At 37.5% G+C, this 72089-nt stretch overlaps 3 protein-coding genes across 3 annotated transcripts; 1 reads left to right on the top strand and 2 right to left on the bottom strand.

The window, feature by feature from the left end:
* The first annotated feature begins 33198 nt into the window (after window positions 1-33198).
* Window positions 33199-37947, top strand: LOC113349583 (inactive beta-amylase 9-like). Its single transcript, XM_026593556.1, has 3 exons — window positions 33199-33547; window positions 36099-36581; window positions 36695-37947. The coding sequence occupies exons 1-3, from the start codon at window positions 33296-33298 to the stop codon at window positions 37577-37579; spliced, it is 1620 nt and encodes a 539-aa protein (XP_026449341.1). The 5' UTR covers window positions 33199-33295; the 3' UTR covers window positions 37580-37947.
* Window positions 37948-43765: 5818 nt separating this feature from the next.
* On the bottom strand, window positions 43766-44758 carry LOC113352357. The gene has a single exon (XM_026596183.1). The coding sequence runs from the start codon at window positions 44756-44758 to the stop codon at window positions 43766-43768; it is 993 nt and encodes a 330-aa protein (XP_026451968.1).
* Window positions 44759-45838: 1080 nt separating this feature from the next.
* Window positions 45839-48987, bottom strand: LOC113349582 (tubby-like F-box protein 3). Its single transcript, XM_026593555.1, has 6 exons — window positions 47957-48987; window positions 47465-47552; window positions 47141-47270; window positions 46885-47064; window positions 46269-46758; window positions 45839-46080 (listed from the first exon to the last, which is right to left on the bottom strand). Exons 1-5 carry the CDS (start codon window positions 48293-48295, stop codon window positions 46284-46286), a joined length of 1212 nt encoding a protein of 403 aa, XP_026449340.1. The 5' UTR covers window positions 48296-48987; the 3' UTR covers window positions 45839-46080; window positions 46269-46283.
* Between the last annotated feature and the right edge of the window lie 23102 nt (window positions 48988-72089).

The raw sequence follows: 72089 nt of genomic DNA, 5'->3' as shown, positions 1-72089 counted from the left end.
TGGAATTTGCACGTCTCAATACTAAGAAGAGGAATGTGTTGAAGCAGCATGTCTGGCAACATAGTAGTGAGTGTTGAGGAATGTGCACGTCTCAACACTAAGAGGAACACGCGTTGAGGCAGAATGCCTAACAACACAGTAGTGAGTGTTGAGGAATTTGCATGCTCAACACTAATAGGAAAACGTATTGAGGCAGTATGCCTGACAACACAGTAGTGAGTGTTGAGTAATTTGCACGTGTCAACACTAAGAGGAAGACGTGTTGAGGCAGCATGCCTGGCAACACAATAGTCAGTGTTGAGGAATTTGCACGTCTCAACACTAAGAGGAAAACGTGTCGAGGAAGCATGCCTGGCAACACATTAGTGAGTGTTGAGGAATTTGCACGTCTCAACACTAAGAGGAAAACGTGTTGAGGCAGCATGCCTGGCAATACAGTGGCGAGTGTTGAGGAATTTGCACGTCTCAACACTAATAGGAAAACGTGTTGAGACAATGTTGAGGAATTTGCACGTCTCAACACTAAGAGGAAAGATGTGTTGAAGCAGCATGGTTGGCAATACAGTGGCGAGTGTTGAGGAATTTGCACGTCTCAACACTGATAGGAAAACGTGTTGAGGCAATACGCATGGCAACACAATAGCGAGTGTTGAGGAATATGCACGTCTAAACACTAAGAGGAAAGATGTGTCGAAGCAACATGCCTGGAAAAACAGTAGTGAGTGTTGAGGGATTTGCACGTCTCAACACTAAAAGGAAAACGTGTTTAGGCAGTACGCCTGGCAACACAATGGCGAGTGTTGAGGAATTTTCATGTCTCAACACTAAGAGGAAATATGTGTTGAAACAGCATGCCTGGCAACACAATAGTGAGTGCTTAGGTATTTGCACGTCTCAACACTAAAAGGAAAACGTGTTGAGGCAGTATTCCTGGCAACATGATGTAGTTTTAATTGTGGTAAGAAGGGTGGTTCGTTTAAGACTTGTAGAGATTTAGTTTAAGACTTAAAATAAAAATAAAAGAAATATATACAAAGGATTGTCACAAAATATCGAGAGAACTGGGACTCAGGATTCCACCAAACTCATAATATAAGGTTCAAATATTAATTCTTTTAACAATTATAGATCAATAAATAAAGACATGGACTCTTATTTTTGCCAAGGAATATTCTCAAAATATTAGTTGTAAATCCTAAGCATGGGACATCAAAACATCTAAGCAAGCATGACCTATCAAACAAGATGACAAATAATTAATCAAAATCATTATTCAATTTTAATTAGTGTAAAAGTCATATAAGAATTAAATATAACTACCCAAATATGATATTAGGCTTCCTCCGTCATCATAGTGGTGGGGTTTAGCTCTTCATGGTGAAAACACACTGAAAATAATAACATGGCTCAAAAGGTGTTTTTATTGAAGAAATTATATGACTCAGCGAATCTGCAACGCTGTAATGGCGTTACAGAGTTCACTGTTACAGAAGGTGTGGCTAGTTGAAGATATGCGTGGCTATTGTACTGTTATAGAACTGTTTGAATATAAGACACTGACTGCGACTGTTCTGTGCAACTTAATGTTCTTCAGATTAGGGTTATTGAGAACGACACTTCTGATATGTCGTCTGCAACTCTTCTTCTTCCTCTTCTCTACTGCTACTGCAGAATCGCTCTGCAGCGATTTCTGTTGCTCTAAACCTACCCCAAACTCTCCACGCCCCTTCATGGAACTCGTATCTCTCTATTTGTACACAACAGAGTTAATTAATCTTCACGAAATCTTTTGTTTCCTTCCTTGCAAGTTACGGTATTCTCTTCTTATTTTTCTTTATTTTCTATGCGACTGCTGAGATTCCTTGTATACTCAAACTTCCCTCTGATAGAGTCAAATCTTGCAGAAAAGATATTCTTCTCTTAACTCCCATGCAACTTCCATATTTGCCTTAAAACTTACAGGAATGACTCATCTCTCTGTTTCGTGAAATCTTCCTTTTCTTACGATTTTTTCAAACATACCATGCCTGTCTTGATTTAACAGGTTAATCCTCAATGGATTCCGAGCAAAACTCTCACAAAATCCCGACTAAAACTCTGCTCTAAAAACCCGAGAAAACTATTATTCCTCTGTTTGTTGAGAATCGGTTATCCAGCCCACTTTGCTTCGTTAAATTACTTAGGCCAGTCATGTTTACGCCTTTAGAGTCCAGCCCAATTAAATCTGGTGATTGAATCTGTCAATACATAACCCAAAAATCGGAGCCAAATTCTGTTCGTAACTGAAATATTTTCCCGCCAAATCCAGAAATTTGAATTGTTGAAGATAACCTCCCCTTATCCAGTTCTGGTGTGCCAACAGTAGTTGCCATGGGTTACCCCTTATCATCTGGGTTCCCCTTATCCATTTGAGGGATGTCTTCAGTAATTTTCTCTGTAGAGTCCAAATACCACTTTTCGAGCCAATTTCTCCGCGCTTGTTTATTTCTCCAAAAATACCTACAAAGACATAAAATACCAAAATAAGTACAAAAAATGGTACTAACAATATAGAAAATCGAGATCAAAATAGACACATAAATGCGTCTATCAAATACCCCCAAACTTATTATTTGTTAGTCTCGAGCAAATCAAATCTACAAAATAAAATCCTAACTCATTGTCGCAGGCATCGTCGATTGCACTTAGCATATGCAACAATCCTTTAGACCCCTAGGTGTCCCTAATGGCCGAGTTATAGTCTCGGGAGGCTTACCATAGATATGCCCACAAAACCTTTACTCCAGACCCTATCTATCTATGCAGAACCTTGGAAGGCACTAAAGAATCTCCTTGGTTGGCATACTTATTGACAACATGAGGAAGTACCCTGATGCGAAATTCCAATTGTGGTACGCGAGTTTGCACCCACATACTAAAATTCATATATAAGTGACAGATCTCTACTCAGACAGTCGCACTATGGACATCAATATCCGAAGTGAATAAATCACATGGATAGATTCAGAGATGGATATGGAGAAAAACATATGTGGTTTTGATGTTGACTAGGTGAACGGTGTTTCTCATATCTGTCTGAAGGCCACTGCCAAAATGAACCTATCCTAATGGACTGAGATACTAGTATGACTAGTATCAACACAACTGGCACATACAAGGGAACCGGTGATCGATAATCCTATCTCTAGGTCAACACAACTGGCATATACAAGGGTACCAGTGATCGACTTTATTGAATTTATTCTGGTTGGTCTAGTGGTCTGGTCTCAAAAAAAAAATTAATAAAATTTTTTTTTCATGTTTTTTTTTTTGTGTGTGTATCTCAATCACTCTATTTCACCCTAGCAGAGGTAACAACTTGATTCGTGAGCCCCACCTAATCACATAGAGAAACACATTTTAAAAGGAAAACAAAATAAAAACATAAGTGAAAAGGACTCAACGAGATATGGCGAAACTACCATGTTATTTCTAACACCTGAGTTATGTGCTTTTATGAATAGACTCTTTAGATGTTGCTATCTAATCAGATTGGTTCCTCAACTCCTACAATCAAGATGCTTCCATCCACTTAGATTGGTTAGTGCCATTCTTAATAGGCATAAATTTCTAGGCTCTGGAGTTTATTTATTGTAACTAAAAAGTTTCTCCCATACCCCAAAACTTAAATCAACATTGTCCTCAATGTTCTAAAGATGAAATTAAAGCATGAACAAGGAGAAATTGTTACCATTTGAATCAAAAAAGCTAAGGAAAGATATTACTGTGTTGCATGAGTATGGGTTAACTCCCAAGAAATGCTAAGTTTAACGTCTTCAGCCAGACATAAGAAATAATTAATCACCTCGAATCATATAGCAATAGCCGGAACAACTGTGGGTCGTCTGCATCAAAAAGTGTTAACACATATAAAAGGAAACTGCAACAAACCAAGAATAAACATAACACACCCTTGCCTAGTTTCCTGTTTAATACAACTACATCTAGTTGTGGTTCAGGTTCAGGTCTATAAAGGGGTGTAAATAAAATATTTCCATGGGCTGCACCTCCTCATAAGTAAGATCCGAAATATAAGGTTCTAAGGTCTGGAAAAATTTAGAAGCACACAATAATAACCTGAATGATTTAGGATCCTCTAAGTCAATCATATTTGACTCACACGGTTGACCATAATGAGAGTGGTGGTCATTCTTAAGCAAATGTGCCATTTCTATTTTCCTAAAATAATTAGGTTTAGACTCAGAACTTAATAACTGACACATTTTGAACTCATACATTCCAACATTTGGAAGGAAATATTTGGTGGGAAAACAAAGTCAATCCGGATATCATAGCCTGGGTAAACCACATCAACCATAGGATGGGTTTCTAACAACTGGACTTCTTCCTGGATATCATTAGGTTCGGGAAAACGTGTCTGAAGATGATCTTTTAAAATGGTAGAGGTACATATGTCAAGTCCCAAGTGAGGGATCTCTGTATGAGCTAAAGGTAAGGCACATGGATAATGATAATCACCCCCAAACTTAGAGTTTTGGGTGTCTCTAGATAGACTAGATACAATTTCCCTAATTTCTAGATCGTCAGAATCCTGAAAATAGTCAATTGCTTCTTCTGGGTTATACTCAGGTGATGCATCCTCAGGAAAATTTATAAGCTCTACGAGTTCATCTTCTTTGTCTAAGACTATTGTTTCTAAATCGCTAGACTCTAAAACATTATTCTCAGAATAAACTCGTTCCTCTAAACCATTATCGGCTTCGTAATCAAAAAAAAATTCTACATCGTCTAAAACGGTGGTATTTCTAGTCAAATCCTCATCCTTTTGAATAGGTGAATAATCAATAAATTATTTGGAATTGAACTAGAAATAACATGATCATTAAAAAGCTCAGTTGGGGTAACAAATTCCTGATCACTATGCCTACATATTTCAAATTCTTAGTCAACAGTATCCTCATTATAATCATCATTATAGTAACATGAAAATGATCGAACCTCATCTAAAGTAGTGTTACCAATTCTAACCTCGTCATCTTGATTATGCAAATAACTATCCTCATTTTCAAGGGTACTATTGGAAACACTATATTGAAAATTTAGACTATCTTGAGCAAATTTTTCCACAATCCTATTTGTATTCTCAGTAAATCGCTTAAGAGACTCTTTTAGAGACAAATTAGTTGACTGCTCCTCTGGAAGAATATTAAAGGTTTTATTCATAAATAAGGTATGGCTCTTGAAAGACTCTTATAGAGAAATAGAAGGATTGTTTTGCTCATATGACAGGTGGGTGTGCGAATAGTAATTGGGCTCACCCTGGTATGACCCATAACCTTGAAAATGTTGACGTTCCCAGACACTATTCACACTATGGTCATAATAAGAATGATGTCCATGTTACTCAGTCGGATATTCATTGTATTGACTATTGTAATACCAATTCGACATAATTTGTGCAAATGCAAATGCAAGGATGACTAAAATGGGTAAGCTCAGGTTACCACAGCAAAATATACCCGAAAGTACAAGGCTGAGGTTTGTGTACTTTCAGCTGGTAACTCCCATAAGGCCCAAGGCACGGGTTCAGCTTACTAATCCACGAGTTTTCCTAAAATCGGTATTCTAACGATGCAATTAGTGTGTGCACGTGATTTTTTTTATAAGTAAAATACTAAAAAAATAAACAAACAATATATACAAGTACAAAAATAAAGAAAATAAAAACTAACAAAAATAAAAGATAATCTTGGATTTTTTTGTACTTTTTTAGGCAAGTCCAACTTTCCACTTTTAGCTTTCACCAAAACCTGCACACCAAAAACAAAAATACACAAAGTAAAATATAACAAAAGAAATAAATCAAATAAAGAAATTAAAAAAAATAAAATCTAAAACCTAACCTTAAAACAAGTCCCCGACAACGACGCCAAAAATTGATGTAGTTTTAATTGTGGTAAGAAAGGTGGTTCGTTTAAGACTTGTAGAGATTTGGTTTAAGACTTAAAAATAAAAATAAAAGAAATATATACAAAGGATTGTCACAAAATATCGAGAGAACTGGGACTCAGGATTCCAACAAACTCATAACATAAGGTTCAAATATTAATTCTTTTAATTATAGCTCAATAAATAAAGACATGGACTCTTATTTTTGCCAAGGAAGATTCTCAAAATATTAGTTATAAATCCTAAGCATGGGCCATCAAAACATCTAAGCAAGCATGACCCATCAAACGAGATGACAACTAATTAATCAAAATCATTATTCAGATTTTAATTAGTGCAAAAATCATATAAGAATTAAATATAATTACCCAAGTATGATATTAGGCTTCCTCCGTCATCCCGGTGGTGGGGTTTATCTTTTCATGGTGAAAACACGCTCAAAATAACAAATCATGGCTCAAACGGTGTTTTTATTGAAGAAATTATATGACTCAGCGAATCTGCAACGCTGTAATGGCGTTACAGAGTTCATTGTTACAGAAGGTGTGGCTAACTAAAGATATGCATGGCTACTGGACTGTTACAAAACTGTTTGAATATAACACACTGACTGCGACTGTTCTGTGCAGCTTAATGTTCTTCAGATTAGGGTTCTTGAGAACGACACTTATGATATGTCGTCTGCAACTCTTCTTCTTCCTCTTCTCTACTGCTTGCAGAATCTCTCTGCAGCGATTTCTGTTGCTCTAAACCTACCCCAAACTCTCCACACCCCTTCATGGAACTCGTATCTCTCTATTTCTACACAACAGAGTTAATTAATCTTCACGAAATCTTTTGTTTCCTTCCTTGCAAGTTACGGTATTCTCTTCTTATTTTTCTTTATTTCCTATGCGACTGCTGAGATTCCTTATATACTCAAACTTCCCTCTGATAGAGCCAAATCTTGCAGAAAAGATATTCTTCTCTTAACTCCCACGAAACTTCCATATTTGCCTTAAAACTTCCAGGAATGACTCATCTCTCTGTTTCGTGAAATCTTCATTTTCTTACGATTCTTTCAAACATACCATGCCTGTCTTGATTTAACAGGTTAATCCTCAATGGATTCCGAGCAAAACTCTCACAAAATCCCGACTAAAACTCTGCTCTAAAAACCCGAGAAAACTATTATTCCTATGTTTGTTGAGAATCGGTTATCCAGCCCACTTTGCTCCGTTATATTACTTAGGCCATCCCTTTTTACGCCTTTAGAGTCCAGCCCAATTAAATTTGGTGACTAAATCTGTCAATACATAACCCAAAAATCGAAGCCAAATTCTATTCGTAACTGAAATATTTTCCCGCCAAATCCTGAAATTTGAATTGTTGAAGATAACCCCCCTTTATCCAGTTCTGGTGTGCCAATAGTAGTTTCCATGGGTTACCCCTTATCATATGGGTGCCCCTTATCCATTTGAGGGATGTCTTCAGTAATTTTTTCCGGAGAGTCCAAATACCACTTTTCGAGTCAATTTCTCCGCGCATGTTTATTTCTCCAAAAATACCTACAAAGACATAAAATACCAAAATTAATACAAAAAAGGGTACTAACAGTATAGAAAATCGAGATCAAAATAGATACATAAATGCGTCTATCACAACACAATGAGAGTGTTGAGGAATTTGCATGTCTCAACACTAATAGGAAAACGTGTTGAGGCAATACGCCTGGAAACAAAATGGCGAGTCTTAAGGAATTTGCACGTCTCAACACTAAGAGGAAAGATGTGTTGAAGCAGCATGCCTGGCAACACAGTAGTGAGTGTTGAGGGATTTGCACATCTCAACACTAAAAGGAAAACGTGTTGAGGCAGTACGCCTGGCAACACAATGGCGAGTGTTTTGAGGAATTTGCACGTCTCAACACTAATAGGAAAAAGTGTTTAGGCAATACGCCTGGCAACACAATGGCGAGTCTTGAGGAATTTTCACGTCTCAACACTAAGAGGAAAGATGTGTTGAAGCGGCATGCCTGGTAACATAGTAGTGAATGTTGAGGTATTTGCACGTCTCAACACTAAAAGGAAAACGTGTTGAGGCAGTACGCCTGGCAACACAATGGCGATTGTTAAGTTGCACGTCTCAACACTAATAGGAAAACGTGTTGAGGCAATACGCCTGGCAACACAATGGCTAGTGTTGAGGAATTTGCACGTCTCAACACTAAGAGGAAAGATGTATTGAAGCAGCATGCCTGGCAACACAGTAGTGAGTGTTGGGGGATTTGCACATTTCAACACAAAATGAAAACGTGTTAAGGCAGTATGCCTGGCAACACAATGGCGAGTGTTGAGGAATTTGCACGTCTCAACACTAAGAGGAAAGATGTGTTGAAGCAGTATGCCTAGAAACACAGTAGTGAGTGTTGAGGAATTTACACATCTCAACACTTAAGAGGAAAACGTGTTGAGGCAGTACGCCTGGCAACACAATGGTGAGTGTTTAGGAATTTGCACGTCTTAACACTAAGATATTTAAAATTTATTTGATAGGACTAATAGATATAAAACATTTAGTTTAAGGATAGTTTCTTAGCTTTGTCTCTGGTAGGCATGTCCTTCGTGCATGATTTGGCTTTGGGTATATTAGGCTCTCCCGTGAGTAAGCGGTATCAGGCGTTAGTGATGACATCGGGATGATGACATATTGATAGACAGGCAAAAGTCCCCAGGTCTTGATGGGACGAAAAATAACCAGTTGTGAAGAGAGTTGTTCAACGAGACTTACTTGTGTGTGGAACCTGCGAACAAATGCTGCTACACTCTCTCCAGGCAATTGCATCAGATTTTCGAGTTGTTCATACGACAAAAAATAATCTTCAGGATTGGACAGCTTGTTGGAGACCCTCTCAGGTATAGACATTGGCAGGGAACATACTCCTAGTTTCTCGTTGTTTCTATGTATCCATGAGCGCCCCAGAACCATATCATAATTCGGGTATTCCTTGACAATATGAATATTGGCGTGTGTTAGGGCGTCTCGTATATCGATTTCGAGATTAATGTACCCATAGGGATCATATTCGGTCAGCGAGCAACTTCTTGTTTCGAAATTTCTGCAGCTCTCAGAGTCTTGACGGTGAAAATGTTGAAGTCAGAGGCCGCGTCAATCAGTATGCTTTCAAACTCGACATATTTCAGGTGAGTAGTGGTTAGGAGTCCCTAGTTTCATTTACCAGTTGTACCTTCCAAGAGAGACTGGGATTTCCGGGTAACTTCTCCAATTGAAAACAATCGCATGCTCCATCATAGATTGCAAGGTTTCGTGAACATAGTCCCCAGAAAGCATTAATGCACAACTCCTCCAATTGATGTTAAGTCACATTTGGATTCTGAACTTCTTGACATAATTATTCGGATGCTTGTTGTTTCGCTCCTTATGATTTGTGACCATGTCCTTCTTGGTTTTGGCAAGAACTTCTTGTCTCTCCATTAAATCGATAATGGTAATGGGAGGTTGGTCTCCTCTGGCTCCTCCAGTCTCTCGTCCTTATGGTGGAGTGGCAGCAGCTCTGTGACAATCGAGTGCGTCACACTTGAAGAAACATTGGGGGCAGTGACAGCGGCTCTGGCTCTGGTGATCGGAGGTGTAACGTCTGAAGGAACGCCGCTGGTGTTGATGGAAAAGTTTGCGGCGCCGAGGGTGTTGATCATGTTGGAAGGTAGTACATTGATGCCACTAGAAGGAACGTTGATACCAAGGGTGTTTTCAGCGCCGGTGGCCTCAGGGTTTGTTACTGACTCGGACCTGAGCTCTACCATCTTGAAATTGGGATTGAAAAATGAAATTGGAAATTGGAAATTGGAAATTGATATTGCAACCGAGAGATTATCTCCCACTGTGGTCGCCAACTGTTTGTGGGTGAAAACTGTTTCTGCCGTTTTTGGTAAATTTGGGTGTGTTGATGAGAAACGAGCCTAAACCTTAAACAAATGCACTACATGGGAGTACTTTAGATTCGAGAGATCAATCTGTATAATCCTAGCCTAAACCAAGAAATGGCCGTTCCAGTCTTGCTTCGGTCACAAAGTGAAGGAGAAGTGTTGGTCTTAGGGAGGGAAGCGAAAAAGGTGTTGAGACCAGAATGGTTAATTCTGAAGGTGTACCTATTTTATGACTTGTATCAGAATATGGAACTGGCTTGCGGAGTGCAAGCTATCAGTTCTTTGGTGTTTTTCTGGATACTTGTGTTGTTGTTAACCTCAAACTTTTCGTCCGGTTGAAATAGGTAGAAACCTATTTATACAAGTCATAAAATTGAACGCACCCTGATCTCGTAGGAGGTGGCAGTGGTTGAGTGATGGAGAAGTGGGGTAATCTGTAACTGCCAGAAACCACGCCTCCACTATGAAGGAAATGGGTTCGTTTATACCCACTACTTCTTTCCGCCACAAACTGTCCTATTTTCCTGACACTTTATTACATTGGACGTGTTGCGCGTCGCACGCTGTAAACCGCCAGACCAATACCCTGATGAGCATCCCCCAGTTTGTGACATGTTTGATGTCTCGAGTATGGAAAAGTGCAGCAGATTGCTGAGTGGGTCTTGTATGTAAGACCTGCCTATTCTGATTAATTGTACGCCAACTAAGTAGCAGTTAGCCATGTATGGCAAGTCAAAGTCAGGAGACTTGCCGCAGGAGAGTAGCGTGTCATGCTATTAGGCTTGTCTTGGCTGGTCGCCTAAAACTTGCCATAGGCCTGTCAATTATGTGGCAAATTTGAACGACAGAGATTGTAATTCAGGAGAAAGGTGGCCGTTGATTATTGCCACATTCCATTGGCATCTGATAATAGCATAGTGGCGCCATTTTCACATGCCAAGGGCATGGTGGCACATTTAACGCATGACAGTGGTACAACGGCATAGTTAGCATATGCCAGTGGCATAGTAGCGTGAATAGCGCCTGGCATAGCTGTGGCAGCTATATTTTGGCATATTGGTGTTAGATCCAAATATGGCTTCGACAACATTGGCTCCAGTTTCCATATCAAACTTAATTCCTTAAGTGGCATTATTTGGCTTGGTTGGCGTGGCAACCTTCGCTAATTTAGGGTTTGGCATATCGAAACCCTAATTAGCGCGTGTGGCATGTGGCGGCGACAAGGTGACGTTCTTTATGCAAACGGTACCATGGTCGTATTAAAGGAATTGTGGCAGATCCACAATATGGGAACGACTACAGGTGTAAGGATGGCCACGGGTGGCCATAGTATGGCTCCATTTTTTGGGTTTCATGGGCCCAACTTGGATCGTGGCATGTTGTGGGGCCAAAGTGGCGTACTTTGGGCCACTACCAAAATTAGGGTTTCGACTAATGGCACTGAGTCAAAAGTCGTGTTTTCATCATAAAACCCTAATTGGAGTTTGTCATGGTGTTGGCCACGATCAAAAAGGTGAGTTAGAACGAAGGCGCTTTATTTATGGCACGTTGACACGTTTGACATGCTACTGCGGAAAATTGATGCCATTGGAACGTTCGGCATGCCAATCAGCGTATTGGCGCGGCATTGCACGTTTGACATGCCATTAGCATGCCGGCGCGGTTTTTGGAAAGCCAATTGGCATTACGGTCATCCGGTGTAATTTTTCCCTTTTTAATACTGTGGAGGTTTTAGAGCGACCTGATTGGTCGATGGGGAAAAGAGGGCCGGTCAAGCATCATGGGGGTGTGGCCAGCTGCAAGTGGCGCCGGCTGGCCTATGGCACGGCCACACCTCCCTTTTTTGTTGCTCCTATTTTCCGCGGCTCCTCTTTTATTCCTTGTTTTTTGATTTTGGGTAGGATTTTGCACCTACTTATTGATTGAACTCTACATAGAGTTCTTTAAATTTATTTCCGGAGAGCAATATGCTTTCCTATTGAGTACTTTATGCAAAGGGCTTAACCTTGATACTTCGGGAAATTCATGGTACTCTGCTGCGAGTGAACATTAATTGTCATGTCATATAAATATTAAGGGTTTAGCCGGGGAACATAGCACAGAAAAGTATTCAGTGAGTCTTATATTAATGAATAATATAGGCAGGGTGCCTAAATTTACAGAATATATGGGATTGTTGCTACATGCACCATTCTAGATAAATTTCATGTGAATATATTGAATTGCTCAATAAATCCACCAGTGAAGAGGTTGGACGCTCATCACTTTACATGGCCCTGTCTATTTGCAGAATGACAGCATATTAAATGCCAGGTTTTACAATTTTATCCCTGGCCTAAAAACCATCATCAACAACGGCAAACCTTGAAGGATATGAATTACCAAATCTTTATCAGACACGGATCTACCAATTTGAGCTAATTGATGTGAGATGGATCGTGCTTTATTGAAATACACTAACATTGAGTCTGAACTTTTCTTTAAACTAATAAAATCAGTCTTGAATTGTAACAGACGAGATTTGGTAGAAGAATTGCAGTTTTGTTCCAATCGATTCCAGATCTCATGAGAAAAAGTGCAATCAATAACTTGGGAATGGATTTCTTCAGTGTAAGCAGAAAATAACCAAGATAAAAGAGCAGAGTCTTGATTTACCCAATAAGCGTAAGCCGGATTTGAAACAAATTCATTATCAGTATCTTTATCGACGAAGTCTGAAGCAGTGACGATATCAACACCAGCAGGAGATGTTTTCCGGACATATTTCACAGGACAGTGAAACGATCCATCAAGAAATCGAAAGAGATCATAACTGCGTAGTAATGGAGCGATTTAATATTTCCAGAGGGGGTAGTTATTTGCATATAATTTTGATGGAGGTTTGAATGTTAATGGAATATGTTTGGATAAAGTAGCCATTGAAGATCGAAGATGAAGTTCGAAAGGCGAATTAGAAATTGAAATTGAAGATGAAGTTAGGGTTATGGAATTATATTTGATACCATGTTGGAAGATATTATGTCGTTAGACAATCTCCACTGGTTTTCATTAATCCAAAATCATTCTTACTGACTCAATCCACAAATATCTCTTTTTAAACACCTGAAATTGACGGCTGGTTTAGCAGGTGACAAATCCAAAGCTAACAGTCACTTGATAAGTGCATAATTCATATGATTTTAGTGTCCATTCCATACTTGCTTTAGCTATTATTCTTGCATATTTTCGTATTATTACTCTTGTTTTCTCTTATCTGCCTCAATTAGGTGAATCATCCAAAAAGGAGCTACAAAGTGCTGAAAAGAGCTAAGGAGTGAAATATTCCAAGTATCCAAGTGCCCAAGTCCAAGAGAAGTGGAAGAAGTGCGACGAAAAGGATCAAAACACTCAAAATCAAGAGAAGGGACAAAGACCGATCTTAACTCATTCAAATTAAGGTTTTCTCATCATCATCTTTAATAGAAGTTAAATATAAAAATAATGCAAAAAGAATGAGGTCATTACGAGTTGGGATGAAGAAGTTGTGGCCAAAACAAGCTTTTATTGAATACCGAAGACAGTAAAATTCGTGGACGGGTTTCATACTTTAATTCCGAAAATATCTGCTGGAATTTGAAGTTCGAGGACTGGGTTTGCGAACTTAGCAAGTGGAAAACGTGTATTAACACTTTGGAAGGCCTAAGGGCATGTTTGGGGTCATTATTTCGTTATTTCGGGTCGGGTTTCTTAACTGAACTAAATACTTGAAGATCAAGCAATGTAAACCTATAAAAAGGTATTAGGTTATGTAAAATCATATCATCCATCTCATATCACAAGTTCTACATCAAAACCTAGGGTTTACTCCTTTAGGGGGAAACCACCATTATTCATCTTCTTTGTAATATGAGTAGCTAAAATCCTTTGTTGATTAAGGATGAATTCAATGTTCTAAGCGTGGAGATTTATTAATAATACAAATCTATTAAGAGTTTTTATCATCATCGTTTTTCTTTATCATATCTAGGGTTTATGTGTAATTCTTAGATTGATTGGGGATGCATACTAGATTGATCTATTGATTGTTCTATTACTAGTGGAAGTTAGGAAATAAGTAATCATCGAATAACTCTCTACACAAGTAGAAATCGCGAGACCTTACAGAGGGATTCTGTGGAGGAATCGTGTGTGAAGACAACACCATCAAGTAAACCTTGATCTAAGAGTTTAACTACTGGGATCAACCTAAATTCACAAAGCTTAGAGCGTTCGATTGGATTACACCTTGAGTGATCTACTACTTGGTGGTTCGTTGGATAGAATCTGGTAGTCGAGAACTTCTGTATCCAGTGATAGAAGGAGTTTTGGGGATAACACTGATCTAGCTGTTATTCTAGGGTTGGTGATGAATGGTTCTTACAAACGATAAATAAGTATTTTAATCCAGCTATCGCTTGATAACGGCGAAGGATTCCTTGATCATCTATCTTCTTTATTGTCTTTATATACATTTTACAACCAAACCCCCATTTGTTATTTACTTTATTTTGCAGATCAAATAACCTATCAATTACACAGCTCTCTGTGGGAACGATCTCTTACTACCGCTATATTACTAGTTAATTAGTGGGAAATATCTGAATTAATTTGTTGTGCCTACGATAGCCCATACATCACTCACCAAACATTAACTGACACCTGACAGTTACACACACACACACACACACACTCCACACAATTACATTAAATACTCACATGTACAATCCACACAGATTGAAGTCTAATATCTAACAGAATGTAATGAATGCAAGGCATCTTTGGACTTGTATTAACACTAGCAACTTTGCTGATAGTGTGGTGAAGGATAAAGAAAGTGCAGCAGTGCAGGTTAAGCATAAACAGTTAATGCAAGGTTGTTTACAGCTGTGATCAATCACACGTTTTATTCACACGTGACAGTATCAGTTATATATCAGTTAACCACACTATATATAATTGTAGTCTGCATGTAGTTAAGTTGTAATGAATTTCATCATCTTTGTAATAAATAATATTGTTGCATTAATTCTGGAATAAACACACTATCTCCATGGTATCAGATATGGAAAGGTTTCTTCAAACTGTAATTTGATCCTACAGATCTTCAATTAGATTTTGTTACTGGTTTATCTTCATCTTTTATTCATTCTTCCTTAAGATTTCAGTATTATTTCCCAAAAGCTGCATTTGTGTGTTCTTCAAGAGGATACTTTCTTCTAAATCCTGATTTGATTCAAGTTTTTGTTCAATAGTTGTTAATTCTATGGCCGCATCTTGAGTTTTCAATCAAGATTCATGTGTGTTTCTTGATCAAATTAAGCTATTGTTTTCAATCTTTGAATTGTTTCTGTTCACTTTTTAGATCTCAGGTCTGTTTTTAATTCAAGAATTCTCATCATCTACATCAATATAAAATCCAACCACAACTTTTTCTTCATGGGTACCTCTAAATCATCTTACTCTCAAATTATAAGAGGATAACTTCATTAATTAGAAACATCTAATGAGCCATTCATACAAAAGTACAAGCTAATGAAGTATTTGGATGGATCTTTTGAGTGTCATGTGCAATACACTAGCAAAAGAAATCAAGAAAATGGATTTGAGAATCCAATTTACATGGATTGGATGGATGAAGATTCCTCTATTATAATGTGTATAAACTTTATAATTTCAGATATTTTCATCGCATACTTCTAACGATGGACAAATATTGAAAATCGATTTGCAAGAGCATCTTCTACTCACTCAATTCAGCTTCACACCAAGCTACTCTCTCTCACTCAAGGTATTAAGTCAATTTATTCCTTAATTAATGAGAATAAGAGTATTCCAGATCAGTTAGAAGATGTCGTAGAAGTAATATCAGATAAAGAACTTGTTGTAGTTACTCTAAAAGCACTAAACTCTGACTATATACCTTTTTCCATAGCTGTGAGACATCGAAATCCACCTGTGACATGTATTGAACTGCATAATAATTTGCGTAATGAAGAAGCAGTTGTACGTGAAAGAATCAAGACATTAAAAGAGTGAAACTGAGACTGTGGCTTTCTTAGCAAATTCCCGTAGAGGTGCTTATATAGGTTCCTTTAATCATAAAGGAGGATATAAAGGTAGAGGATCTTATGGAAGATATCCAAATCCATCTATGTTTACAAGAAATGCATCAGGCAGACGATATATATCTACTAAAGAACCAATTTGTCAGATATGCATCTCAAAAGGTCATACAGCTGATGTCTGCAATCAAAGGCTTAATTTCTAGCAAGACTACCACCTGCTAATTTGAGTGTTATGTTAGATGTTGCTGATATTTTTGATACTGATGAGTGGATTGCAGACGGTGGTGCTAATTCACATATAGCTTCAACATTTGATGCTTTACAAGAGATTACTCATTATGATGGTGCTGAGGTAATCAAGACAATAAATGGTAAAGGTATGTTTATTACTCGTATTGGGTCTGCTAGTGAACATGTGCATGAGCATTCTTTTACACTTAGTGACATTTTATTAATACCTCAATCCTCACATAATCAACTCTCAGTCCACAAGTTTACCTCTCGCAATAATTATTCCATAACTCTTAACTGCCATAATTTTTTTGTGAAGGATCTGAGCTCTGGGAAGACTCTCTACCAAGGAACACATAAGAATGGTCTTTACCTATCAACTTCAACTCATCTATGTATGCTTTATCATCAATAATAATAACTGATAATGCTTTTCTGCACAGAAGATTTGTTCATCCCTCTTTTCAAACCTTTCAGAAAATTTGTAATCATTTACAATTAAAAAATGTAGATAATAAACCATTTACTTGTATGGATTGCAAAGTTTGTAGAAGTCAGGAACTTCCTTTTCATCTTTCTCTTACTAGTACTCAACAACCTCTGGATTTGTTGCACATGGACCTTTAGGGACCTTGTCATGAATCTTATGTATCAGCATCTCTTTATTATGCAAATATAATGGAAGATTACACCATATATTGTTGGATTATACCTTTAAATTCAAAAGCTTATTTCAAGCATGCTTTTCATTCTTTTGTCTTGGTATTGAGAAACTTTTGTCACAATCTGTTCTCACCACTAGGAATGATAATGGTGGTGAATTCTTAAATGATTTTCTCAAATAATTTTATTCTCAAAAAGGTATAAATCATGAACTCTCTTGTGCTCACACACCAGAGCAGAATGGTGTTGTTGAATATAAACACAATCATTTACTTAGTGTTACTAGGACGCTTTTGTTTCAATCTGGTTTGCGTACTTCATATTGGGTTGAGGCCATTCTCACTGCAAATTATTTTATCAATAGACTCCCAACTAGAGCCATTCATATTGTAACTCATTTTGAAATGGGTTTTCATAGAAAACCAGATTATAACTTTCTAAAAAAAATTGGGTCGTCATGTTTTCCTTGGATAAAACTATACTTTCACCAAACTAGAGCCAGGGAGTAAACATTATGTTTCATAGGCTATAGTCTTACTCATAAAGGATATAGATGTCATGATCCTTCTACTGGCCATGTTTACATTTCTAGACATGTGACATTTAATGAATTATCTTTTCCTTTCAAGGACTCTACTCTTCATTCTATTACAACATCTCTTACTTACTCTTCGTTCTACTACAACATCTCTTGCTTCTTCTACTTCTGCATTATCTACCACTCCTGTACTTTCTCCTACAATGTCTTACCAGCTCCTTCTGTAGCTTCTACTCCTTTGAATGTTACTAAGAGTGATCATAAGTTCATAACATGACTACTAGCAAGGAGTAAAAATGGTATTAAAACTCCAAAATAATATTTTTCCACCAAACATCCATTGCCACTAGTATTGATTGTTAATAAAATTTAAGTATCAACATGTATTACTGCTTCCAACAAGCAACAAGTTTGGAGAGTGGCTTCCATAAATGAGTTTACAGCTCTGTAACAAGCTGGTACTTGGTCTCTTGTTGCTCCTTATGCTAATCAAAACTTAGTTGGTTGTAAGTGGGTGTTTAGAGTAAAACATAATGCAAATGGTAATGTTGATAGATACAAATCAAGACTTGTTGCTAAGGGTAATCATCAACAACAAGGTGTATATTTTGAGGAGATATTCAGTCCAGTTGTAAGACCAACTACAATTAGAGTGATTTTATCTATGGAAGTTTTGTTTGATTGGAAGATACATCAATTGGATGTCAGCATGCCTTCCTTCATGGTGAGTTAAAATAAACTGTGTACATGACTCAGCCTCCAGGTTTTATTAATCCTGAGAAACCTAATCATGTTTGTTTACTCCGAAATTTATGGACTGAAGAAAGCTCCAAGAGGCCGGTATGAGAAGTTGAGTACACCTCTTGTTTCACTGAAGTTTGTAAATTCAAATGTTGATCCTTCTCTTTATGTGCATCAAGATGGAAAGCAAATCACATTGGCTCTTATATATGTGGATGACATTTTATTTACAGGTTGTTCAAATACATTTCTACAACTCATCTTTAAATACACTTTCCAATCAAAGATTTGGGTGACTTACACTATTTTCTCAGTCTTGAAGTAAAAATATATTATAATACTTTGGTTCTCTGTCATTTTTATTTTCTTGCTAAGTCCAACGGTTTATTAAAGCAAAAAAAACGTAATTACAATAGTTACAAAGGGGTCTCAAGACCCCCCATCCCCATAAACCAAAGTGGTTAAAGAAAATAATAGCTGCAAAGAAATAACAAAAAATAACATCACATACAAAAAAAAATAAAACTACCAGCGTCTATTGCCAACTCCTCCCAAGCTTCCTCTTTGCTTACTAATTTTATACAATTTACTATTGGAAAAAATTGTAGTCATAATGTCTATATCCTCAAAACCATTATAAAATTCATTGTCTTCATCATACTCCTCATCCGAAGCATAAGCACTCGGAACAAACTTAATTGGAGATTGAGCCGGTTTCTTAGTTGTCTGATTCCTTTGATCATGCTTATCCTTAAGATATTAATTTCTAAAGGCAGGATCCCTAATGAATTTAGCTCGAGTTTTATCATTTTTAATTTTGCTTACCTCATCAAATTCCTCTTTTGAAAGAAGAGAATCATCACGATGTTCCTTCGAAGGCATATGAGACACTCCTTTTAGTACCTTTTTACCAAGCTCAGAAATACTCTTTCCCGAATCCGAATCCTTATCATCCTCAATCTGGACCACGGAAAAAGATCCATAGTCACGACTAGGTGATTCCAAATTGTAATCAGGTTGTGATTTTCGCATATTTTGAATTTTGGTTGGCCTTCCTAGCCAATTTCTTTACCTCTTTTCTAACTTGGATATCTACATCAACATCACCCCAATTTTTAGAGCCAATGCTACCATATGATTCATCATTAGATTTCTCTAGATCATTGATGAGTGCCAAATATTGTATATATTTACACCTTTTTATTGGCATTTAACTCATCATTTGTGCACTAACGCTCCATTTTATCCCATATTCTATGTTTTCGTTGTTTTCAAGAATAAATATTTTTCTTAATTAATTTTGCATTTTTAGGTACTAAATAAAGCCTGTAACTCACGGAGCGAAAAGAGCAAAGAAATGGCAAAGACTCCCGCAGAAAGGCAGCGAAGAATGATGTTTGCAAGAGACGGATCAATTAGAAGTGGGCTTGAAGAGGAAGAATTGTTCTTAAAGAAGATATGGGCTTGGCATACCCAAGGCCCAAAACCCTTACCCAAATCCATTTCCATTATACATACCCATTTCCATGAGAGCCGTCAGATTGGATCCATCTCATCATCCAACGACCGCCTCATCATTGTGCATCAAAATCCGAAGCTCCTGTCAAACACCATAGTACCTAACTCCATCTGAAGCCGTCAGTTTTGTTGTATCTCATAATCCAACGGTCGCTACATACCTCTCCATCGTAGCCGTTCGATTCAATCTGTATGGGATCATCCAACGCTCTTTACTCGATGTTCATCAAAGTTCGCTATCCCCGCTTCACACCCTAGCATCGGAACCTATACCCTTCACCCAAACACTCCCTTCCCTTCTTCCCATCGATCTTCTCTTCCCCAAATTTCTTTCTTCTTCCCCCGACAATAGTGTGTGATAGACACATTTTTGTGTCCAGTTTGTTCTCAATACTATATATTGTTGGCACTCGATTTTGTACTAATTTTGTTATTTTATGTATTTTTAGGTATTTTTTTGGAAATAAATATTTTAAGAAAATTCGGCTCGAAAAGTTGATTTTGGCACCCGGAGGACACGTGTTATTCGGACTCCCAAGTTTGGATAAGGGGTAACCTAATTACTAAGGGGCACCCCCAGGTCACCCCAAGGCATCTGCTATTCGCACCCCAGTCCAGGATAAGGGGCACCTTCTTCAACAATTTGAAAACTGAAAATTGGCGGGAACATGTTCACAGTTCAAGAGAGATTTCGATCGAGAAAATGAAGGAGTTGTAGGTCGATTCAATGGCTGAATTTTGGTATAGAGATGTGAGATAGGTTGAGGAACACAGTATGGGTGACAAAATTGGTCAATTTTGGCTAGAATTTTTGTTTCTATTGACCAAACCAAAACAGAGCAACACGCACTGTAAGCAAGCAAAACTGGAGTTATAGCGTGCATGGAGGAGTTCTACTAGCATTGGACGAGTGCTGAGGCGTGGAGAAGGCAATTGGGAGTGTGCAGGAAGCAATAGTACGTAATAATCTTCTATTTTTGGCAATTATTCCCTATTTTTGGACAGCGGAAATAATGAAGATTATCTCGAGTTATGGCGAGATTAAACGCGCCTGTTGGGTATAAAAGGACCCCTTGGGTTTAGTAGAGAGGTTGTCGAGAGTTTGGGGAAGCTTTGGAGGCTACAGAGTGAAGAAAAATCGAGTTGCAGAGCCACCATTTATACTGCTGCAACTCAAGAACACGAAGAACATTAGACAACCAGAGACAGTCGTTCATACTACAGCAACAACGACTGTCATTTGTGGGTCGTAGTATTCTGTATACTACAGCACTTTCCATTTATCGTTCTTTGTAACGGTGTTTGCAACAATTATAAACGTTGCAAACACCCGATTTTCATTATTATCTCCATTTCATCATTTGTACACCTCTTTTGAGCAATGAAAAATTCCTTTGAGCGTGTTTCCGATATGCGGAGTTAGAACCCAACACTGGGGCGATGGAGGAAGCCTTATTTCACACTTGGGTAATTATATTTAATTCTTTTCATGACTTTTGCATTAATTTTAATTGAAATTATGATTTAAATTAATTAGTTGTGATTTGATTTGATGGGTCATGCTTAGCTTAGATGATTTGATGTCCCATGCTTAACATTTACACCTAATATTTTGAGAATCTATCTTGGCAATAAATTAGAGTCGATATATTTAATATATTTTTCGAGCTATTATTGATAAAAGAATTATTATTTGAACCTTAAGAAATGAATTTGGCGGAATCCTAGTCCCAGTACCTCTCTACCAATTTATCAATATTTGTATATATATTTATTTTCTAAAAAAATTATCCTTCACAAGTCCGAGAGTTTGAACCTCATTACTACAACCACGAAAAAAAATTAAATCATTTTGGCGCCGCCGACGCGGAATTGTGTTTAGGTAGAATTTTTTTTTAGATTTATTTTTCTTTGTTCTTTTTTACGTTCTTTGGGTATTTGTCTATGTGATACAGGTTTTGAGGCTTGGATTGAAAAGAAAAAAAAAAGAAGAAGAAGTTGTCAAAGATTTTTGGCGATTTCATAAAGACTAGGAGCAAAGCTTAAAGCAAAAAGAACGGAAAGAAGACGAAGGACTTTTTTTATTATTATTATTATTTTTTTAGATATTTTTTTTTATTAATTTTTTTTAGAAACTGTAATTAAGGTTTTTATTTTTGTAATCTTTTTGGACATTTTTTTTTCTGGACATTTTTTTTTAAAACCCTACGGAAGGGTTATAAATTAAAAAAAAAAAATTAAATACAAACTGTTTGCAGGGAAGGACGACGGTTACTATATCGTCTCGGCCCCTCGGGTTCGCACACTGACACCGGAGTCAGTGGCCCGAGTCGACTACAGCGGTTCTTCGCCCGTCTGGTACGGGATGTAAACTTCTAAACACCCGTGAATCTCCTGCAAGCGGGTTTACTGTTTGCCTTAAGGTGAATATATGCTGAGGACTTGAATACGGCTGTTTTAAATTCCTAGTAAAGGGAAAGGCCTGGCCAATACAAGATAAGGGTTTGGATTTCATCACCGTTCTCTTCTTGCCCGCCTTAGGAAAACGAAACCAAACGCGATCCTAAGCCTAAAATTTTGACTAGAACGAGACCTATAGGGTAACGAGCTTAATAGGAAACTCGTTCGAAAAATATTGGTTGCTCTTTAAGCACACTCCAAAGTTCATGATGGTTTATGTGAGTTGAATGCGTGACTGCGCCGCCTTGTGATAGCGGTGAGGCCTTGGGTATCAAAGCTCCACTGAGCTTCCCTCGCCTCAATTCAACTTACTTTGACTCGGATTGATTCCAGAGGGGTTTGCTCAAATTGCAACGAATTCCCTTTCGAAAGATAGAAGCTGGTCTAGAAACAATCTAAGTGGAGCCATCATGCTTTTTGTTTGCTAGAAATCTTTAGGTTTGCTTTGGTGGAGTCGAGTCGGCCTTGTTTGTGATTGTATAGAATCCCTCTGTAGTTTATATTTCTTCGGTGATGAATCCTTTTGAGGAGACGCCACCTGATATGACGTTGCGAGAATATATGTCTATAAATTCTCGTTATCAAGAGACGTCTTCGGAAATGACTCTTGGTGAATATATGCGTGGGCAACGATATATGGATACTCCAACTTTTATTGAGGAATAACCTCTAACGATCTATGAGAAATATTATAAACATAGACCATGTAGTTGGAAACAAAGATTGAGAATTATTAAATGTCAAAAATTATATTATGAAGATGAAGATAGTGCTGATGAAGAATCGGAAATGTATGGGAATAGTGATCAGGAATTTGTTACCCCAGTTGAGCCTTATAATGATTATATTATTTCTGGTTCAGATCCTAATAATTTTAAAAATTATTCACCTATTCAAAAGGACGAGGATTTGACTAGAGATACCCCCGTTTCAGACGATGTAGTATGTCTTGTTTACGAAACCAAGAAAGGTTTAGAGGAACCGGTTTATCCTGAGAAAAAAATTATATTATGATGATGAAGATAGTGCTGATGAAGAATCGGAAATGTGTGGGAATAGTGATCAGGAATTTGTTACCCCAGTTGAGCCTTATAATGATTATATTATTTCTGGTTCAGATCCTAATAATTTTAAAAATTATTCACCTATTCAAAAGGACGAGGATTTGACTAGAGATACCCCCATTTCAGACGATGTAGTATGTCTTGTTTACGAAACCAAGAAAGGTTTAGAGGAACCGGTTTATCCTGAGAATACTGTTTTAGCATCATACGATTTAGAAGCAATAGTCTTAGATGAACTCGTAGAGGTGAGTGAGGATGCACCGCAAGATTACAACTTAGAAGAATCAATTGCCCATTTTCAAGAATCTGATGACCTACAAATTAGGGAAGTTGTGACTAGTCTATCTAGAGACACTGAAAACTCTAAGTTTGGGGGTGAGTATCATCCTCCATGTGCTTTAACTCTTATAAAGGTACCTCACTTGGGACTTGACATATGTGCCTCAACCATTTTACAAGATTACCTTCATACTCGTTTTCCCGAACCTAATGATGTCCAGGAAGAAGTTCAGTCGTTAGAAACCCATCCTCTGGTTGATGTGGTTTTCCCAGGCTATGATCCTCATATTGACTTTGTTTTCCCACCAAATAGTTTTCTTCCTACTGTGGGAACGTTTATATTCCAAATGTGTCGAATATTAAGTTGTGAGACTAAACCTAAATGCCTTAGGAAATTAGAATCGATACATTTGCTTAAGAATGACCACTATTCTCACTGTGGTCAATTTTGTAAGTCATATCTGATTGACTTAGAGGATCCGCAATTATTTAGGTTATTACTTTGTGATTCCAAGTTCTTATTTGAGTTTTTCCAGACTCTAGGACCTAATAATTTGGATCCAACCTATGAAGAAACGCAACCAATGAAAATATTCTATTTAGACCCTTTCATAGAACCTGAACCTGAACCACAATTAGCGATAGTTATCAGGAAACTAGGTAAGGGCATGCTAGTGTTGTTCATTTCGTTGGTTCACTGTAGTTTCCTTTTGTCAGCTCTTTTTGGTTTTAAAGACCCACAGTTATTCCGGCTACTGTTATACGGTTCGAGTTGACTAAACCTTTCCTACGTCTGGCTGAAGACTTTAAACTTAGCACTTCTTGGGAGGTAACCCAATCTCATGCAACACGGTAATATCTTTCCTTAACTCTTTCGCTTCAAATGGTAACAGTTTCTCCTTGTTCATGCTTTTAGTTTCATCTTTAGAACATTGAGGACAATGTTAGATTTAAGTTTGGGGGTATGGGAGAAACTTTTTAGTTGCAATAAATAAATTCCAGAGCCTAGAAATTTACGCCTATTAAGGATAGCACTAACCAATCTAAGTGGATGGAAACATTTTTGTTTTAGGAGCTGAGGAACCAATCTGACTAGATGGAAACATCTATAGAGTCTATTCATAAAAGCACAGAGCTCAGGTGTTAGAATTAACATGATAGTTTCGCCATATCTCGTCGAGTCCTTTTCACTTTCTATTTTTAGTTTTCTTTTATTTCAAGTGATTTGGTGGGGCACACGATTCAAGTTGTTACCACTGCTAGGGTAAAATAGAGTGACTGAGTATTGAAAAAAAAAAATGAAAAAAAAAGAAGTTTTAGACCAGACCATTTGACCAAACGGAAAAAAATTCAATAAAGTCGACCACTGGTACCCTTGTATATGCCAGTTGTGTTGACTTAGAGTTAGGATTATTGACCACTGGTTCCCTTGTATATGTCAGTGTGTTAATATTAGTCAGACCGGTATCTCATTCATTTAGGTTAGGTTCATCTTGGCAGAGGCCTTCAGACAGATATGGGAAACACCGTTCGCTTTTCAACCATCTACATTTTTCTTTCCATCTTCTTAATCTTTTCATGTGATTAGTCTGACTCCGAGTATGATGTCCATCGTGAAACTATCTTAGTAGAGCTCTGTCACTTATATGAATTTTAGTATGCTTGAGTGCAAACTCGTGTACAGCAATTGGAATTTCGCATCAGGGTTCTTCCTCTTAGAGTCAATAATTGTATGCCAACCAAGGAGGTTCTTTAGTGCTTTCCAAGGTTCTGCGTAGATAGCTAGGGTCTGGATTATTGGTTTTTGTGGGTACACCTATGATAAACCCACCCGAGATTAACTCGGTCACTTTTCAAGAATAAATTTTGCTCGAGGACTAGCAAATAATAAGTTTGGGGTATTTGATAGACACATTTTTGTGTCCAATTTGTTCTCAATACTATATATTGTTGGCACTCGATTTTGTACTAATTTTGTTATTTTATGTATTTTTAGGTATTTTTTTGGAAATAAATATTTTAAGAAAATTCGGCTCGAAAAGTTGATTTTGGCACCCGGAGGACACGTGTTATTCGGACTCCCAAGTTTGGATAAGGGGTAACCTAATTACTAAGGGGCACCCCCAGGTCACCCCAAGGCATCTGCTATTCGCACCCCAGTCCAGGATAAGGGGCACCTTCTTCAACAATTTGAAAACTGAAAATTGGCGGGAACATGTTCACAGTTCAAGAGAGATTTCGATCGAGAAAATGAAGGAGTTGTAGGTCGATTCAATGGCTGAATTTTGGTATAGAGATGTGAGATAGGTTGAGGAACACAGTATGGGTGACAAAATTGGTCAATTTTGGCTAGAATTTTTGTTTCTATTGACCAAACCAAAACAGAGCAACACGCACTGTAAGCAAGCAAAACTGGAGTTATAGCGTGCATGGAGGAGTTCTACTAGCATTGGACGAGTGCTGAGGCGTGGAGAAGGCAATTGGGAGTGTGCAGGAAGCAATAGTACGTAATAATCTTCTATTTTTGGCAATTATTCCCTATTTTTGGACAGCGGAAATAATGAAGATTATCTCGAGTTATGGCGAGATTAAACGCGCCTGTTGGGTATAAAAGGACCCCTTGGGTTTAGTAGAGAGGTTGTCGAGAGTTTGGGGAAGCTTTGGAGGCTACAGAGTGAAGAAAAATCGAGTTGCAGAGCCACCATTTATGCTGCTGCAACTCAAGAACACGAAGAACATTAGACAACCAGAGACAGTCGTTCATACTACAGCAACAACGACTGTCATTTGTGGGTCGTAGTATTCTGTATACTACAGCACTTTCCATTTATCGTTCTTTGTAACGGTGTTTGCAACAATTATAAACGTTGCAAACACCCGATTTTCATTATTATCTCCATTTCATCATTTGTACACCTCTTTTGAGCTATGAAAAATTCCTTTGAGCGTGTTTCCGATATGCGGAGTTAGAACCCAACACTGGGGCGATGGAGGAAGCCTTATTTCACACTTGGGTAATTATATTTAATTCTTTTCATGACTTTTGCATTAATTTTAATTGAAATTATGATTTAAATTAATTAGTTGTGATTTGATTTGATGGGTCATGCTTAGCTTAGATGATTTGATGTCCCATGCTTAACATTTACACCTAATATTTTGAGAATCTATCTTGGCAATAAATTAGAGTCGATATATTTAATATATTTTTCGAGCTATTATTGATAAAAGAATTATTATTTGAACCTTAAGAAATGAATTTGGCGGAATCCTAGTCCCAGTACCTCTCTACCAATTTGTCAATATTTGTATATATATTTATTTTCTAAAAAAATTATCCTTCACAAGTCCGAGAGTTTGAACCTCATTACTACAACCACGAAAAAAAATTAAATCATTTTGGCGCCGCCGACGCGGAATTGTGTTTAGGTAGAATTTTTTTTTAGATTTATTTTTCTTTGTTCTTTTTTACGTTCTTTGGGTATTTGTCTATGTGATACAGGTTTTGAGGCTTGGATTGAAAAGAAAAAAAAAAAGAAGAAGAAGTTGTCAAAGATTTTTGGCGATTTCATAAAGACTAGGAGCAAAGCTTAAAGCAAAAAGAACGGAAAGAAGACGAAGGACTTTTTTTATTATTATTATTATTTTTTTAGATATTTTTTTTTTATTAATTTTTTTTAGAAACTGTAATTAAGGTTTTTATTTTTGTAATCTTTTTGGACATTTTTTTTTTCTGGACATTGAACATTGGACATTTTTTTTAAAACCCTACGGAAGGGTTATAAATTAAAAAAAAAAAAATTAAATACAAACTGTTTGCAGGGAAGGACGACGGTTACTATATCGTCTCGGCCCCTCGGGTTCGCACACTGACACCGGAGTCAGTGGCCCGAGTCGACTACAGCGGTTCTTCGCCCGTCTGGTACGGGATGTAAACTTCTAAACACCCGTGAATCTCTTGCAAGCGGGTTTACTGTTTTCCTTAAGGTGAATATATGCTGAGGACTTGAATACGGCTGTTTTAAATTCCTAGTAAAGGGCAAGCCCTGGCCAATACAAGATAAGGGTTTGGATTTCATCACCGTTCTCTTCTTGCCCGCCTTAGGAAAACGAAACCAAACGCGATCCTAAGCCTAAAATTTTGACTAGAACGAGACCTATAGGGTAACGAGCTTAATAGGAAACTCGTTCGAAAAATATTGGTTGCTCTTTAAGCACACTCCAAAGTTCATGATGGTTTCTGTGAGTTGAATGCGTGACTGCGCCGCCTTGTGATAGCGGTGAGGCCTTGGGTATCAAAGCTCCACTGAGCTTCCCTCGCCTCAATTCAACTTACTTTGACTCGGATTGATTCCAGAGGGGTTTGCTCAAATTGCAACGAATTCCCTTTCGAAAGATAGAAGCTGGTCTAGAAACAATCTTGTAATACACTCTCGAATAACAATGTGGAGTGGATCAACGTTAACCGCTTATAGTACTTATGTTATCACTTAATTATGTACATTATAACTTTTGTAGATATTTTTTGGAACAATGAATGTTATGTTTTAAATATTTTATTTTTAGTTATGATAATATTATTATTACATCTATAAAAAAAATATTAAATTTTTATTATTGTATAAAGAGTATTATTATAAGAAACTAGTTGGAAACCTAACAAGCTAAGCTCCAATAGCGTACTACTACATTAGTTAAACAGGTTGTCGTGCTAGCCTACCAGCGAGCCTCATGAGGAACCAGCCAAGGGAGCCGAAGCGGACAGGGGAACTGATTATGTCGCAAGGGGGGCAAGCTAACTCTACCTTCCATGTTAAACTCTGCAATAATGCGCCATTAGGGACTCGAACCTGGGACCTCCTGGAGCGCACCAGGCCTTTGAGCAACGAGGATGACCAGCTGAGCTAGCTACCCGTTTTAATATTATTAATATTATTATTGGATAAAGAGTATTTTTACAAGAAAATGGTTGGAAGCCTAGCAACAAGCTGAGCTCCAACAACGTACTACATTAGTTGAACAGTTTGTCGTGCTAGCCTACCAACGAGCCTCATGAGGAACCAGCCAAGTGAGTGGAAGCGGATAGGGGGTTGATTATGTCGCAAGGGGGGAAAGCTAACTCTACCTTCCATGTCAAATTCTGCAGTATTGCGTCATCAGAGACTCAAACGTGATTATATATATAAAAAAAATGTTTTCCTTAAAATATTTATTTTTATTTCAAATAATTTTTTTTTACTTTGCCCACTTATTTAAAGTATTTACTTTTATAGTTGGATTTTCAACTTGATATACATCTACTTTATATTCTTGTTTTTTCTAGATGAGAAAAGAGATTTTATAAGTAATACTTCAAAGTTACATTGTCTGAATCAAATGAGGTAGAATGGTTATCCATTCCCTACACGAGTTATTCCTTCTACAAAATTTGATTGCTTTATTTGTCATTAATAAACAGGAAAAAGGCTCTCTTAACATGGTGGACTAGAAATAAATAAATTAAAGTTCTTTGGTAAATGAATACAATCACCTAGAATAGAACTACTTAACCACCTAACCTGGTTGGTCTTCAAATAACAAACATAAGTCATTGCATTAATGCATGTGCAGATTTCAACCATACCTTTGATGATTGCACAATTAGCTGCTTTAAAGATGGCCAAGCTTCCAACTTCTTCTGCACTTCTTGCTAGTCCTGTCACTGTTCTGCAAACCTGATAGTTTCTTGTGGAATCAGTCAAATAAAGGCCAGTATTAACATTATTAGTTCCTTCAATAAAAGAAGCATCAAAGAAAATTTTTACTACGGCTATTATGAAAAGATCCTTGTTCTGAATTACGTTCAGCTATAGCCCTAACAATTTATATGTTATCCTAAAGAAGAAGAGCATTAATTGTTTTTCCAGACAACTTTGATTACTAGCCTAAAAGTGGTAGTAGAGATAAATAATTTTTCCTTGAAAGAGTTTAAAACACCTGTCTCTCCAGACTGACCATGTTGTAATGAAAATGATACTCAAGGTTTTGACATCTTTACAATTAGTAAGCATTTTTGAATCTACTGTTGTATTGATATGTCATAGTTGCATCTTGAAGAAATAAATAACCATCAGAAATCAGAGACCACGCATTTCTTGAGAAAGAACAATGTTACACAATATGCTTTATAGAATGGATCATGAGGATATATTCATCTTAAAAACATGACATTAACATTAGCATATTTTATTTTATTTTGCAAATAAAGTGTATATCATATATTAATTGAAATAACGAGCGTACCAAGCACATCACAATATTTTCGATATCAACCTATAAATATGATACCTTGTGTGACCGTCTATGGACAAAGTTGAGACAATACAACAAAAGGTAATCATCACTTGATAATAGTTACAGTACAAGACCAATACTATAGGATCACTATCAAGTGCTTTGGATTAACGTACAATGTTTTATACTTTATTATAACTAAACAATTATAATGCAAATGACACACCAAGAATTTGTTCACGAGGAAACCACAAATGCAGAAAACCCATGGGATCTAGTCCAGTTTTGAATACTCTCATAATTAAGCTGCTATACAAAAACAATACCAACTTTGTGTAGTTGAGACCAAGTAAACTACCCCTAGTTACCTAGTTTCCTCAGTATCCCTGCGCTTACAACCATTCTGGCCGACGCATGTGAATCCTAAGATAGAGTCCACTATCTTAAGTTGCTTCAGTCTCTATGAAGACTTTAAGAACTCAACCCTTTGGATCTTCTTCCAAACAGTAAAAGACTAATATGTTTGGTAACCACTCTTCTATCTCAAAAAGTAGATCAGAAATATATGATGTTGAGTGTGACAAAGACTTTTCTTGATTAAAATAGTATAAACCTCTTATGTTAGGTTTTAGATCTTCCAAGATCTGGATTCAACAAGTTAACCAAATCAAGTCAAACAGAACTACAATATTCGGATACTGAAAAGTACCACCAAATGATTGCTTGTATATCTAAATACGACTAGTCAATAATCAATCTATCAAAGGATTAACCAGATATATTCGTATCCCAACCGATTAAGTTTGTGCATGAAGCAAATCAAGAAAATGCAAAACCAATACGAAAAATATTCTTGTCTTCAATCTTTAATAGTTTTCTGTACCTGCACAATAACAAACTTGATTCCTGACTTATGATCAATCACGCACTAAGGGAGTCTGTTAACAGTGGATGTTCACAAGTCAATGTTATACTCTTGATCTCGTTTGAGTGACCTTATGTCAGAAGAGAAGGTTTTCAAGAATAATCAAGTTAGGTGCAAATCAAGAGATAACTACCGTTAGTCAATCAAATCAATAATTAAAAACTAAAATAAAAATACGATTCTAGTTTCCCACCAACAGTGCTAGTAGATGCTTTTTGATCCCAAAGAAGTCTTTACAATAGTGGACGTAAAAGATTTCTCCTAATTAGGTTACTTTCCTCTCCAAGATAGTATTATGAGAATACTTAGTCGGCTACACTAGAAACATCAACGATGAAGTTTGTCTGGCTCAGGATATGTTTGTAAGAAGAACAAACTTCACTATTTATTGACCAAGGTAGTTTGAACACCAAAGAATTTCCATAACCGAAGATATTCAAAAGGTATGCAATAAAGCACCTAAATTCGGTTTTATGAATTCCAATCAATATCCAACTGTATAACCGAAACTTCAATTGACAACTCAATATTAGCTAGCAATAAACTAATTGGGCCGACCAAGCGAGCGAAGCGAGGGAGGGAGGACCTTCTATATGGTCACTTTTTGTAAAATGTAAGTGAGCATTTGACACAAAAAGATTGGAAATGGCCCAGATGAAAAACCAAAAATACCCCTCTGAATCAAATTTTTCTTTTTTTTCTTTTAGACGTTTTCGTAAATAAACTGAAGAGGAAGAGAAAATAGGTATTAGACATTTTCGTAAATAAACTGAAGATGAAGGGAAAATAGGTATTATACATTTTCGTAAATAAACCAAAGAGGAAGGGTAAATAGGTATAAGAGTCAAATTGTATTATAATTCCTTATGTATCATATTTTTTCAGGGGTATAATTGGCAATCAAACTAGAATATAACATATCTAAAAACCCGTGCCTAGGAATTTTATAAATTTTGTCTCGTTGGAAATATTTTAAAGAGATCTACGCAATGAGTACAAACAACAATATCAAATTTAAAGTTTTTACGAAAAATTCAGAGGTGTTTATCATTTTAGGCACAATTTTCAAAATTTGATTTCATATCCATTATGCAAACCACCACAAATGATGCATAACACATTATGTAGCCATATTTTGGTTTATGCATCAACTAATTTTCCATTGCAACTAATAAAACGATGTACTCCGCCCGTTTCATGAAAAGTGATACTTTCACTTTAAACACAAATTTTGTTTTACGGTCCAATTGCAGCAGTGTTTCATTTTTTCTTCGGTCGGCCCTTCCCACTGTGGTAGCGGTGTTCTATTATATATTTCTAGAGATATGTTTTGATTGTTGGTCAAAAAAAAACATATAAATTTCGAAAATCTCAAAAAGATTCTCTACTAAATTCGGTTTGGGATCTCACCTTCAGTACCAAGGAATATCCTTGAACAATTAAGAAATAAGATTTTAGCACATGTTCAAATTACTTACTGCGTTGACACCTTAAACTTTCTTATTATGCAAACCGAATTTCCAAATCACACAAACCTTATGGTGTGTTTGGTTAATGCGAAAGGAATTTTATTCCCAGGAATCATATTCCAAAAAGAGGGGAATCCTAAACCCACCACCCTCCATGGGTTTAGGATTCCTTTACTTTTGGGGAATCCTATTCCTAACCGCTCTCTAATCCTTATTTACCAAACATGGGAATGTGTATTCCCAGGAAACTGATTTCATTCCTTCCAACCAAACACGCCATTAAAGTGTACATGACTTATAGAAATCGTTTTTGCTTATTGGGACCGGTTCTACCATGATATCTAACTAAATCAAGTTAGGATCGGTTCTACCATAACTCAAAAAAAAAATTCTAAATAAGATTAGGGCTAATAATTGTGCGATGGAAGACAAGAGGCCAGCAAAATTCAATTATGAGCCCTCGCATTAAACTGAGTCCAAATCTGTTCACACTTCTCTAACGAGTGTATATTTCACATATTTTTCTGATTAGTTGATTATTCAACTGATGGCCCCATTATCCTCCATGTTTAGAATCACGAACCTCGTTAGATAACTCCCTAAATTAAATCGAGAGTAAAGATTGAAATGTGAAATATATACTCGTTAAGAAAATTGCACGAAGTCGCACTCGATTAAACCGGATTCTCTTAGGATTGTGCTTTATCTGACTCAGCAGTGTACTTTATGCTTTACTAGACCTCGATCATGGCTTCGGTGACACCTCATATCTATCTAATCCTAGTCCACGAGAATTTCTTTCCTTGTATTTATACATCCACTACATTTTTGTTTGTTCACCTGAAATAATAAACCGCCAAACTTTATTATGACAAAGTCCAACGGCATCCTCTCGTTTTTGCTTCAGATTTTACAAAGCAGTGCACTCCAAAAATTCGGCATCCACATGTTTGACAAGTGTCCTGACTCTTGCCTAATCATTTTTTCTTGAGGACAGCATTTCCTGAACCGTCACTTCAAAGCTGTTCAAGCCTTACAAATAATTTGAAAAACTTTTATAAATTCGAGTAACCCAAAATAAAATAACCACGTCTAAACTTTTCATCCTCGCTCTCATTTTGATTTTCTGAGAGAAAAAAAAAAACTAAATCTTTCTTTTTTTTCCTTGTGATAGATATGGAGATTTCATTAGTGAGATGTTCACAAGCAAAAATCATGAAAAATGATGTTGAGATTCGTGAATTAGGGTTTTGTAATTTGATGAATAATCAAATCTTTAATAACAAAACAAATAGGATTTGTTTTGATGGTCTGATGATGAATGATAATAAGAGATGGAGAAGATCGTGTAAGGTTCAATTAGCTTTGAGAGCTATCAAATCGGAGACAGAGAAGACAGAAACAGTCATTAGAAAACAATCTAACTCAGTAAGTGCTGTCTTGAGTTTCTTTATACGAAGTTTAAATTTTGTTTGATTATCATGAATTTATATATTAGTAGAACATCAGAGCATGATTAGGGCTTTGATAAGCACAAAATGTCTTGTTGATAATGTAGAGAGCCGACAACACAATCATAAAATGAGAGAATTAAATACTCTGCTGAAATTGTTTGATGGGAAAAGTTTCAATTACTGTGTGATTGTGGTGTCGATTTTACATAGTTTCCGTATATTGGATGTTAGGAGCAAATGTCATCATGGTTAAAATGAGTGTTAGTTTAAAATCATTAACCTCGTACTTAACCTGCGCCTCTTTTTTTCTTTTTCTTGATTCGGTAACCTTATCTGTGACTAAACATTGCCTTTTGTGAATCAACTTTTGATTTAAAAATTGATTTAGAAGATGACTTTAAAGACAGATTGTTAGGTTCGGTCATTTTGACATTGAACTAATTTTCATAAAGCTTTGATTACATTTTTCTGATGTCTAGATTTGTAAATATTAACCATGAAAATAGTGCAGGTTTTTACTCTTATTTCAATGCAGACATTTTTCAAAATTTAGCCAAAAACACTTCTTTTTAACAAACTTTTTAGTGCTTACTAAGTCAATTTGCCAGTCTTGTGGGGTTCACGCGGAGATTATCTAAAGGCTGATTTTTAGCGAGGATGAACACTTCTGCTTGATGATCTTCTTTGCAAAAAATTAGCCTTTGGATCATCTCCATATGGGTCCACAAGGCATGCAAGTCACAGTAAAAACTTATAGGAACCCATGAATGCTACAATAGGGACTGCAATCACCCTCCTGACTTTCCTCTTATGGTTACTGTTTGCCATAAGAGGCCGGTAAAAGTCAGGGTCTAGAATACTGGTATTAATTCCATCTGCCACTACTCCGATACTAGACGAGAGACCTTTTTGGATCAAAACCTAAGTTGGATGACTATCTTGAAATATTTGGAAGTGGGTGGAGTTGGTCAAAGAACGGCAGTACGGCACAGGATACTCATGGCTCTACTGGTTTGTATCTTATACTATCAATAGCATTGTGGGTTTTCTGTCTGCCAGATAGCCTGAAATTTTCTGTTCACTCTGTTCAGCTATATTGAATTGTCCCATTCCAGCTCATCTAGTCATTGAACATGCACCCAGAAAACCGGAACTGCTACACATCCCGCGGGTTATACCGACAGACGCAGTGGGGTCGGACCCCTCCCAACCCGGTGGTTTAGCAAGGGGTAGGTTTAGTGTGGGTCCCACCCCACTGTATCTGTCGGTATAATCTGCGTGATTCAACCCGCGGGATATAAATCATTTTTGCCCCCAAAACATTGTTTACTTACTTTTTTCCACTTCAATTTGTTACTTTTATAGTAAGGTCAAATACAGTTTTTTCTTATCTGACTTAGAATGAAGGGATTGTGCCTGCTGCTGGCCCTGCTCCTTTGGAAGATAATAACTTAATATCAAGGTCAGAAGATAATAACTTAATATCAAGGTCAAATACAGTTAAGGAGTTTCTGAGTTTTACCACAAATACACAAGCAACAGCTTACTTTAGTTTCACCCGAGGTCAAGCAAATTTCCTTGTTATCAGTGAAGTCGAATGCCTAATGTACAGCTCACACTCTATTAGGATGTTCATGGGGTATTTGTGGACGAATAGCTCACACTAGAGAAGGATACTGCATTTATCAAGAAGGATGTTCTGTTTTCAGTTAAAAAAGAGGAATGTATTCTGCTTCAGATGTTTTAGTAGACTCTAGGTGGCTTTAGTCTTTTCCATACATTCATAAAGATGTGATGAAATAGTGAGGTTCAGCTTCGGCTAAGAAAGAAATCCAACCCTCGATCTTCAACCCTTAATTGTTCTTTTTCCTTGTGTGGGAGTAAAGAGTGCTGAACACAGAATTTCCATGTCCATTTTTGTCGAAAGTAGGATCTAGGAACTCTGTTTTTCACGTTGGATTTTGAGTTTTCACATACGATAAGTCTTGGTTTTGAACCTCTTCACTCTCAGTGGAAAAAAGAAAAACTAATAAAGGGGTCAGAGTTGACATTTATGTGTGGCAGCACTTCTCATTGATTTTTTCCCGAGCAATGTTGTGGAGTACATTATTTGACCACATTAGCTGACCACGTGATGTGTCAGTTGATATGTGCATAGGATGTGGCATGAGTGTGTGTAGCTATTTATTCACTCCGTATTCTTGATCTCATTTGAGATGAAAGCCGGAGAACCAATCTTTCATTTCTTTAAAGGAGGAATAAGAAATACGGATCAGAGTTGACTACATTAGCTGCCATAGCATGTAGACATCAACCGCCACGGCATGTGGTGAGTTAATGTGGTACAACATTGTGCTCCATACAGATTTATTCATTCCTTCATTTCTTGCGTATACCATTTTGTGTGCTATTATGATACGTTTGATAATGTGATTGGAGGTGCTGAAGCTATGTGTTCGTATTTTATTCAACAAATTTGAATTTATATTGACAAAAAAAAAATGTTCATTTCCTTGTTTACACAGGAAGGAAGACCAAAACTGTATGTTGGACTTCCTCTTGATGGAGTCTCTGACTGCAATTCTGTCAACCATGCAAGAGCAATTGCTGCTGGATTAAAGGCGTTGAAGCTCTTGGGTTTAGAAGGAGTGGAGTTTCCGATTTGGTGGGGTATAGTTGAGAAGGAAACAATGGGTCAATACAATTGGTCAGGCTATGTTGCTCTTGCAAAGATGGTGCAAGAAGCGGGTCTGAAGTTACGTGTTTCCCTTTGCTTCCACGGCTTAAAAGAACCTTCAATTCCGTTACCCGAATGGGTATCTCGTATTGGAGAATTACAACCTGATATCTACTTCACTGATCGCTCTGGAAGGCGTTACACTGAGTGTTTGTCTTTGGCTGTTGATGATCTTCCAGTGCTCAATGGAAAAACTGCAATGGAAGTTTACCAAGGATTTCTTGAGAGCTTTAAATCGTCTTTCTCACCTTTCATGGGTTCCACTATCACGGTAATTCTTTGGTTTTCAATCTCACAACAGATTCTGTAAGCATCCATATAGAATTAGAATAGCTACCAACTCTTTTCTCTCTAACACTGACTTCTGTCTTGCCACGTTTTCAGGACATCACAATTGGTTTAGGACCAAATGGTGACCTCAGATACCCGTCTAGTCCTTCAGCAAGTACACAAGATTCTAGAGTTGGAGAATTCCAGTGCTTTGACAAACACATGCTCGACCACCTCAAACTGCATGCTGCAGTAACTGGAAACCCTAACTGGGGACTTGGCGGTCCACATGATGCCCCAACTTACTACCAATCTCCCAACTCCAATACTTTCTTCAAGGAGAATGGAGGTTCATGGCAAACTCCTTATGGTGATTTCTTCCTGTCCTGGTATTCAAACCAACTCATCTCTCATGGAGATCGTCTTCTCTCTCTTGCCTCCTCAATTTTCCGGAACACTCTTGTCACGATATCCGGAAAAGTCCCACTTGTACACAACTGGTATAAAGTTCAATCCCATCCTTCTGAAATGACTGCAGGATTCTACAACTCAGACTCAAGAGATGGTTATAATCAAGTTGCAGAACTTTTTGCGAAAAATTCTTGTAAGATTATCCTCCCAGGAATGGATTTATCCGATAAACACCAGCCTTCTGAATTATATTCAAGTCCCGAACTATTGCTTTCTCAGATCAGAACTGCTTGTGAGAACCATGGGGTAAAATATGTTGGTGAGAATTTGTTGGCGTCAGGTATGCTGCCATTGAATGGTTTTGAAAGGATCAAGCATAACCTTTCAAAGGGAGCTGCAGTAGATTCATTCACGTATCAGAGGATGGGGGCATATTTTTTCTCACCAAAACACTTTTCGTCATTCACAGAGTTTGTCAGGAGCCTAAACAAGCCTGAATTGCATCATGATGATATGCCGACATATGAAAAAGAAGAAACCATATTGGTATCTAAACCAGTTAAGGATCTCAGAATGCAAGAAGTTTAGTAGAAGTAAGATATCATAATTCCTGTATATATAGATGTCAAGGAATTACAAATGTAAATTGTATGTGGAGAGAAATTTATATATAATAGAAAGAACCTAACAGTGTTACCATTTGCACACAAAAAAAAGAACCCGCAAACTAAAGCTTCAAAGGAGTTTGAGCTTGCTAGTTGTTGCTGGGTAAATTTATATATAATAGAAAGAAAGTACTGGTGAAGAAGATGCAGGAGAAAATTAGTGTAAATTTAAGCTCAATTTATCGAGAAACTGTAAGAAAGAACTGGAGACAAATAAAGGGCACGTACCGTGCGCCTGCAGAATGCATACTCTGTGTTATGTAAATTATTTGAGGAGACGGTTTTCCCTTAGTTTTTTTTGACACGGTTCGTTTAGAACCACAGATTATCAAATTATAATTCGACAACCCACATGAAAAGATTGTCTGAACTTTGAGGGATCGATGCTAATATATTCAAAGGTCAAACAATTTCAACAGTTGGTTATATTTTGACGTTGAAGTTCGCTGGTAAATGGTAAGGTTACATGTAATGAAGTGTGTTATTTTTGCGCAAGAGTAGGGTGATAACAGAAACAACATTCTAGAAAACAATTATCCTGTGTAATTACTTCCTAAGAGTAAAAAAGAAGGCAAAATGTCAAAATAGATCAATTTACGAAGTAGCCAAGCACTAGCTGTATGATTGAACCTAAATAAGAGAATTACAATACCGGGAAGGAAGTGTATATTTTTCACATTATAACAGTAACTCAACTTGTGAACACTTTGGTGGCTTTGAGATAGCTCTTCTTGTTTCCTCTTATTTCTCATTATAATAGAAACCACATGAATGAAGTGAATATTTTCACCAGCTTAAGCCAATCCTCATCAACACTTCCCTCAATTGTTCAGGTGACATAAAAGTTGGGAAAAAAGGTTGAGCAATTGCAGAGCCCTTCAATCTGAGAAATTTACCATAACATTACACTTCAATCTGGATGGCGGTGAACTAAAAATTTGAGGCTGAAACTGACTTTAGTCAAACTAATTTGACTATGGGTGGTTTTAAAAATAAGCTTTACCCATCAATTCAAGTTATTGACATTATTTTTTTTATTATTTTTTTTATTTTTTATTTTTTTGCTGAATCACAAGTTTTTATTATATCAGAAAAATTAAAATGTTTTACAAAGAAGAAATACCAAAATTACATAAGGCTAAGTTTGACTAACAAAATCTATAACATTTCCTATTTGGCATTTCTATTTTAATCAAGTTTGCTGGTCTGCCAATATGAAATTCAACTTCTTCCATCTGCAACTTTACACCCTTCTTAGCTAAGCCTTCAGCCGAGAAATTGATCTCTTTATAACAATGTTCATACCATATTTGAGCTAAGCAAGATTTAGCTTTAAGCCATCTAGGTGTTTTTTTTTTTTATAAGACAACTTCAATAAAATAGGCCAACATTTCTTAACCAGAAATGTGGTACTTATACAGTTCACTGATTATATCTAGTATTGATATGATTGATCATATTTGCTAATGATTCATCTTTCCATTTTCCTACAACAATGATTTTGTTACAAAAGACTGAAATATTTGCCGCAAGGGAATTACAAACTCTGTTTACAAGAATGAAAGACAGCATTAAATTTTGTAAGTTTGTGATCCGATTTTCCAAAATAGTCACTGTTTTTGAATTTTTGTTCTTTAGTCTTTGCATACATTCCAACTAGCAGCAGGACTAGTTCTGAATCGCACCGGAATTCGATGTTGTATCCACTTAGATCTGTTGCCCATTGGAAAGCGGCGTCTGCTCCTTTTAGTTCTAGCATTTCTCTTGAGGTCCTACTTGGGGACTCTCCTCTTGCCTCTCTGCAAGTACCTGTGTCATCAGTAAGAGTTAGAGATGTTGCAACATCACAGGTATCTTGTAACATGGACAAAGCTATGTTAATCCTTAGTCTCATGAAGCCTGGGTACTGCCAATTATTTAGTTTTGTAATGTGGAGGTTTTGGTCCTTGAGGGGTCATAGTATAGACTTTGAATTGGATTATAAGTCTTGTTGTTGATGTTCAATGTTGAATTTATGTATTTCACTATTTTTTAAGCCATCTAGGTTTGAAGCACCATGGAATTGATCCTTTTTGAAAGCCTTCAATTACTGTTTTTGAATCTGACCTGATAATGATGTTAACACAATGCAGTTTAATATCCCATTCAATAGCCCATATCACTGCAAGAGATTTAGCTATGTAACTTGAAGCTACCCCCAGACCTCCTGAAATAGTGCCAATAACATTGCAATTATGATCTCTGGAAATTATCCCAAAACCTGCCAAACCTGGATCCCCAATTGTTGTTCCAGTACAACAAAATAAGACAAATCCTCTTGGGTAGAAACCAATTACATTCTCTAATAGCTGTGAATTTAGTACCTCTGTTACTTAACTTAAAAAAGTCAAGAATTGTTGAATCATAGAGAAAGCTGCCACTAACCAAATTTCTTTGACAATAGGACTTTGATTTTTAGCACACTGAATAACATGATCAAAGGATGAAGGATTGGGAAAGTTAAAAATATTACCTAGCCATTGCCATATCTTCAAACTGAAGCTTCGGAACCACAATAAATGAGTCATACTATCTTGATCTTGTTTACATACACAACACATAGATACCATTGAATAGCCTTGATCAATTTTCTTCTGGTCATCAACAAAAATCCCTTGTTGAAGTTTCCAAATGTTGCTTGAGATACTGGGATGAATGAAAGGTTTTCATATATTAGAAGGCCACTGAACTTTTGGTTCCCTGTGTCTAATTTTGTTAACTGCTGCTGTTGTTGAAAAAGCCCCCTTAATATCACTACTCCAGATCATTTCATCTTGATTACCATTTATATTTGGTAATGGACAGTGAACGAAACCTTGTAATTCAATGGGAATGATCCATTCATTATCTTGTATTAAGTCCTTGACTTTCATATGCATACTATGATTTACATAATCAGTAAAACCAATTCTATCAATTATTGGACAGTCACCAGTCCAAAGATCAAACCACACTGAAATACATTCTTCATTGCCTAAAAGCCATCTGACATCACTTTTAAGAGATTGCATGCCCATTTTAAATCAGGCCACATAGAAGACAATTTCCATTGATGTATCCATCGCCCATTTTTATCTCTGAACTTAACTGAAAGAAACAATGACCATTCTTCCTTAGAATTTATAAGCTTCCACGTCATTTTCATCAACAATGCTTTACTAACATCTGATAATCTTCTAATCCCCAAACCTCCTTCAGCAAAAGGTATACATACTCTTCTCCAAGAAATGGTTTTGGATTTTTTAACTTCAACATCACCTGACCACAGAAAATTCCTCATAATTTTTTCACATTCCTTGAGAACTGAAGATGGCCATTTTTATACAGCCATGTTGTATATAGGAATGCTACTTAGCACATGTTTAATTAATATCAATATATCATGAAAAGACAAAAGTTTTCCTTTCCAAACTGCCAAGTATTCTTGCATCATTTCAACCATGGGCCATAAAGTTGCAGTTTTGATTCTTCCTGGATGAATGATGACACCCATATATTTGTCTGGGAAAGAAGTTAGTTTCGTTTGTAACATGTCTGCTATCTGAGCTTTTCTAATATTAGAACATCCATCTATAAAAGAGATTGAGCAATTCTGATAGTCTTCAAGAAATTTTAAGAGATTGAGTATGCTTCTTTTTCAACCATTACTGAAGAGGAAAATATCATCTGCAAAAAGCAAGTGTGTAGGAGCAATACCATTTCTTGTCACCATTGGCTGTAACTTGTTTGTTTCCACCAACTTTGTTAGACCTTTGCTTAAAACTTCCTCCATTAATACAAACAAAATTGGAGATAATGGATCGCCTTGTTTGAATCCCCTGTGCATAGAGAAGAAGCCATTTGGTCCACCATTGACCATGACAGAAATTTTGGCAGATGATAAAAGCACTTTCAACCATTGACACCAATCCACAGAAAAACCATATTTTTGAAGAACTTTAAATGAGAAATCCCATCTTACTGAATAACATGCTTGAGATATATCAAGTTTCAAGCTTCTCTTCTTTCTTTTTCATCTCATTAACTAATTCAGAGGCTAAAAGGATTTGCTCATGAATGCTTCTACACTTAATGTATGCAACTTGTTGAGGAGATACTAAATTATGCATAAGACTAGCTATTCTTAGAGAAATGATTTTGGTGAAAACTTTAAAACTAAAATTACTATGACCAATTGGTCTAAATTGATTGGGCTTTTTTGCACCTTGAATTTTAGGTAATAAAGTCAAGAAGTTAGAATTTAAACCTTTAGGTATGTACTTCCTTCTCTAACAGTATTGAACAGCTCCGATGAAGTCATGTTGAATAATTTCCCAGCAAGCTTTGTAAAACATTCATGAGAAACTATCTGGTCCAGGAGCACTATCTCCATCCATTCCAAACACTGCTGCTTTTATTTCTTCTGCTTCTGGAATGAATTCAAGCATGAATTGATCATCTTCGGTAATAACGTTAGGTATGACATCAAGAATAGAATCATTAACAACCACATTTTGAGCTTGAAATTTATGCTCAAAAAAATCCACTAAAATTTTAGTAATTCTTGTTTGATCAGATACCAAATTACCATTTTCATCTTCCAATTCACATATGGCATTTCTTGTTTGCCTGATTTTAACATTTGAGTGAAAGAAACTAGTATTGGATGAGCCTTCCATTACCCACTTAATTCTGGATTTCTGTTTCATCATTGTGTTATATTGAACTTCTTTTGAATTAAATTCATTTTGAGCTGTGACCAAATCATCCAAGGCATGATGATCATGAGGATTGGAATCTGAAATTTGCATTTTAACTTTAACATTGTTTTCTGCTTCTTAAAGTTGCACATTAACATCACCAAATACCTTCCAATTCCATTCTCTAAGAATTTGCTTGGGATTTTTGAGTTTTTTCATAAAAAATATAGGCAGCATCACCGTGTACTTGTTCTTCCCAACTATTTTGTACAACTTTCATGAATGTGGGGTGCTCTAACCACATTTTTTGAAATCTTAGAGGAACATTCTTTGGTTTTGGAACACTTGCACAACCACCTAATAATGGTGCATGATCAGAAGCAATTTTGAGACCCACCTTGTACCCCCAATCACCATGTATTTGTAGCCACTTCATGTTGAAAACCACTCTATCAAGATTACATAAAATTCTCTTGCTACCTTGCTGACAATTAGACCAAGAAAAATCTAGACCAATTTTTGGAGCTTGCATTAATTCACATGCATTTAAACAATCATTAAAGTCAATCATTGATCTTCTTGAAGGATCTCTACCACCCACTTTTTCTTCCATGGATATAATTGCATTAAAATCACCTAACACAGCCCAAGGTTTTTTGAGTTCACTAATAGCTTGCATTTCATACCATAAATACCTTTTTTGGACAACATTAACATGAGCATGCACACCAGATACTAACACCTCACCCGCAGCCACTGTAATCATTTGGCTTGTAATAGAGACAACGGTAGGAGCAACAATTGATCTACTCCAGAATAACCATGTATTGATTTTGTGATCATTAGTTTCATTGTGAATTACCATATATTGCATAACAGGTAAATTTAGTTTACTACAGAAAGAAGAGGAGCACTTAATTTTTGGTTCAGCAATCCAAACAAGAGAAGGATTAAATTGATTAACTAAAGCATGTAACTTTTGTTGAGCCCTAAGTCTTCTTAGGCCCCTTAAGTTCCAAAAGAGAATTTTCATGGTTTGGTTTGGAGTTTTTTGGACCTCCTTTACCAATGTTTCTTCTAAAAGTATATTTATGAGCAACTGGATTATCAAATTTTGCACCAGAATTATTACCTGGAATGACATTCTTAACAACTTCATTTGCATTCTTTGAAACAGGACTAGCTTGTGTATTTGAAGTATTACTCAAAGTAGATGAACTTAAATTCTTCTTTTCTGCAGTTTTAACTACTGAATACCAAGTAGTGAAAGGAACAGGTTGTGAAGTTACCTTTCCTGTGCCAGCATCAATAAACTTAACAACATTGTTTTCAAGTTCTGTAACCTCAGCAATTTGCATTAATTGTGGTGGAGCTATCTCAACTGTAGAATCTTATTTACCCATAACCTTCTCTTCTTTGTAATCATCAGAGTTCAACACATTAAATCTTCCTCCTACTAGATTAGGATTGATAGTACTGGAGTTTTGCTGTGTTGTTGGAGTTGTAATATTAGTGACTAGTGAGTCTTTTGTTAACTGTAGATTATGACTTAAAGTGGAGGTACTAGCGTGTACCTTAGATGGAGAATTTTCAACTTCTGATCTATCACAGATATCAAAAGGTGTGTGAGGAGATTCTACACTTACTTTAGTCTTCTGTGGAGCACTACCTTCAGTGTTACTTTTGGTTTTCCCAATCCGACAATCTAGAGTTGAGTGGCCAATAATCTTGCAATGATGACAGTACTTTGGAATGATTGGAATTGAAATATTTTGAAAGAAACCCCCATATTTGGTGCCAATCCATATTTTGTTAGGAATTGGTTGAGCGAAATCCATCTCAACCAAAATATTTGCATAATAACCAGATTCACAATTTGCTGTAGCAGTATTAATCTTGATAGGTGTTCCAATCTCTTTACATATCTTGAATAATATAGTTTCCTTCCAGAACTCTAAACCCAAACCAGGAAAACGAACCCAAACTTGAGCTTTAGAAGTGCGCTGATTAGATGGTCTGAAATTTGATACCCAATTTGTTACTTGTAAAATCTGATTTAGGACTTCCCATTGACCAGCTTTGATGGTTTTACAATCAAGTTCATTGTCCAACTTAATTGTAAAAAAACCTCTTCCCAATGGAATGAGTTTACATTCCCCAGTTAACTTCCATTGTTGTCGTAAAATAACAGCAGCATTTACGAATTTGATATCTTGTAAATTTAATCTTCCTATTAGTGAAAATCTCCATGAATTTAAAGCATCTTCAAACAAATCATCAGGCAATTCTATTGATGGAACTTTTAACGAAGACATATCTAAATTAGGTTTTGATGTATCTAAATGAGATTCATCTGAACAGGTGGATTTCAGACCAGAATCCATGAATCCACCTGAATTAATGGTTGGTAATCATAAGAAATATGACAAAAACAAGAATTGAATCAAGGAAAAACACCTGAATTAATGAGGATTGACACAGAAAATGATGAAATGAAGGATGAAAAAAGTCGCCGAGTTGATCGCCGGTTTGTAGAGCGTGACTCGGACCGGTTCTCTCTCTTTTCCCAATCTTCTCCTTTTTGATTGAGATATTTTTCTCTTGAGACAAGTTATTGACAATTAACTACTGGTCATTGGTAGGAATTTTGGTTCATTTGTACCGACAAGAAAGATCATCAACATTTTGTACCATCAAGATATTGTTATTGTTTGCTGAGCCTGAAAGAACTTTATTTAGTAATCTTAGTTAAGTAGGCAACTTTACTTTCAATTGTTCGTCTGAATTGCTTGAAGTAGCATGACTTAAAGAATGTGGTTCCCGTATTTCCTGTTTAGAAAAATCTTTTTAGGATGGCGTATGGTCCAACTCTCAAAGAGCAATGCTAAATGCGTCTGATAAGGGAAACTTAGTCGACAGAAAATAATAAAAAAATGTATCGACTTGGACTACGGTTTTGCTATCCCTGAATCACGTTTTGCTCTGCCTCTACCAAAAATCATGTTTAATTTGCAAGGAACTAAACTGGCGAATGCAGTGGCGCAGAGTCAATAAGTATAACTACACTGCAAGACAACTACAATATCAGAAGAAAAAAAAATCAACAAAACAAGTGTAGGCTCACTAATCTAATTGCCAAGAATTGGTGGCTTTGAGATGGCTCTTTCTTTTCCTCTTGTTTCCAGTCTCTTTATTTGTAATTATAACAAACTACATGAATGAAGTTTTGGTCAATTTAAGCTTGCAACCTACTGAAATTTAGTCAGCATTTTATACCCAAATTTTCTTAGACCTCGGATTTTTGTTTTCTTCTTTTTGGTTCTTACTGAAGCTTAAACAGAAACCTCGTTATAAAAGGTTCGGCTCGCAGAGCCAGCTTCTCAAACCCCTTAAAAGTCAGATTGACGATCATGGCATCCTTCAATCAATTGCAACTCCACAAACAATGTGAACACGGGAGAAAATTCAATTGGAACGAGCATGATCTTGAAGGATTTAACATGTTACATCTTTTTCTTCGAAATTCAAGTAGTTTATGTACACAAATGTCACGAATAAATAGTAATACATAGATAGCTGACGCGGGGAGTAAACCTACTAAGTTTAACTGCTTTTGTACCCTTTCCTTGCCAGCTTTCACCGTGCACATCGCCACCTCTGGGAGCAATAATCACTGACACCCTTTGAAGATGGTACAAAACATTGCCTGCATAAAACAAATAAAATAAGTTAACAAAGGAAGTACTGCGAGACTAGAACAACATTGCCGTTGTAGACACTACACAAAGGATGTGTTGCAAAAATATTCCTTCATAACTCTCAGCTGCAAAATGTTGTTCTTACCACCAGTTCTGGAAGAATGACAGTTTCAACTTCTAGAAAGGAAATTCATACCTTTTACTTTTCGGGTTATTCACAGGCAATCTTGGTGTCAAAACTGCTAAGGCAGATGGCAAATGCCTGGAAAGCTGAAACTGGATACTGATAATCCATAGTGAACAAGTCCTTTCCAACTTTGCCGAACTGAAGCAGGACCTTCTCATGTTCTGGTCCAGAGGGTCCATTCTCTGGAGAAGCAACCAACTGAAAATTCTTCACGGAAGCAACTGTCACCCGGCCACGAAAGTTCAGACACCAGCATTGAAGTTGCTCATGCCACCTAGGCGACTTGTTCTTTAACACCAAAAACCCTTCTTTCTGATCGACCAGAGGACCTGATACAGAAATCTCCTTTTGGGCAGATGATTTAGACCGGAAAAATGGTAACATTGGGAAGGACTCAAGGTTGCTAAGTGGGAATTCAGTCTGCGTGGGGGCTGTTCCACCTGGTTCTATTGATGTGGCAGGGATTCCATCCATTACACAATGCATCCTCCGTGGACCCCTAGACCCACAAAAAATGGAGAGGGGTGAGTCTACTATTGGTGAAGGTAGTAACAAAAACACAGTATTAATTCCTACGAGAAGAAAAAAGAAAAATGGCAGTCATAATTCAATGAAGTTCCCTTACCTGGATCCCAGAACATTCAACTCATATGCAATGTGTGCTACTGGGTAGTTGCCAACAGGGACTCTCGGTGTAACTTGTTTAGAGCCCACTAGCCTATTGGAGCGGCTTTTCGATACCATGGCTACAGCATAAGGAGGCTGGCTATCATAGACTGTAAACTTAGTCCCCAAAAAGTTTGATCTGTCAAAAAAGCAAAAGTGAGTGAAACTAGGTCCATACGTAAAAGACAGACCATGACTAGCAAGTTGCACTTTACCTTAACTTCCCAATGTAGGTACCGCTCCCCTTAGACATGTCATCTGCATCTATAGAGATGATGTAGTCCGTGCAAGTAGTGCGACGAGCCTTACGAGCAGCAAGAAGGAACTTGCCGTTGTCAGTCAGCGCTGCGATGAACGATGGTAAATGTTAAACCCAGAATGGGATAAACAAATCTGTAACGGGGGAAATCTATCTTTTAACCACTCTACATCAGCTAAGAGAATCTATTTCTCAAAAGAACTTAAAATTAACACCTTAACAAACCAAAAAAAAAAAAGTAAGGTTGTCCACCAAGAGAAACAAAGATTGCACGCCTCACCTGGAGTCAATCCAAGGTAAAGATGATATGTTTGGGCCGTCCTGTTGCGTTTGATGAAACACTGGATTATTGTCTCTCTTGGACCAGGCTGCAAAGAACAGAAACAACATCTTGAGAGAGATAGAGAGAGTGTGTAAAATGGAGATGGCGGACAATATAGGGCAATCAATCCCCATGCCACATGACAATTCTCAATGAATATCAACAACAAATGCATGATAACATGACGAGAGGCACTACTTAATTAGAGGTGGATGGAGCTAAAACATGTCCCTAATCCTCACACAGAAATACCAATTGCATAACAAGAAGGTCTAGCCGAGTTAACTTCCGTGGAATTGACACTTGAAGAAGGTCAAAATCATACAAGCTACAAAAGTTATTTTAGCTTATAATCGAGCCTCAGATGTGCAAGTCTAGCAGTACAAAACTTATCAAATGCTATTTTGAATCAAAACATCAATTCAGAATTATGGTTTAAGAAATTCAAACCTGTTTCAAGGAGATGGGAAACGTTAGCTTCCCAGACAATTCAGGTGTCAATACAATCTCCTTAGTGATTTCTCTCCAATTTCTACAAACTCCAGCACAAGCAACAACGTATTTCCTCGGTGGCCATTTAAACTCGGAGTCTTCAATTCTCATCAACACATCTCTCAATAGTTCAGGTGGCATATTGGCCCAACAACTTTGTTTAAATGCATCAATTGGTATGGTTTCATCTTGAACCACCTGTAGTGATTTTGATTTCAACCCCTTAACATCAAATCCTCTCCTTGACATACTTCCAAATTCTCCTTTCACGTCTCTAATTATACTCTTCAAAGTCATCAAAGAAAAGAGAAAGAAAAAAACCCTTTTGAACCTTACATAAAAATTATTTACAAAAATTTAAAAGAAAGCCCCAAATCTCTAAATCCAAAACCCTAGCTAAAAAACTTAAAAAGATCCTAAATTTAATCAAATTAACATCAGAATCTACTGAAACCCCTAGAAATGAAGCCCCAAATTACCAAAACCCTAGTCACTTGAAATTATTGAACATAAGAAACCTGGTTCTGAAATTGAGCTCAAAAATTTTCTGAACAGATCCAAACTTTACTCAAATTAATAGCAGAATCTATTGAAAACTCTACATATCAAGCTATTTTAATAACTTACGCTTCTATTTTGGTACATAATTCCCTACTTTTAAGTTTAGAAGAAATTGACAAAATTATATGAATAGATTTGGTTCCTTGAAAGCATTGATAGATTAATTTGGAATTAATCTACTTCTAGAACTCTAAAAACATCAAGAAAATTCTTAATAACTACTGCATATCAACATCACCACCAACAACAACTTCTTTTCTTTTTCTTTACAATAATTGAACCCTAAAAGATTAGATGTTTAGACTCTAAAAAAAGGTTCTCTCATTATTAAATGGACAGCTGTGTAGAACACTGAGACAGATAGAAAATTAGGGTTTTTCTTTTCTTTTTCTCTCGGAGAAGATTACTCTAAAAGAGTCTATACCTCATTTTCATGGTTTTTGACGTTAGTGGGTGTGTTACCTAAATACCCTTGATAAATAACCTTATCTGGATAATTATTAATCATTGTCATCTAATTCTTGATTAAGAGGAGTTTCTGTTTTGAGTTTCGATTTTTCACCGGATAAGTAGGGTTTAATGGCACACCGTGCCATGTGTCATATTACAATTCCAATTGGTGCACACTCCTTAACGAGTGTATATTTTACATTTCAATCTCTATCCTTGATTTAATTTAGGGAGTTGTGTAATGAGGGTCATGATTCTAAACATAGAAGGTAATGGGGTCATCAGTTAAATAATCAACCAATCAGAAGAATATGTGAAATATACACTCGTTAGAGAAGTGTGAACAGATTTTGGCTCGTGTTAAATATCTGCAAAATCCGAAAAGATAGAAAATTTCTTATTAGGCCGGTTCTGGTGGAGGTGGCTAACTCACTCATACACCATGAGTGACGAACTGGTCGCGCCAATATGGTAATATTGTTAATCGATGGAGTCTTTATCAAATGATAGAGAGTATACCACTGGCGGTCGAGTATTTATCACTGGTTGTTTAGCCTAAATCATTCGGTGGAGACTCCATCTTTAGTAGATAATGGTCTAGTGGTTATTTTCCACATCTCACTCTATATATTCACCCTACTAAATTCAAATTAATCACATCTCGTTTTTCATAAATTACACTATCATCTTGTTCATTTATATCTTAATCCTCGGTTTACTTATTTTAAGCTTCATAATCAATGGATTCTTCTGATGAAGAGGTACGTATTCGTATGGATCGATTTGAATCATAATAACAGTGAATGCTCGTTCAGGTGATGCGACAAATGGATGGTGAGTTAGATGAAGATAGATAACTAATCAACACTATGATGCCGCTATATTCATCTGGGCAGATACCTAGATCCAGAGCCAAGAGAAGTATTCACAAGAAGATATAAGTATCAACAAAGGGAAGAATTCCACGAGAAGCTGATGATAGATTATTTTCTTTCCAATTGTGTGTTTTCTGATCAAGATTTCCAACGTCGATTCTGTTTTTCCTGGCATTTGGTATTAAAGATTATTGGTGAGATTTGACAGGTAGAACCTCAATTTAATTATCAGTATGATGCAATGAATATTAGAGGTCATAGTCAAAAGCTCATTTCGGCCTTAAAGGTTTTAAGTTATGGCAAACCTCCCGATCCTAACGATGTGTACCTTCGTATGGGTGAAACAACTGCATACAATTTGCGAAGCAATGATCAATCATTTTGGTCTAACCTATTTACGAAAACCAAGTGATGTAGATGTTAGAGAAAGATTAAAGCAAAATCAGGAAAGGGGATTCCAGGAATGTAAGTAAATTTCATTATCAAGGGTCATCGTTACACTCATGGGTATTATCTTGCATATAGAATCTATCTAAAATGGTCAACTTTAGCTCAATGTTACCGTCAGCCCCCTTTCGGCGAATTGGGTCATCCATACACGTATTTTAATAGTAGATAAATGAAGAAGGATGCGGAACGAAATTTTGTAATTCTGAAGCGTAAGTTCCATCATTTGTGGGCCTTATCATGGTCTAAGTGCTCGTGAAAACATAAAACTACGCTCACTTGCATAATTATGCATAACATGGTAATTCATAAAACTCGTTGTAATAGGGATTGGGATAACTATGGAGATGAAAATTTGAGGCCCGAGGTTCAACCAGAAAGAGGATTTCCTGCAAGGAACTATGCGCAAATGACTAGTTACATTGAGAACAAATTTTTGTATGACGGGTTAACGGACGATCGGAAAGTAAATATGTCGGTTGAGTCTAGAAGAACATGAGGGCGAATGGATTAATGTTTGATTAATTTATTTTTTAAATTGTTGTAATTTTATTTTTTTAGTTTTGAAATTGTTCGAATAGTTTCAAATTTCAAATTTATGGTTAAACCACCATATTATTTAAATCGTTTAAGGTTCTAGTTTATGTTTTCACTTAATCGAACGACTTATAAGGCACCGAGCCACCTAGACTCTATCACCAAAATCCCTACATATACCTACCAATTCAACCATTTCAAAATTACACCTTCATTCAAGATTTTCTGTACTTTCTGGGTAATTCATGGATGATCCTAGCTTTACTGAAAATAAAAATTTATCTCTTTGTAGAAACTACGTAATATACTATCCAAAGAGAGGTGAAGAACGATGAATGAATGGTTTACCCAGTATGAGTTATCGGAATAAAATTCATGAAACCTTCTGCGCAGACACGTGTAATCCTCATAACCGGGATTAGAATGCTTTGTTTTGTCGTATCATGACCTTTAAAAAAAGAAGTTGTGGATTTATAGATAAGAGACTGATTGTCAATCGATATTGGCTTAGAGGTAAAACCAATGTTGACATGGGAGTGCGAGCTCGAGACGAATGGCAAAGATGGAAAGGAAATTTTTTTGAATACGAAGCACATTTCCAAATTCTTAAGGAGTTTCTCATAACTCATATGGGATGTTAATTTTTAATGGGTTGTTGGTTAGTTTTAATGAGATGTTTTCAAGTTTAAGTTTTACTAAAATGTTGTTTGATTTTAATTTTATGTGCTTTTTCATGCAAACCATTTATGTAATTCGAAATCCAAGTAATGCAAAACTACTACGACTTCATTCATAATAAACAAATTAACTATTACATTTTAATTAAAATTAAAGATGATACATTAATTAATGAAGTAGTTCTACTTCATTGTGTTTTGATTCATCATCATCATCATCTTCATATTGACCTTCAAATTTCTCTTATTACGTTTTTCTTCCAAATCTTCCAAATTCTTATGAGTTTGAAGATGTTTTTTCATCTCCCTATTCATGAATTTTCAGTCAACTGATGTCTATTTTTCGACGGTCTTCTGATAATCCATAAAAGTTTCCAAAAAAAAAAACTTCAGTTGCTTCTCTTTCTTGTGCAGCTTTTGTCGTCGATCTTGCATTGTTTCTTCCTAACTGTTCTCTTTTAATCGCAGCATTGAGATTCAAGTTGGAATTTTGGTTTTTTATGGTTATGGTGAAGAAAATGGATTATCTGGAGGGGGTTGAGATGATGGAGATGGTTGAGAACTTGGTGTTGAAGGAGAAGAAATGTATGGGACTTTTTAGGTACATGCTGCAAATTTTCCAACACGTCTGGATTATATTTAGGCAACACTTTCAAAATATGATAACAACTTTCATAAGAATTTTTTTCCCATGCTTATGGTGCCAATCATTTCGACACTTTCGTTCCACATCAACATCGACAAGAGCGCTCGCTCGACCACAAACAACTTGCATTATATAGCGGCAACATACAAGGCAACCTGGGCGTTAGTTGTAACGTAGCGACCCGACAATCCATTTGCATCACGAACGCTGATATTTATTGTTTCTTCACAAAGCATCACGAACGTTGTTGTTCATTGTTTCTTCACAAAATTTATGAAATATGTTATCCACAATTTGTTACTTGGTCGTTGGGCACCATTTATACTAACTTGTATAAAGTACACATAGTTTCTGCAAATACTTTCATCTTCGGCTATGATAAATTTTGCATCCTTAATTTTGTTGCTTGTTCATTTGAGAATCCATATTAAAAAAATTACACAATAGTAGTGAATTGTAGAGAAGACGGGAGTTGGATGATGAAATTTGTGTTAGATTATCACAAATATGCGAAGTGAGAAGAGTAGAGAAGGTGTGACTTGAAATGAAATTGGAATTGGGTATTTATAGGGGTATGGTCGTTGGATCAGATATACTAAGCGGTGTAGTCTACACCGGGCGGTCGAATCTTTACCGCTGACTGCTGACACTAAGTCGCTCGGTCAATTGCCAACCGAGCGGTCGAGACTCCACCACTCGGTAGAGATAAAACCTCGCCTAATTAAGCGGCACTTAGCCAAGTCTGGTTGCCACTTTGTCATGCCTGTAGTGGGTGCAGACGTGACAAACTTGGGGCATTGCCTTTCCCATATGGACCGGCCTTATTCCTGCATTTTTGATCGATTAACAACATAAAAACCATTTTACGTAATAATACCATCGAGGCGTATAATACTATTATCTACTACTTCAAAAATCACTCAAAATTAAAATCGCTAAGATGGTGAGGTTTGGTATCTTGAATTGTATTCATTTTTGGTAATAATCTAGAGTTTAATAAGAGAAATGTATCATCGAAATATCAATTCCAAATTCATTGCTATTTGAAATCTAAAGAAAAATTGGTGGAAATCTTGTAGTATAGTGTCCATATAAATTGTACGTGGATCCTCTGTTATGTTTATAATCTAAAAAGATAAAAAAGTCCTCATCTGTGCTTGCATTTTTAATCTACAGGCAAAATAAAAACCTTCTTATGTATTACTACCTCCGTCCCTAATATATAGGCGGAGGAGTGGGTTTCTCTTAGAATAAGAAAAAACTTTGATTTCATACATATCCATCCTCTATCCTATTTTGTCCTTTGTACAATTTCCAACATTAGAAACATTAACTTAATTACGGTGATAACTACCTATAACAAATAAGGGTAATGTACGGAAAACCCCATTTTGGAATTGAAAATCCGCCTATCTAATGGGACTACAAATTTTCAAAACTCCGCCCATATAATAGGGACGAAGGGAATATTATCCCTGTCGTTATTTGTGATGATAATAATAACAACATTTGATAGTTGAAAATCCATCTAATTAGTATTCTCATTAATTAGTTGTGAACTGTGATGCTGTTAGATAAAAAAAGAAAAAAAAAAAAAGCCTTCATAACTTAATGGTCACAAATTTGGTACGAAAACGGATGAAAATAAGCCTACTAACATAATGAGTTGCGCCTTTTCACCTTGTTGGCAGTGGATGTGGTAATCCATGACCATGAGTTTCTCATTCCTGTGGGTATATAATCAACAATGTAGTTGACTAGTTGGTAGTGCTATTGGGAAAACCATTTCTCTGGATGAAGATTGGAATTAGGTGTACACGACGACAACAACAACCCTTCCCTCCTTCATGTCCAGTTTTCCTCCCAACCATGAATTAATATGTCGTGGTGGGCAAGACTATGTAAAAAAGGCACGACTTTGGATTCGGACTATGTTTCTAATCTCCTGCAGTCCTGCTAGTGTTATTGAAACTCCATTGTGACAAAGAGTCCATTGACCATATCAAATTATCATCATATCAATGGATTGGACTAAAGATTCTTATATTGGCTGGGAAGCTGCAAACACGTTCGAAATAGTATCCCTTGATAATAATAGATTAGACTCTAGATAACATTAACTAACCACTCTAATGATTTCCTTCTTCACGATGATGCCCACCAAATTAAGAAATGTTGATATCTAATTTTGTATGTTCCCTTGGCAAACCTTAGCATTTGGATTTAAAACTATTATTACGTATATGAATTGTCAAATTCTAGTTCTAGATTTTTAAAATAATAATATATGATTATACCTTATATCTATCTTACAAAAATAAATATGTTTTTTAAAATCCGACGACTCTAAATCAGTTTTTTCTCGCAATCAACAGTTTATATTCTTCTTAAAGTGTCTGGAATTGCAAAAGATAAATCTCGGCTGAAAATGCAGCCCTATTTTCATCCCTCATCCAACGATCCTTAATCTCCCCATTGAATGGTGTTGCTGAAAACGCACCCCTATTTTAAGCCCTCTTCCAGCTGAATCTCCCCATTAAATGGTGTTTATATCACTATTATTTCCATTCATAAAGCCTTGAATGTGACTTTTCTCCTAAAATTCCTCCATAAAATGGCGTCATCAAATATTTATTCTTCATCCGTTATACCACAAAATATATCCTTCAATGCTATTAACATCCACAGTCAACTGCATGCAAGCACTAGAAAAGGTAGAGACTTGAGAGGATCTTAGTATGTTTCTTAAAACTTAATTTGTCAAGATTAGTCACGGTGATAGGAATATAAGTTTTTTGTTCTGCTAGATCAAAGTCCTATTGTGATAAGCCCAAAGAAAGGTGATTCTTCTCTTACCTACTATTTTATTTTATCAATCTGTTTCTGATCATTTATCTTTTGCCTAATTTTGATTTGTAGTAACTTTTTTTGCCCTAATTCAATTTTTAGCCGCATTTTAATAACAGTTTCGGTATATTTTATGCGGCTTGATTATTTCTTTTTTTCAAAAAGAATATCTTGGAACGTTATTGGAGAATCAAAATTGCGATGGCAGACAACATGTCGTCCTTCTCATGGTATAATTAGCAGTTAAAAGATTGATCCTTAGATTTATTTATTTTTTTCTGTAGCTGGTGAAAAGATTGATGTTCCTACGTGTACATTTTGTAAGCTCTATTTTTGTTTCATTCCAGCCTATGTGAAGCATTTAGTTGACTGGATTTAGCAGGAAAAAAAAAGTTGTCACTCTCATTAGTGCAATAGTATAACTTTGAAACATGTAAGAGTCTCGATGAATACTCACAATGATGTTTATGTGTTCTTGAGTTTAAGATTTAAAGATATCGGGGATTTTTTCGAATTCAATCTAATTTTTTTACTTTGTTATATCGGTGTTTTTTGTGGTATTTTCTTACCTTCATTTGTTTCTCAGGCTAAGATTGTTTCAACACAGCAATAAACGAACGTCTCTCTCTGAAATGTTTACTTTCTTTTAATCTGAAATGATTAGTTGATTAGAATCTTCGAGTAATTATTTTGTAGAAAAAGGACAATTGTTACTTGGATAAAAGTGGAGCAATATAGTGTGTAAGAAGCAATTCCCATTTCCCGCTTGGTTTTGGACAATTCTATGGTTACAGAGGCCAAAGAATGGAAAACCTATTACTAAAGGTAAGTTTCTCTCCCATATTTGATTTACTAGCTATTAGTCCAGCAAGTACTCTGTATTTTGTAGTTGAATTTCTCTTATGATTAATAAACCTATACATATGCAGATTCTTCCAGAAAATTCGAAAGATTGCTTTGTTCACATAGAGATACCCTTAAGGCTGCTGCCATAAGTTCGGTAGAAAATTTATCATGACCATTTTAGAGATCAATGATGTGGACGTCCTATACCTAAATTGAAGTGCAAAGACACACTCTCTCTCCATTATTTGAGGTTACTCGATTATGCAGAATGCCACTCTACTTTGAGCTACAAGGACTCAACTGAGACAAATTTATGTTTACATGCTTCAAAAATCCATGAGTTTTTACAGAATTATTGTGGGTTTCTTCTTGGACCTTTGATTGTTGGTTAGAAATATTATGTTAAGACAATGTGCTTTAGTTGTAAATTATCCAATATGTAAGATGTCGTGGAACTGTGCTTTGTACATTAACATACCCTTAATACTTTTGGTTGGTATGGATAAAATGCTTGAAGGTAAATATAGAGCATTCCTGGTGTTGTTGTCAAATTTAAGTTAAAGTGGCTATTAGGTAGGTATAGTAAATGATGGTTCATATTAGTTACAGAATAGAGCAGTAGATACTTTCATTCTGGAATCCTGAAGGGGTACTTGAAAGTGGATATATACTTCCAGCAATTATGCTTAATTTTTTGCTGAATTTGAATTTGAAAGTGGATATACTTGTTTCTAACAGATGAGTGGCTTTCTTCTATATCACTAATTACACAAATTAGTAAAGTGCTGGAGTTGGTTTATACGAAATGAGAAATCTACATTAATTAAAAGATAATTTTTTCCTTGATTATGGTTCATATGTCCTAATCTTCAATTCCAAGGTGATTAAAAGATTAGGCATTTGTTACCATCCAATGTGCGAGTTCAAAATTGATCTAGCACCTTCAACCCTGTTAAGGTTTGTGTGATCATGAATTGAACCCATCAATTTCTCTACCATACTTTAAAGGGGGGAAACCCTATTTTCAACTTAATCAACTTAAATCTCATACTCCCTCATTCTAGAAAATTTGGACATCATACATTTCTTTCCAAGGTAATCGTCAACTTCAAATGTTCGTTTAGAAGCCCAAGTGGAATAAACAAAAGCGGAAGCAGGAATGATCTAAACTATCTCCAACTACATGTGATGTTTATGTAATTTGTCATTGCAAAACAGTTGCTGCGGCAACAAACAACCGACAACACTATATTGCTCATACGATTTGCCGTTAATAACTTCATGTTTTCTTCTTCGACCTTCACAGATTTTCTATGATAATTATATAAGTTTTTACATGTGAAATAGAGATGAAAATGGCAAGATACAGATTCCCCCGACCCCAAACAAAAGTATGGCAGATAACTATATTAGTTCATGGCTAACCGCGGTGAAGATGCTAGATTAGTTTTGAACCTGCACTCCATGATCAATATATTTTCACAGATATTTCAGAAAAAAGAAAAAGAAAAAAGGGTACATGACCGTTGTCATATGAGCTAATACTATCCCATTTCTCAGTCCCACCAACACAATCCCGGGACGTTACGGCACCGGTCATATTCTAGTCAAATAAGAAAAACAAAAATGATATAAGAGCTACACCAATCAATAAAGGAAAATGGGTCATTTGTCCAAATATTTTTAAAACATGGTTCAAATGGACAAGTAAAAATTAGTATGGGTGAAATGGACACAAAAAAAAATAGTAAGGATGAAACTGGATTTATCCTGGCTTAAACTTAAAAAATAGCGAGGATGAAACTGGATGCATCCTGATGTAAATTAAAAATAAGAAAAAGTATTTGAAAATAGGTAAGATGAAACTGTTTACATCCTGGCTATTTTTACATTTTTGTCCATTTAAGCAGTATCAAAATTTAGATATCTTTTTCACAAATGAATTATTGATTTTGGTATTTTTAACCAATTTTGTGAATTAATAAGCCAATGCAACCAGTGTGCACTCAAAATGCGTCTTAAATTTCAATCACATGCAGTTAGTCGTCAGGACTCAGGCTAGATGAACCCCAAAATTTAATAGCCCCGGAGTCACGGATAAATTTACATCCAATCAGACCAATCCGGCTTTTCTTTTTTTGGATTAAAAACGAAAATAAGTGCGGCCTACTAAGTCACGTGATAGGCCCGGACTCATACCGAATAAAGGTTGATGGGGATCGGGGTCATTGGAATTTGGCCTAAAATTAAATCCAGGCAATATGGATGGAGGAAACGAAGACCACTCTACAATCAACTGGTTCTCCCGAGAGGTTCACTTGTTAAGGCGAGACATTATTGTCCCAACTCGAGTTTGTTCCGTCAAACTATTGAAACTTCTTCGCATTACTGCATTGTTCATAGTATTTTATAGAGGTTTGGAACCATTTCACCAAGGAGTTTATTTGCATTTTATCATGGCAACAGTTCATTTGTCCTAATCACTAATCAGTACAGAAAGTTGTGGAATCTCATTTGGTTTTTACGGGAACAGCGAAGCTCCCGAGTTTTTTAATGAGAAGGCGCATTTGTCGACTCACGTCATTGACATGGTCAAGTATACAATTTACTGTTGGACATTGGCTTTGAAAGATTTTTGAGAAATTGGGTCAATTGTCCAAATATATTTAAAACACGGTTCTAGTGGACGAGTAAAAATTAGTATGGATGAAATTGACACCAAAAAAATAGCAAGAATGAATCTGGATTCATCATGGCTTAAACTTTAAAAAAAACGACCGTGAAACTGGGTGCATTCTGATGTAAATTAAAAATAAGAAAAAATATTTGAAAATGGATATGATGAAACTATTTACATCCTGACTATTTTTACATTGTCGTCCATTTAAACAACATCAAATTTTACATGTCTTTTTCACCCAGGAATTGTAGTTATTGGGTTAATTGATCAATGTGAAGATTTTTTGGATATCTCTTATCAAAATGTGATGGTCAATTGAAAAAAATTATATTTTAAACGTTCTTGTTTCTGAACCGGAATTATTTACCCATAGTCAGCTCAGCACTCTGGATTATCCCGTGTGATACAATCACGATGGTTCCTATTTCAACCCTACTCGGTGTTACTGTAATACAGTGGTAAAGGTATTGGGTGATGATACCAGTGACTTGAGTTCGAAACTCACCAGCACCAAATTCTTTACCATTCAAAAAAATAACCACCCAACCCTAAAATACGCCCCTGCTAGACTCTTAGGGAAGACCACCGCTACCGTAACCGTGTCATGCGTTCAACCGTGACTGTGCCATGCAGGATAACCCATGATGTCCAGCTCACAGTGGGTGTAGAATCATTGGACAATTTGGACTCTCATGGATTTCCTTCTTAGTTGCTTATATTTATCCGGATCATTTTTCTTTTTTTCAGTATATTCCACTTAGAATGGTACTTTCTCTCAATGTCCTTTTTCTTGATATAATGAATTCTGCCGATATGAACTTGAGAGGTTCACAACATTAACACCACTTAATCCACCCGAAATGACTTCAATTAGGTAAGAAAATCAAAAAACCCATCTTCTTTCATTGGTTTTAATGCATGGATATGAGGAATCGATCGAATTAGGTTTTTGAAAAAAAAAACAGTTTCAGAATTGCCTACAATTTGGAAGTATGAATTTTTCCGACCGTAGACAATGCCTGCGATTTGGTTTCCCGATCGTAAGTCATCTGGTTTGGAGTTCTTAACTTCCAAACTGTATATTTGGGTTCAAAAATCCTACTGTTTGAAAAAATCATACTTTCATACCGTAACTTCTACCTACGGTGGGTTCAATTGAAGTTTCCTCACCGTAGGTTAGCTTACAGTTCGAATTTGGAGGTTTTGAAAAGCAAAAATAAATGATGAGTTTTCTTAGTTTTTTTATTTTGTGATCGTCATCTTCGTCGCGACGGAGAAGAAGAAGAGAGAAAGAAGATGATAGGGTTTTTTTTATGATCATCATCTTCATCATGATTTATGAATGAAAAGAGAAGGAGAAGATAATAGATTTGGTTCTTTGTATATGATCATCATCTTCATCATGATTTATGAATGAAAAGAGAAGGAGAAGATAATAAATTTAATTTTATAATTTAGGAAGAGCATTTTAGTCATTATAAAAAATAGTTGGATATGGGGTATTGTTGATTACTATTTCATAATCCGATTTCGTCATTTTATGACCCCTCAAAACCCAATGTTTGGAACCACTATAATTGGTTTAATTTTAAACTATTTAAGCTAGGTGCTGAGCAAATGGGACGTGTGGGTTTGGAGTAGATACTCCTTCCCACTCACCAATTGACATTTTCCATCTGCAATGTGGGTTTTCCATCTGGCAATGTGGGGGCAGAAGGGATGCATCTTTATGCGCCTATACACCTGTAATGAGAACGACTACTCCCTATATCTATATATCTTGTCTCATCTACTTTCTGTAGGTACACATTTCATCTTCCGCCACGTGCTCACAAAGACACACGTGGAGGACATGCGGCTAAGGGCATCAAGATATGATATCACGTGTGGACAGCCAAGAGTCATTTTATCCTATCCCTAGAAAGATATAAGATCTACGGGTGGGGATAGTCAGACTGACGCAGACAAGACAGGGGCAGAGGACAACTGTCTACCGCGGACAGACATCTCAACTACCCGCATTAAATACCCTCAAACAGCATACGTGTCAGTCAGCCTGTATTGGAAGCGCAGATAATACTGCATATCCAGACATAACACGCAGATACATCCGAGAACACGAAGACTTCTGCGTGAGTGGCACAAAACACAAGAGGATAAGGTTATAACGGGCTTCAGAAGTGGACCCCACGTAACCTCCCTATAAATACCCCTCTCTCCCAAGTAAAGAGGGAGGCCGAAAAACATTGAGAGGAGAATAGCAGAGGGACAAAGAGATAGAGAAAGTGTAAGTGAAGTTCCTCCTGCTACGCAGGCTTATATTGGTCTCAAAGTCATTCGACTATTTCTGTAACCTTCGTACATTTTATATTTCATCCACTATTTATCTTGTTGTATGATCCAAGAACAATGATTGTAGTTGATGATACAAGGAAGAGTATTAGAACTCTGAGTCAAGGATTCGACATAACCTATCCATTCCCCTCAGGCGCAGCTTATTTACTGTATTGTCATGAGTCTGCGCGCATTATTTGTGAATACTCAGATGACACCAGATCTTTGTGTTCACAATCTGGCGCTAAAAACAGGGATCTTCATACCGGTAAAAGATTTATCTTCTCATGTGACTTGTTTCAGGCTTCGTTTTCTGAAAATAACGATGTATGGAACACTACGGTTTTTTCCGTTCATGATTTCAAAAACCAATTTTTTAACAGATCCGCGTTTATCTAAGTAGATCTGATTCTTCATGCATTTTCTAAGTTTTCACGTCTTTGAAAATCAAAATTATGAACAGATTCGCGTTTATCTAAGTAAATCTGATTCTTCATGCATTTTCTAAGTTTTCACGTCTTTGAAAATCAAAATTATGAACAGATCCGCGTTTATCTAAGTAGATCTGATTCTTCATGCATTTTCTAAGTTTTCACGTCTTTGAAAATCAAAATTATGAACAGATCCGCGTTTATCTAAGTAGGTCTGATTCTTCATGCATTTTCTAAGTTTTCACGTCTTTGAAAATCAAAATTATGAACAGATCCGCGTTTATCTAAGTAGATCTGATTCTTCATGCATTTTCTAAGTTTTCACGTCTTTGAAAATCAAAATTATGAACAGATCCGCGTTTATCTAAGTAGATCTGATTCTTCATGCATTTTTCTAAGTTTTCACGTCTTTGAAAATCATAATTATGAACAGATCCGCGTTTATCTAAGTAGATCTGATTCTTCATGCATTTTCTAAGTTTTCACGTCTTTGAAAATCAAAATTATGAACAGATCCGCGTTTATCTAAATAGATCTGATTCTTCATGCATTTTCTAAGTTTTCACGTCTTTGAAAATCAAAATTATGAACAGATCCGCGTTTATCTAAGTAGATCTGATTCTTCATGCATTTTCTAAGTTTTCACGTCTTTGAAAATCAAAATTATGAACAGATCCGCGTTTATCTACACAGATGGACGCCTTAAGTACTTTCAAGATTTTACACCTTTGAGGACTCAAAACTCTAATAGATATCACGTGAGGCCTATTGTCTTCGTGATTTTTTCTCTCTCTTTCAGGAAAATATTAAAAGATGGAGAGAAGCAAAGATGTCGGGAAGGCTAAATCTCCTTCAAAAGAGATGCCAAGGACAACCCCAGTGGTAACTAGAAGTAAGCAGAGAGGTGAAAAGCTAAAGGCAGCGGATATGGCGCAGGATAATGCAGAAATCATGGCCCCCATCAATGCCAACATCATCGCAACAAACACAGTAAAAGTCGCGGCAGCCAAAGCAGGAGCTTCAAGAGCTGGCGGATCCAAAGTTGGAGCTCCCAGAGTAACCAATGCTCAACTACAAGAACATCAGGAAGTCGTGGCAGAGTCAGGAATACAACAACCCCTCTATGGGATGCCCTTAACCAACGAACAGAACATACCCTTTCCAGCCAAGCAATCACTTCTAATAGCAGGCCAACCCTCACAACAACCGTCGAGGTCCCAAGGTGCACAGTTAGACCCACCAGAACCAGTAATACAGATCGTGGATGAGGACCAAACAATTGCGGGCAGGAACACCAAATCAAAGGTCAAATCATTCCGCTCAGATGATGGCCGAGCTGACAGAATTAAGGAAGAACTAGAAGGCATACGCAGATGCTGTGGCGATATTAGCACAAGAGAACTAAATACTAAAGGAAAGAATCATTCATAGCGCAGAGGTAGAAAACCAACGCGGCGAAGCCAACTCCAAAGCTGTAGCACCTAATCAAGATAGAAGAATGGTGATTGCAAACAACCCACTTCCATTGAATCGAAGAGGAGCAAGGAGCATCCAAAGATCAGACCCTGATTACAATCCCGAGAACTCGGACTACTACGACGGTACCACCTTCCCACGAGCAAAATCTACCATTCATGAGGAACACCAGATCGCAATGGAATGTCCGCGTGCTGAGATGCTGGTAGAAATCAAGGAGCTAAAGACTAGGCAGGGAGGCGGAAGGCTAGAGCAAGTGATGAAGGAAGCAAACACTACCCCGCTGACACCACACTTGGCCAGGGCTTCCATACCGCAGAATTGTTCGGTTCCTGCTTTCGATTGCTATGACGGATCAACTGATCCTGCGGCTCATCTTCGATATTATAATCGAATGATGGCCCGTTGGGATAACAAAGACTCCATACTGTGCAGATACTTCCCATCAAGTTTAAAAGGATCCATGTTGTCATGGTTTGATAACTTTCCATCAAACTTCATCGATTCCTACGACCAACTCACATAAAAATTTCTAGCAACATACATGTACAACAAGGTTGTCAATACCGGCATGGACAAACTATTCTCGCTGGAGATGAAATACAAAGAGACCATCAGAGAATATACTAATAGATGGCACAAGATTTTCCAAGCTATTGGCAACGTAGATCCCATGGTTAGTATCAACTGCTTACAAATGGGGGATGGACAGGATGAGTCATTTATTTGTCGAGATCCACGGAACCATCCCTACCACCGAATGGAGATCTCCGGATAATCATAGAAAAGCATGCAAGGTTAGAAAAGAAATTCAGCGTGTGAAAATCCCAGAGCTCATACTCAACATCCACAACGCACAAATTCCGTGGATCAAGCCAGCGGGTCCAAAAGAGGAATCACAAGAAAAGAACGTCCCCAACAAAAAGAAAAGAAAAAAGGGAAAGAAAGAAGAACGAAGGGAAGGAAAAGGGATGATTAGACGAAGAGGTGATCGAAAATTTGAAGATCAAATCTATACCAAGCGGAATACCAGTTATTCACGCATCCTGAGAGAGATCAAAGGGAGGGAGAACTTCGATTGGCCATGGTCCAAGGGAAAGCAGCCTCCTAGATCAGAAAAATCCAAGGAATACTGTAAATACCATTGTTTCAACTGTCATCAAACAGAAAGTGCAAAAATCTCAAGATAATGATTCAAAAACTAATCGACGCAGGAGACCTGAAGCAATATATACAGAAGATTGATAACGAAGATGGAACCAAGAGAGGAAAGCAGGTTCAATTACCAGAAGGCAACCGCACCCTCAACACGATTTCATGTTCAGAGATTCAAGGACCATCCCTAACCGCCCAGATTGGGAAGAGATTGAGAAAAAAATTCAAAGATTATTGTGAGCTTTATAAGATCGATGGGAAAGAGGTAAACGAGCACGAACAATGGATGGACGCGCCCATGAATTTCGATGCAGACAATGTGGAAGAAGACATGGAAGACCATAATGATCCTCTAGTCCTCACACTCCCAATAGCAGGGTGCAATGTCAAGAAAATTCTTATCAATGGAGGAAGCTCAGTCAACGTCCTGTTCTATGACACGTTCAAACGTATGGAACTCAACGACGAGCAACTGTTGTCATCTTACTACACCATCTACGGATTCAACGGCGCAGCTACAAAGCCCCTAGGGGACATTGTCTTACAAGTAGATGCAGGGCCCATGAAAGTGGACACTCGATTCAGCGTCGTATATGCACCTTCACCTTACAACGCCATCATCGTAAGAAGATGGGTCACAATCTCAAGGGAGTAGCGGCAACCTACCATCAATATCTCAGATTCCCAACACCACAGGGAGTCATGGAAATTAAAGGAGACCAAGTAACTGCGCGGGAATGTCAGACCTTACAGAATCATATCAATAATGAGCGGGAAGAAAAGCACAAGTCCCGAAGAGCCAAAAATAAGGAGATAATCATAGATACATATCTGGAAGAAATCTCCGGAAAAAGCCTTCTGAACGTAAGCACCACTGACAGCGCAGAAGCAAGCACCTCCGCGACAAAAGAAGACGGAGAGCCCACCAAATAGCAATCAAAGAATGTTCCTCTCTTAGGGGAACCAAAACCCACGTTTACACCTGTCGAAGTAGCTAAAGAAGTCAACATAGGTACTGAGGGAAACCCGAAGATTATCAGAATAGACACCTTGATGGATGAAGAAAGAGAAGCCGCGCTAATCAAACTTCTAAAGGAATACGCGGACATCTTTGCTTGGAAATTGGGGGACATGCCGGGAATTGACCCAAAGTTAGTTCATCACGAACTTCGAATAAAACCAGGTACCCCCCCTTTTAGGCAGAAGGTGCGCAAAGTAGCTCCAGAATACCATCGAGCAGTTGAAGTGGAACTCCGCAAACTACTGGACGCAGGATTCATCAAAGAAATCAAGTACCCAACATAGATCTCTAACATGGTCATCGTACCGAAGAAAAATGGCGGAGCAAGGATATGCATCGACTTCACCAACCTCAATAAGGCTTGCCCTAAAGATAGCTATCCACTGCCAAGCATTGACCAACTTGTCGAGGCAGTTGAAGGATTCAAAGAAATGTCATTCATGGATGGATACTCTGGATACAATCAATTATTCCTAGCAGCAGAAGATCAACAACATACAACATTCTATACACCACACGACCTCTATTGCTATGTAAGAATGCCCTTTGGACTGCGAAACGCAGGGGAAACCTACCAAAGAATGGTGGATCCAATTTTCAAACCATGGATTGGAAGTACGCTGGAAGTATATGTGGATGATATGCTCGTTAAAAGCAAGCTGCGCAAAGATCATCACCAAGACCTAAAATATATTTTCCAAGCAATGAGAGTGCACAACATGAAGGTAAACCCAGAGAAGTGCACTTTTGGTGTCACTTCCGGAAAGTTCCTCGGATATTTGGTGACAAAGAGAGGCATTGAAGTCGATCCCGCTAAAATCGAAGCCATCGTAAGAATGCCATCCCCAAAGAATTTAAAAGAGGTTCAGAAACTCAATGGTTCGCTGGCTGCGCTGGGGAGGTTCATATCCAGGTCCTCGGATAGATGTAAGCACTTTTTTAACATTCTCAAAAAAGGAAGCAAATTCGAATGGACGGCAGAGTGCGAGGAAGCTTTTCGAAATATCAAAGAATACCTGGCTGAGATCCCTATATTACAAAAACCAGACCCTGATGAAGTGTTGGCACTATACATAGCAGCAACAGAAGATGCAGTCAGCGCAGTATTGGTTAAAACCAACACGAAGATAGAGCAGCCCATTTATTACATCAGCAAGACTCTGAACGTAGCAGAAAGGAACTACACGAAGATCGAGCAGCTCATCTTGGCATTAGTATGGGCAACCCTGAAACTCAGAACTTACTTTTTGACTCACTACGTCCGTGTCCCATGCAAAGCTCCGCTAGAAGCAGTCCTTAAAAACGCAGGAAAAGTAGGCAGAATTGCAAAATGGAATACTCACCTAGATCAATTCAATATCATCCATGAGCTAAAACACTCTCAGAAGTCACAAGTATTAGCAGATTTCCTAGCAGACTTACCATTGGATAACTGCGAAGAAGTCATCATCTAAGAAAGAAAGGCAGCAGGACTACCAGAAATGGACGAAGGTAAATACCCTATAGACATCTTGGAACCAAAAAATCCTAGGCAATGGGAAGTCTTCGTAGATGGGTCGAAAAATAAAGAAGGGGCAGGGATAGGCATCGTAATCACCACCCCAACAGGAGACAGGATCATACATGCTTTCAGGTTAGAATTCAAGAGACATACCAACAACATAGTTGAATATGAAGCAGTGGTGCATGCCCTTCAGTTGATAGTAGAATGGGCATAGCTGACGTGCGTCTGACAAGCGATTCACAGCTGGTCATCCGAAAAATAGGGTTGCAATATAATGTTTATGACAGAACATTGTCAGCATACATGGAATTGGTGCAAACACTGGCATCACAAATCCCAAACATCAAATTCTGACACCTGGCAAGGAAGGAACTCAGGCACGCGAATGCCCTGGCCTACATATCATCGATGCTCAGAAACGAGGACGTCAAAGCAATCAAAGTAACCAGGATTTACGAGCCTTCAATTGATATTCAAGAACTCTGCGCTGCACAGCAGAGGAACCACGCAGAAGAAGATATTGCAGATGATGACGTGGGAGAATTCATCGTGGATGATTTCCAAAAAGACGACATCATGGCTAAGGCAGATCAAGATGAAGACTTCAGCAAAGAAGAAGATTGGAGATCTGAGATTCATCTTTTCCTAAAAGAAAGAATACTACCCTCGGATCTAAAGCAAGACAGAAAAATACAGTCAAAGGCAGGAAGATATGATCTGAGAAAAGAAATTTTGTACAAAAAAACTTTTCTCGGACCATTATTACGTTGCCTATCCAGATCCGAAGGACATTTGATTTTGAAAGACATACACCGCGGCGACGCAGGCAATCATACCGGAATGAGATCCCTAGCAGATAAGGCGAAAACTCAAGGATATTACTGGCCAACAATGATACGAGACGCTGCAAGAATGTCACGAAGATGCGAAGAATGCCAGCGTTTCGCCAAAAAAATCCACGCACCCGCAACAATGTTGAACCCTGTAGACATCCCTTGGCCATTCTTAAAATGGAGCATAGACATCGTGGGTCCCCTAATCGAAGGATCAGGGAAGAGAAGATTTTTGATAGTAGCCACGGACTATTTCAGCAAATGGGTAGAGGCTAAAGCCCTGGAAAGGATCCGAGACGCAGATGTCTTCACATTCATTTTTCAAAACATCATTTGCAGGTTTGGCATACCAGCTGAGATTGTATCTGACAATGGCAAGCAATTCCAGGAAAAAAACATCGACTTACTCTTCGATACTTTCAAAATTCGAAAAAACAATTCAACACCAATTTACCCTCAAATCAATGGTCAGGCAGAATCCACAAACAAAACCCTCGCACTCATCCTCAAAAAGCAGTTGGACGAATACAAGAAGCGTTGGTGTGAGCAACTACACAACGTTTTGTGGGCTTATAGGACAACTCGAAGATCAGCCACGGGAGAATCCCCATTCTTACTCACCTATGGAGCCGAAGCTATTATCCCAACAGAAATAATCATGCCAACTACGAAGACTGAAGCATGGGAGAAGAACCTCACAGCGGACATGATGTTGGAAAGGTTGGATGATCTAGAAGAGGGGAGGGAGGCAGCACTACAAAAAATGGAAAACTATCAAAAGAAACTAGCAAGGGAGTATAATAAAAGGGTTAAGCTTAGAAATTTCTTAGAAGGGAAGTATGTGCTGAGGACCATTCCCCAATACCAACGAGAAAAGAAGTGGGGCAAATTAGCACCAACATGGGGGGGACCCTTCGTCATACATGATGTTGCAGGAAATTGGTTTTATTATCTGCGCAACCTAAAAGGGGAGATCCTCAAACACCCATGGAATGCAAAATATCTCAAGCCATACTACCCGTAGAGGGCAACGCAGACCTGCATCTGCGTGAAGAGCGCCAGAAGAAGAAAACGACGCTTGCGATCGACATGTTTCTATCTCTGAGAGAGGAATAGCAAACCTCAACCTATCAATCAAGCAAACTTTTGGCAAAAAATAGTCACAATACATGGAGCAACATAGTAACAAGACGACTGCGTGTAAATATAACACCTCACGAGAACCCTACACCTGTAAATACAACCTCCGCGTCAATACTTCATCCTCCTGTTTTTTACTATTTACTACCTCAGAGGTTCCATCAATGGAATTCTTCTAAATGTAACTCAACAAACTGAATAGACACTTTAACCCTCTTTCACCCGTGGACGTAGACACTCTGTTGTCGAACCACGTAAACACTGGTGTTAATTGTTGTTCTATTTTACTTGGGGAAAGTAGTCACCTACAATCTCTTGGGACTCCCCTATCAGCGTCTATAAGTGAAGGACCATGGGGAAGGCATCCAGCAGAAAGAGATACCCAACCAATCTTATGGTAGCGGGTTGACGGAATGAACGTACATTCCAAACAACTCATATCCTAGAACGCTGCCCCGACCCCCACTGTCTAGGAATCCTCTGGCCCAGGATTAGCCAGCGGGGTGACAGGTCTCAAGACGTTCACGAAGATACACATATCTTCGGGTTCGCACTCAAACACTTCGCTATCCCTGATTACATTCAGTTATATTCCAAATTAACCATAACAATATTTATAAAAAAAAAAAAGAGTCGGACAACACAGATAAAAGTTAAAACAATGATCAATTCATTAAAAGTTGATTACAGGCTTGGCAATGATACGCGGAAACAAGAAAATACAAAAGGAATCTCACGAAGCCTCATAATCAACAAAGATCAACTCTCTACAAAAATCTACTTGGATGGTTCAACCCCATCAGCAGGTTTAGCAATCTTTCCCTTCTGCATTGAAGGTACGCTCCCACCCGAGGAAGGCCCTGAAGAACCAGATGTAGGGGGCGGGGGTTTCTCACGGTGCGGATAGCTCTTGATAAGGCCATGCTCGGTCTTAAGATCATACTCAATGCTATCCAGAATTTTGTTAGTCTCTTCCACTAGTTGACACCGAGCCTTGTACGCAATAACAATATTCATCATCTCATCCTTTGACAACAACGAGGAAAGGCGACTCACTTCTTTCGAAGAGGCTTGGGAAGCCTCGTCCCTTGATGTAGCTAAACCTTTGTGATAATTAATCTGGCTTTCCTGATGCACTAATTGAGATTGAGCCTCCGCAAGCTCTTCATTTGCAGTGCGAAGCTGTCCCTGGAGCTCTGCAAGGAAAAGAAAAATGCAGATGGTTAGGTCCAGGAAATTACAGAATCACACTCGATAATATAAGCATATACCTTCGACTCTCGCCGAATCTATTTCATATTCGTTAACAACAACATCACGGGCTTCATCAAGAAAATCATACTCATCTGACAACTTCTTATAATCCGCTTGAAGGGTTGAAAGGGCGTACTGACTCGCATCTAATTCTACCTGTTTCATTGAATCCAAGTGACGAAGATGGTTGACATCATTGTTTAAACCCTCCAGACCCTTGTTGATACGATACATATTTACTTCAAGATTTATCTCAGACTCAGCTTAGCGCACCACATCAGCCCTAGACGCAGCTAAAGCTTTGCTAATAGCATCAGTCTCAGCCCTAGCGTCATCTCTCTCCCTAGCAAGACGTTGAATGTAATCTTTAACATCAGAAGACTGAGAAGAACGAGCTTGACACAATTCTTCTTCCAAGAGATTGATTTTGGCTTCCAATGATGGGACCTGTTCTCGGGATTCACGAAGATTACGACGCGTCCACAACAACGTTCCATTAAACAAACGACGATCATTGTTATATTTGTTCTGCATATCAATCATTTGGACTCGTCTGACCCACTACTCCTCTGCCAGAGCATTATGTTCATCGGCACGAGCATTCCACTTATCAGCCTCGCTCTTTATCTTCTCTACCAACTCTGCGATGCGAGATTTCTGACGCTGTCGCTCTTTCTGAAGCCATACTAACTCAGGAACTCCACCCACTGAAGATAGGGTGGGGGAAGGAGACTCAGACATAACACTAACTACAGTAAAGGACAACAACAAGGAAGAGAACATATGATCAAACCTGTAACATCCGAAGAATTCTTCTTGGCCTCCTCCAACTCACTACGAGCCATAGCAAGATCCAAGCGAAGTTTCTCCTCCTCCTTGCCTTGTTGCTCCTTATCCTTGAGGAGACTCTTCAACTCACATATCTCCCTATCCCTATCAGCAATGACAGTCTCAGCCGCAGTAAGCTCCTCTTCCCAAAGACGAAGCTTAGCCTCCAACTTAAGGGATGTGTCCTTAAAAAACTGGTACAACATGTGATTGCAATTCTCACTCCTCATCATCTGCGAATCAGAAGATTAGAACACCCTGATTCTAAAAATTGCTAAAAATTGATACAAGGCAAAATGATGAGAGAACTCACCTCTAACATCCGCTGTTGGGAAATCCATACTGATACCCATCAGCCAACGCCATCATATCAGCAACAGTCGAGGGAGAGTCGAATACTAGAGCAGCCTCCAAGGCCCGAAGATTCTTATCCCACGCTTCTGCAACCTGGTCCTCGGGAGACAATTGCATCATCTTACGGGTATAGGCATCAGATTTCTTCTCACCCTCCACCACAGGAGCTGGATTGGGTACGAACATCAAGTTATTCTTTTTAAACCAAGCTAAGATGGCATCATCACCCTCAAGGATCAGTGACTGAGGAAAATCATCTCCAGAAGACCCAACCGAGGCCTTACCCATGTCCGTGAATTTAGCACCCGAAGAGTTCGAGGCTACTCTCGCATCCAAATCTGGAAGGTCTCTAGCACCGCTCCCTTCTGGAACATCACTAGCATCCACGACTCCCTTGCCCTTTCCATCCGCCTTGCTAGAGTTACCAAGCACATCCCAATCATCGTTTGGGGAAAGCAGGTTGAACTCAGAAGCCAGGCCCAGGGCAGCGTTTATGTCAAAACTATCCTCCACAGAATAAATCCGACCAAAGGAAAACTCCTGAGACATAGCAGGAATTTTACCACCAACACCCTCATCACCAAGGCCAGTGTTATCATCACCAGCATCACTGCAAACCGCAGGATTAGCTTCGGCACCAACATCATGACAACCTACGGGATTAATTTCACCACCAATACCGCTGCCACCAGCGGTACTATTCCCTTCAACAAATTCTTCATCATCATGACTTGGAGGGGATGTATCAGTACGCTCTTCCATATCAGACATATCTTCATCCTCTACAAGCTCAGTCACAGGACTGTTAACTTCTTCATAAACCTCCGCCTCCTCGATTGTTGCGGTGGTGGACTTCTTGGGATTTATCCTCCTCTTCTTCGTCGCCTAAAAAGACAAGGCACGAGAATAAAAATCCCTGACTTTGAAAAGAATTAAAACTGCCTCAACTAAAGGACAAGGCATATGGAAATCTTACATTGACAACCGCAGTATTCTTCGCCTGAAGATCAGCATCGGAACTCTCTTCGTCATCTCCATCAACAACATTGAGGGCATATTGGAAATTCATGCCCTCAAAATTCAAATGCCAAGGATGGAAATTCCCATAACGAGCAGGAGGAGCCGCATGTATCTGGCTATCTGCGGTAGGACGCCATCCTTGCGGACCTGGAACCCACCCCCAAGCCCAGGGACC

This window comes from Papaver somniferum, chromosome 2, assembly GCF_003573695.1.
Source record: "Papaver somniferum cultivar HN1 chromosome 2, ASM357369v1, whole genome shotgun sequence".
NCBI classification, from domain to species: domain Eukaryota; kingdom Viridiplantae; phylum Streptophyta; class Magnoliopsida; order Ranunculales; family Papaveraceae; genus Papaver; species Papaver somniferum.
Note: the sequence above shows the minus strand (reverse complement) of the source record. Positions and strands in the feature narration are given on the sequence as shown.

Coding starts and splice junctions, on each gene's coding strand:
- LOC113349583 (XM_026593556.1), top strand. CDS start 33,296: ATGGAGATTTCATTAGTGAGATGTTCACAAGCAAAAATCATGAAAAAT. Junction 33,548..36,098: donor TTAGAAAACAATCTAACTCA/GTAAGTGCTGTC, acceptor TTGTTTACACAG/GAAGGAAGACCAAAACTGTA. Junction 36,582..36,694: donor TCATGGGTTCCACTATCACG/GTAATTCTTTGG, acceptor CCACGTTTTCAG/GACATCACAATTGGTTTAGG.
- LOC113352357 (XM_026596183.1), bottom strand. CDS start 44,758: ATGGATTCTGGTCTGAAATCCACCTGTTCAGATGAATCTCATTTAGAT.
- LOC113349582 (XM_026593555.1), bottom strand. CDS start 48,295: ATGACTTTGAAGAGTATAATTAGAGACGTGAAAGGAGAATTTGGAAGT. Junction 47,553..47,956: donor TTCCCATCTCCTTGAAACAG/GTTTGAATTTCT, acceptor TGTTCTTTGCAG/CCTGGTCCAAGAGAGACAAT. Junction 47,271..47,464: donor TTACCTTGGATTGACTCCAG/GTGAGGCGTGCA, acceptor CGTTCATCGCAG/CGCTGACTGACAACGGCAAG.